Genomic DNA, 71,565 nt, shown 5'->3' with positions numbered 1-71,565 from the left:
TTTTTTTTTCTTTCAAAAACAGAACTTGAACCAAATGTACCTCTAGGTTAAAGGTCTGATTTTTCTGGAATGGGGCAGTCTGGGTTCAAAGCTGTCTGCAGGTTGTTCAGCAACCCCAGCTTTGTGAGTTGTCATCCCTGCTGGGGTGGGTTTTGGTGATGCAGCTATCTTTGAGTCATCTCTGTTCCTGTAAGTAACCCCTCATCCATATGCTTTTAAGTACCATCAAACAACAACAACAACAACAACAACAAAAAACCAAAACAAAACAAACAAAACAAAAACAAAAAAACAAAAAAACAAAAAACAAAAAAACCTCATGGCTTACCAAGTTGGATTTTGATGGTCTCCACCATTTGGTCTGTTATGAGCTTCCTATTCTGGGATATTGTGTCTTCCCAAAAAAGTCTTGTCAAACAACAGATACAAACTATAAGTGTTGGCCATGTCCAGATGGTGTTAATTCTGCAGAATCTCACAGAATGCAAGATCTGTGAGATCATGGTAACCGTCACCTTAACTTCAAAGGATGTACTGAATGGCCTGGGAATCCAGACAGAAAATTGTAGAAGGCATAGTGCCACTACAAAGAGCCAATGCCCAGTGGAACTATCGAGTCAGGGCTAGAGCTCACTGGTTACAACTTCTCCACAAGAGAGCTGTCAGTGTAATCGTCTAGTCTGTGAAAGCATTAGCTGGGCCGCAGTGCACAGTTTTATACCAAGACCTTGGAAGCTCAAATCCTACCTTAGATGTAATGTTGTGGGGCTAGAGAGATGGCTTGTCAATTAGAAACACTTGCTGTTCTTGCAGAGGACCCAGAAACTTCATCCCCAGTTTGACAGAATTGGGAGATAAAGCCCAGTGAAAGGCTTAGGTCATGAGGGCTCCATACTCAAGACCCAATCAAGGCCAGCTACGGAAGAGTGTGAGGCCACAAGTTCATCTTTTGCTCTTATCCTAACTACCACCTTTCAGGTTCTGCACACAGCAGACTTTTGGACGATTGGCAGCCATGCCAACCATCCCACCTTGTCATGTAATGTCACAACTTCAAAGTACTCTTGTCTGAAGCCCCCATTTGCCTTATATAAATTAGCCACCCAGAATTCAGATCACTGCCTAGGACAGACAGGAACTCAGTGAATATCCTTACATGAACAAATTGGGTCCGAGTCTACTCAGAAAACAACTAGAGTTTTCAATCTGTTCTGCCCGTGTCCCACAGCTCATTAAGCAGGCACTTAGCATAGTAGTTTAACTGTCTATCTCTGCCTTCCCAGTAACTTTTAAAATGCATATAGTAAGAAAGTATTCCCTTCTCCACTCTCCAGTGCCTGTCAACACAATTCCAAGGCTAGCAAAGCCTCAAGTCCTAGGAGCTTAAAGAACACTGTACCACTGTATTCTTCTGACATGTATTGACACAAAAAGGTAGCAATTAGAACCAACAGTTATGGAGCATTTATCATGGTCTCAGTAATACACTCTGTAAGTGCTTCAGATCATTTATTTCCTCAAATCTGCAATATAACTGTGTTGGGTAGGTGTTGTTCTTGTTTACAAGAACCCAGGAATCAGAGAGATGGCATAACTCGCCCCGAAGGTTTACAGCAGAGCAAGGCTCATCTCAAAAGCCAGGCAGCAGGCTGGAGCCCTGAAGTCCATGCATGGTACAGTCAGGATGGCTGGAGGAAACCAGTGTGCTGCTAACTATTCTTTCCATTCTTCCTCTGCCAAATTGATCTGTCTATCATCACATGGACACTTGCACATGTGGGCCAGCTGTTCAAGCACTATACCGTGAAGGACATTGATGAAAGAGATCACTCAACAAAATGGCATCCGACCACCCATTATAGTGACCAAAGTCCTCTACTCCGTATGCTCTGCAAAATCCCTCCTCAAAACCCAGGTATTACCAAAAGGTCTAACTGCTTACAACTAGCAAGTCAAAAACATTTAGCAGTAAATTATTCAGGTTATCCAACAGGGCCCCAGGAAATAAGTCCACCAAGTTAAGACTAGGTTGTCAGGGGGGAAAAAAGAGATGACAAGAAGCATTTAGTGGGTACCCTCCTTCCAAGACTTTGCCGAAATCAGGCATAAGGCACCCATAGTGGGGGGGGGGTGTCAAAGACAAGACTGATCTCTGATGGAAAAAAATTGCAGATGCTAGACAATTTCCATTGTCTATCAAACACTGCTTCAGCACCAGCCTAGAGTAAAGCAAAAACCACAGCACGGAAAGAACAGTAGTGGGCCTCATCAAGTCACTGCCAGCAGAGAGCTAGACAAGAGCCAACAATCAGCCACTGTCTGTCATTACAGCATCGGGGAGGATTTCTAGGCACTTTTTATCCTGGAAAGCATTGTCCCCTTCCCCGACTCCCCATCCCTGCTGCCTAGTTTAACATCTCTGTGCTGCAGACTCCTCCTCCAGGGGCCCTTCAGCCCTGGGTCACTTCAAGTGGAGCAATGTATGAAATCCATGAGGGCAGAAAAAAAAGGCAGGGTAGTCAGGGTGGGGGTGGAGGTGGGGTGGGTGCTCCTAGCACAGGAACCAGTGTAAGAACTTGTTGGAACTATCAGTTAGAAGGTAGGGCAACTAAGATCTGAGAGCTGAACACCACCTAGTGCAGAGTGGCCCATTAGGGACAAGGACAAGTTGCCTGGTTTACCATTAAGGTACCAAGACAAGGAAGAAAGAGTATTTCACACTGGAACCTCTCAAGTGTTTCTACTCCTTTGCTTGTAATGGGAGTTTAACAAATGCTTCTTTGTTGACTGGATTTTTGTGTTTAAAACACATGATTTGGGCTTCTTGTGGTTGGGAGCAGACAGAACCTACAGCCCTATAAAGTGCTCTACCACAAAACTACATCCCCAGTCTAATAAACGCATTTTAGAAGAAAACATTGCGAAATCGCTCATTTAATGGAAGTTTTTCCTCTCTTACTAACGTAAACACATAACTGTGTCACCCACGTGCCACTGAATCTCGTTGCTATGCTTTGTGGCGCCACCCTGAGTGGAAAGCCATCCCTGAGAAGGCAAGGGTCTGACCCAGATGTGACCCGAGCTGGCCTCCTGGACAGTCAAGTCCAACGGAAGTCCCAGGAGTCCCGCCCGCTCGCCCACGTTCTCTGCTCGCCCCTCCCTCTAGCAGCACCACGTTTCCTGTCAAAACAAACGTTTGGGGGAGGGGACTGCCGGGACAGAACCCAGCTCTCGAGAAACCCGGCAACAAGACCCAAACACAGGCCACGGCCCGGTCAGGCCCCACCGGGGCTCAGTCCCACTCCTCCAGGGCCGAGGAATCGGGGACCCGGCGGCGCGGGGAGCCCAGAGCGTCTCACGCCCGAGAGCACAGTCGCTGGCACGCACCCAAAGGGATGTCATCACGGCCAAGCGGCCCCTGGCAGAGCCCGGGCCACCACCGCCACCGTGCCCCACTTCAGGCCTTGACTCGGAGGTCAAATGTCCCGACCTCGAAGGGCACAAGGAGCCCTCCCACTACCCTGAGGAGACTTGGTCCCCTCAGATCCCACGGCCCCTCTCCTGGGATGGGTACGCACCCCCGGATCCCGCGAAGAGGCTCGAGAAAGGCTTGGTGGCCGGGGTGGCAGGGCTGTGTATCCCCCCTCACCCAGTCTCACAGACACAGGGATACTCAACAGTCTGTCAACTCTGGAGCCCTCTGGCAGCCCCACGCTGTATTTAAAGGGACCAGAGGTACTCCTTGGGAGATACCATCTGGGAAGGAACTGGACGAGGACTATGGAGCCACGGCGTCAGAATCCAGGGCAGGGTTCTGGCAGAGATCCCTAAACTCTTGTGCAGTCTGTGTACAGAAACCATAGCTTTCCTCAGGCTTCTACCTAGAAGGCTGAAGAAGGCTCGAACTGAAAGCCATTTAGACACGAGAAGATGGGTTCCCCCATGCTCAGCGGTGGTACGGTCCAGCCTGCCAGGGGCGGGGAGTGGAGTGAACACTTAATTGGGGCAGCCTACGGTCCGGAGCACTTGGACTGCAGTAGGGCCTAAAGCTTTCGGGGGCGGGGCCTAAGTACAACGGGTGACGCCCCAAATCCTGTTTCTTTCAGTTTACCAGATGTGACCATAGGGACGAGCTCCAACCTAGCAGACAAACTTCTGGTGTCCGCTCGCGGCAATAATACAAAAACACTAGATGCCCACCTTCACTGGTCACACACATGGGGCCAAGCGAGCCAACAACATTCCAAGCCGGCTGGCCCACGCACATCAGCGGCCAACCGCGTCATCCACACGTGTCAACATTTTCTTGTAAACACAGTCCTGATTTGCCCCTTGAATTGGGTGATTGGTTTCTGGGAGCCACACCTACCCAAGCTCTCTGAAGGCTTCGCCTGTGCGCAAAGATAACGCATTTTACTTCTAAAGGTTCTTTGGCAGTGCTTATCTTGGGGGAGAAGTTCCAACCAGGGTTAATGTAAATAAGTGCTGGGAGGGGCTCTTGTATGATCAGGCTTACTAAGCATAAGTTCTTTTGAGCTTGCTTCTGGACATAAAGAAACAGTCTGGGCATAAAGAAACAGAACCACTATTTTGCCAGGTGGAAATTGGTATTACTTGTGGGTAGCTTCATACAAAAAAAAAGTAAATGAATTTCATATAAGCTGAAATATTTCTGTTTAGGACTAAAATCATATCGGAGTGTGGAGGCAAATTGTCCACCATCATTCTAGAAAGAGGAAAACCGAAAGCAGACAATAGTTTAAAGCAAGATAGACATACAATTGTACATCGTGGGCTAGCCTGAGGTTATAATCCGGTCCCTAGCATTTGCCTACCCAGGAGATCTTGTTCAGTGGGATAGGAATGGAAAAAGCAGTCTTAGATGCTCAGTGTTAGCTACTGAAACTAGTTGGCAAGTTATTCTGAACAAACCTACCTAGCGATTTGTATCCATTTGTATCTGTCACTCGAGAAATTACATAACCTAAAGATGGAGCCATGGCTGCTAAAAGTCCTTGCTGCTCTATCATGAGGACCACAGGTAATTTGGATCTCAGCATCCACACTGTGTGGCTTACGAACACTTGTAACTCTAGCTCTAAAGGATGTAATGCTGTCTTCTGGACTCCTACACACACACACACACACACACACACACACACACACACACACACACAACTCTCCCACAAAGAGGGACACATCAATGGTAAAATAATTCTTAAAAAAAAAAAAAAGGTAAGATATACAACCTGATACAGATGAAGAGATTTAAAAAGAAGGTGCTTCTGTCACACAGGCTCTTTCCCATAAACCCACCATTATTTATATCACTCGTTGGGATAAGCAGGTGTCAGAAGCCTCCAGTCTCAAAGCTTGCCAAATCACCACCACCACCCAACTGCCCTACAAACTCTCCACAGCAACAAGATTAACCAAAAATATTTCTACATTCCTGGTAGCCATGTAACAATGACACATGAAAACAATGTGTGCTTTGCAAAGCTTCCAATTAACCTGCTAAGTGTTGTGCTGTGTCATTAGGAGCAGGTGTGCATGCATCAGCACGGTTGTCCAGTCACCCTGCATGACTAACTCATTTTGACCCTTCTTTCAGATGTTTGGCAAATATCTGAAAAGGAAACCACTTTAATCAGATTAAAATTTTATTTGAAGAAATCTTATTATTGCATCTAATTTAGAGGTTGTATTTGAGACAGGGCCTCACTGTGTATCCTGGGCTGGCCACAAGCTTCTGATCTTTCTTCCTCAGGCCTCTGAAGTGCTGTGTTTACAAGCAGATGGCACCATACCCAGCTTTGCACCTAATATTTTAAGTTACCTGCTTTGAACCATTGGGAAGATTTGTGGTAATAGCTTTGTTTCCCCTCAAAGTACACTTGTTTTAGAAGTTACACATTTTATCTGATATTATTGGCAAAACAAACAAAGCACCAACTAAGACAAGGTCAAAATTTTTGCATGAATTCACATGCTTCCCTTTTTATACCTCTGAAAAGTTTTAGTTCCCACACCCTATTTGGTGGTGTGGGTCCATTTTTGTGAGTTTGGTTTTTTGTTTGTTTGTTTTTAATGCTGCTAGGAGCTGGAAGCCAGGAACAAACACTAAGTCCAGAACCTCTGAAATCTCAGTTCTAACTTGTCATATGAATTCTTGGAGGAAAAAAAAAATCAGAAAATCCAAACACCAGCATTGTAATAGATAGACCTACAACTCTCTCAACCAATTTGCTGATGGAGTTGCATCTTGGGTTAATTAAAAGGAACCCCAATACAGCTGTATCACACTCACAACTTGTGGAGGTGGGACTTGGGGAATCGGAAGAAGCCCCAAAGAATGAGGAAACACTGTCAGTGAGTCAGCCCTCTCTCTGTCTCTGCTGGGGATGGGAAGCTCCTCTTCCTGGGTTGATCTGACTTCAAAGCGCCTCAATTTTCTCAGTTCCTTGAGACTGCTACCTATGAATTTGCAAAAGGCTCTATTCTTTTTTTCATTTTTATTAGATATTTTATTTACACTTCAGATGCCATCCCCTTTCCCCATTCCCCCCCTTTTTCCTTTTTTTCATTTTTTATTAGATATTTTATTTACACTTCATAAAAAGGCTCTATTCTTGAAGACTAAATACCACAATCACCACCACTACCACCACTGGCAGCGGCGGTGGAAGCAGCAGTGGCCCTACTTGGTTTAATGCCCCATTACTATTGTCTTGACATTTCTTAATACTTTCTGAACAAGGGGTTCCTGTGTTTTCATTTTGTGCTGAACCCCACAAATTATGTAACTGGCCTGAGTCTCGCCACAAAGGATCTGAGTCTAGGTTTTGTTTTGCTTTCCAGTGCCATGGATTGAACTTAGGGTGTTGCATGCATGCTAGGCACGTGCTCTGCCACTCATCTGTATTCCCAGACCTTTATTTATTATTTACTTATTTTGTTTTTAATACAGGGCCTTGCTAGGGTTTCCAGGCTGTTCTTGAATTTGCTCTGTGGTCCAGGAAGACTTTGAACCTACTCACTTATACAAGTCTTACTCTTTCACCCAGTGGTCAGTTGAAAAAAAAAATCTGTATTCATTTCAATACTGGAGGGAAAATAAAATAAACAAAACCCAACAAGTACATGCATCTCAGGTTTTACAATAGCCCATTTAAGCAATTTCTAAGAAAAATTTTGACTACACAAAATATATAGCATCTTGGCCTTATGCCCTCCCTTTTATAGACTTATATAAGATGTGATTTCATTGAAAGATGACCCTGACAAATACTAAAAACACCAACAACTTCAGAGCCTTCTTCATCTCCTCCACCATCTTTCTCTTACCTGGACAATGCTGCTCTCCTACGGGACTCAAAAGAATGAGAAGCATAAGCCAAGAGAGAGCCTTGGCTTTCTAGCAGCTTTGGAAGTGGGCGGGGCCGACGAAAACCAATGGGAGGGGCGAGAGATGCATGGCTCTGTTTCCTCACCAGGATATTCCTCTCCTGCCTGCCGCTGGCCCACCTGAGAAGTTGTTTTCTACATGCTTTTGTGAGTCAACATGTAGGCCCTCACTTTTAAAATCAAATATCCAACAGCGCCCAAGAGCTTCAAAAATAAGATGTAAAACTTGGAAGACGAAGGGAAACATGGAGAAATGAGACTCTCAAGTTAGCATTCAACTGCCAAACATAAGTTACAGAGCGGCAATTGCAAGGTGTTGCCATTTATGCCAGAGAGGCTTTCCTCCTGGGTACTTTTGAAACACGGCCAAAAGGACTGGAAGAAACCTACCTGATCCCTGACCGATGAGGAGGTGTCTTGGTCAAGGCAGTCGCAGAGAGCTCCAGATTGATCTGCTGCACATCTAGATAGTTCATGTTGTTTTCAGTGGGCATATGTTCGTTCGCAGAACCGTACAACAATACCAGTCTTATCATTCCAAGTTCCCAAACTGCCTGACTAGAGACATACGGTACAAAAGACGGCTTTCCCGTCTCTGGAAGACATGATAGCAAATGGAGCTTTCTGTATAAAGGAAGGGATTTGCCAAAGGTCCCTCTGTATGGCATGTTAAAAGTTCTTTATGCGTGGTGTGTGTGGGGTGGGGAAGGTCATTGATCCTTTGTCTTTTAGGATGCTGACTTGAAGGGCTATCTTACTACATGGTGTTTTCTTTCATTTCAAGAAGGCTTTGCCCTCACGTCTTTGATGATAAACTTGATAAGAACCCTTTCCCATAGAAGGGTGTAAAGCCTCTGAATCTCTGGTTGTTCAGAAGAGGCTCAATAATTACACTACTTCAGTAATTCCACCAGTTTTGAAGATCCCTGACCCTTCAGACCCCTTTCACAGTGGTTCTTCCCAGAGCTCCTGACCCCCTAGAGGAGCCATTACACTAGGACAGTGAGGGCTTATGACTGAACAAAAACACCCCGGTGGTGACTCACCCAAACTGGCATGTCAAAAATAGAAACCAGAAGAACTCATTGAATGGCTCCTCCACAGAGGCGCACACATGTGTGCAGTGTCACATGCAGAGAGCTTTACCTCTTGACCATCACGTTTCCATAGTAACATGAAAACAGCACACAGCCTCCATGCCAACTAAGTGCCTGAAATATTTATGGCCACATTCCATGACTTGGTAGAGGTAGAGTACCTGGCCCGGGTACCTGGGTGGCGGTGCCTTCCAAGAAAGCAAGGAGAATGGAATGCTTTTATCCATCCTACAATAGGAGACTGTCTAGGCTCTCTCAAGTGTACACATATACACATAATGTACCCACATACATATGTATGTACATATTATTTGCGTATATGTACATATGAAGTAGAGAAAGAAAGAGCTAAATTTTGCTTTGAGAAAGTTGAGGTGAAAAAACCATACAAGGCATTTCTGAATGGTTCATGGAGGAAGATTTTATGCCTTAACATGATTCGTACAACAGGCTAAAATGAAATTGTACAAATGATTTTTCTTTGTCTTTACTTTTCTGTCTTTCTCTTCCTTCCTCCCTCCCCTCCCCCTTCCTCCCTCCCCTCCCCCTTCCTCCCTCCCCTCCCCCTTCCTCCCTCCCCTCCCCCTTCCTTCTTTCCTTTCTCTCTTTCCTTTCTTTCTTTCTTTCTTTCTTTCTTTCTTTCTTTCTTTCTTTCTTTCTTTCTTTTTCTGTAGTAGGGATTGGAATCAAGACCTCACATCTGCTAGGCTTGTGTTGCACATCTGATCTGTAAATACTTGACTCTCTTTTTTCATCTTTTAGTTTGAGACAAGGTGTCACCAAGTTGTCTGTGCTGCCTTTGGACTCATTCTGGAGCCCAGGCTAGACTTGAACTTTTTTTTTTTTTTTTTTTTTTTTTTTTTTTTTTTGCCTACTGGTCACAACTAGATAGAGTTATCTTAAAAGAGGGCATGTCAAATGAGAAAACGCTGGATGCATTTTCTTGATTGATGGTTGGTGTGGGCGGGCCCAGCCCGTGTGGATCAGGGCTGTCCCTGAGTAGGTGTCCTGTGAGGCAAAAGGAAGGAAACTGACAGAGATCTGGAAAACAAGCCAGTAAACACCGTCGTTCAGTGCGTCCGTCCGCTTTAGTTCCTGCCTCCAGGTTTCTGCCTTGAGTTCCTGCCCTCACCTCCGTCAGTGGCGGACTCACATCCAAGTATGTAAGCTAAATAAACCCTTGTCTTCCCAAGTTGATTTTGGTTAGTGTTTTCACAGTGAACTCGGACAGGTGCCCGCAGCCTTAGCTTCCCCGAGAAGATGGGGTTATTAACCTGTGTGCTGGGGCGCAGTTACAAGCAAATTTTAGACTTCAAGCCCAATTCTTTATTAGAAGAAAGGATGCATGTAAAATTTATGAACGACTTTTTAAAAATGTATAAGCATAGACAATCAGGTTTTTTTTTTTTTTTTCTCAATGAACAAACCATTTAGAAGGAAGTGCTGTATGGAGGGATATCGTGAGGTTTTGCATTTGGAGTTCGTAGCCAGGTTTTGCCACTGTATCTTATCTTCACAGGTATCAGGTGGCTTTAGGGATGGACTCAGGGCACAATTTGCTACTTTAGTCTGTTTTCTGTTTCCAGTAACATCACACCACAGACTGGATGGGTTACAAAGGAGGCTTATTTTAGTTTACGTTTCTTCAAGGGCAAGGTCAAACACAAAATGTTCCCAACTGATCTCTTTCTGACATCCGAATTCACTCACAAAGGCTTCACCCTAATGGCATTACTCTTAATTAGCAGCCAAGGCCCCTCAGCCCCTCAGCACCTGGTCTGATTGTTTCTGTGATCTTAAGCACCACAGTTGGGATTATATCCCAAAATGTTGTGGCAGGAATCTTTCTGAAACAATCATTCCAACATCAAAGAGAATGGACAGAAGCCGGGACAGCTCCTGAAAAGTGTTGGTCCCAGGTCCAGTTTGCATTCTCAATTTATACTCTGAAAGTACAAGGTAGAGTGAACAAGCAAGCAAAATTTTTACAGAAGCAAAAATGATGGTCAGCCTTCTTTTTAAAAAGGAATAGGTTAGAGCTGACAGTTGTAAGTGTTTGTGGTCAGATTGTTAAGGGCAATGACCCATTGTTTCAGGTATTTCTCTAGATCATTCTGTTCCAGGTAGCAGGTGAAGTCATGCTTGGAAATGAGCAGTAAAACACTGTTTTAAGTAAACCATCAGATACATTAATAAATCAGTATCTAATAGTTCGTCTTTTCTATGCTATTCTACTTCACTTGCAGGGATATGCTGATGTCCTATCCAAGTCAGAGAAACAATCCAGCTTCCCAAAGTATATAGTTATTTCACACAGTGCTATGACAAAATATCTGACGAGAGTAATTTGAGGAAGGAATTATTCTGGCACACAGTTTTAGGGGATACAGTCTACCATGGCAGGGGAACTATGTTGCCAGGAGCATGGTGGTCTCCTTGTCATTCAGTCCAGGTCACACAATGGTACTACTTACGTTAAGGGCGGGTCTTCCTCACACATTTGCCTAGGGATTTGTTTTTATGATGATTCTAAACCTCATGAAGCTGACAACATTAACACCACACAAAGGTATTTGCATTATTCATTTATTATAAGAACCAAAATGTGTATGACATGACGAGCCCACTAATATTTTACTGTTGAAGATGGGAATATTACTTTTTCACAGACTGACCACTGCTACATGGGCACAAAGTCTTAAGCAGGTGCCATTAGTTGTAGCCCAGCACAGGCAGGCAGGGGTGAGTCTCACAGAGTCTGCAAAGGACGAGAGCCCAAATGATGGTCCTAACCATAGCATCCATAGCAATCTCAGATGCTTGGCTTCCTCTAGCCCTTCCTCCAGCCCCAAAGATGTTATGTTCACACAGCTACGTCCATGAGCTACTTAGACTGTGATTTTGATTCTGTTAGCTACAAAGATCCTTCCTGCCTACAAGAATAGACATCCAAAAATGGCATTAAAAACTTTGGCTAGAAAAATACCCCCGCATTTTGTCAGAGAATTAAAAGAGATGGGCGCATGTAAGACGTTGATCAGAGTCCTAGGTACACTGGAGAGATCAAGAAACAAAGGCAGATGCTGTGTATGCAGCACACAGCACACACGCCCTGTGCTGCTAGAATTGCATGGAAGCTACTCAGGCTGTGAGTTCCTTGGGTTTGAGAACTAATTAATTCATCTTTATGGCCATGGAGATGAATGCTTTGATGGTTCAATTCTCACTTAAGGTTGCTTAACTCTAGGCTGATGGATTTGAAGAGCTTCTTCTCCTTTAGCAGGAGGGGCAGTGCCAAAATGTAGCTTCTCCTCAGTGTTCATGACTCCAGGTGTTGTCTAAGAATTCCCATGACTCCCCTCCATAGCTGCCTCTTCCTTGAAGACTGCCTGGTACTTGAGTACACAGGTCTGCCAGGAAAAGCTGCTCTCATGCTTGCTCTGTTGAAGGGGAAAGCTAGAGGTGAGGGTTCTCCTGCACCACAGCCAGTATGCACATACCCTTGCCTTCCTTCAGATGTCCTTTCCGCCTTCTTGCAATAGGGGCTTGTAGTGGTTTGAATATGCTTGGTCCAGGGCACTATTAGGAGGTGTGGTCTTGTTGGAGTAGGTATGGCTTTGTTGGAGGAAGTGTGTCACTGTGGTGGTGGTGGGGGGGACGGAGGGCTTTGAGACCATCCTCCTAACTGCCTGGAAGACAGTCTTTTCCTGGTTGCCTTTAGATCAAGAGGTAGAGCTCTCAGCTCCTCCAGCACCATGTCTGCCTGGATGCTGCCATGCTTCCCACCCTGATGATAATGGACTGAACCTCTGAAGCTGTAAGCCAGCCCCAATTAAGTGTTGTCCTTTATAAGAGTGGCCTTGGTCATGGTGTCTCTTCACAGCAATGAAAATCCTAAGTAAGACAGGGTTTTTTCCAGTTGTGTAGTACAGCCTAGTAAGCAGGGTTGGCTGGTGTTTGCCTCAAACCTGTTATCAGACAACCTGTATTCACGTTTAAATGAATCCTTTACACAGTGTCTGCGACGCAGTAGATGCAGCTTTCGTATCTGAAAGTCTGGCATTGAAAATATTCAAAAGAAAAAAAATGTCTGTGCCTAACACATGCAGTTTTTTTTTTCTTTTCATTTCATTCTCTAAAGAATGCTATATGAAAGGCTGGAGATGGCACAGCAGGAAAAGGGCTTGCTGTAAAAGCAGGGGTCCTGGACTTGGATTCCCAACACCATGCACAAGCCAAGCACAGTGGCGATTCTCTCTCTAAACAAATAAAATGTGGATAGTGTCTGAGGAAGACAACCAGCGTGTCAACTTTTGACTCTTACATACCTACATTTACCTGCCTACATGTGTGCACAAGCACCCATCCATATGACTCCGTACGGGGCGGTGGCCCACAGTTTAAGAAGCTGTGCTCTAGAGGGGACTTTTAAAACAGGAAAGGATTATGTGGGTGTGTGCAAATTATATGTTATGATTTTATAGTGTGTGATTGACCACAAGAAATTAAAGGGAAACTTACAAATACTGGTTGAGAGTGCAGGGAGCCAATAGGCAGGGAGGGAGATGAACTGAAACCAGGTTTCTTTTCTTCTCTGTCTTTCTGCTTTGTCTTAAAATAGAAAATGCACACAGTAACCAGTATATGAGCCACGAAGATGGAGAGGGAGATTCATTCCTTTATGTCTTTTTTAATGGCAGAGGAATTGCTCAACTGTTTTTAAAGATTCAAGGCTACCTAGAAGCTTAGAACCAACGTTTATGAGGAAACTAGAACTTACGGAACTCTTACAGAGCCAGGCTAAGCTGCAACACGTGCCAGATAAACCAAAATAAATGAAGGATTCATTACAAATCCCCAGTACCTAGTAAAGCCCAGGGTTTGATGAAGCCGTGGTTCAAATGACTATAATTCTCTGTAGAGACACATAGCAGTCTAAACATTTCCTTTAGGAGGCGGTATGCAGGTTTAGGAGCGAGAGAAGCGAGTGTAGTAGAGTAGAAAAGGAGAGAATCCGTTCCCACGAACCAGGACTGGCCCTGCAGCTTTACTGCCTGGCATCGGATTCAGGTGAGCTGCTTAATCTTTCAAAGCGTCAGTTAGTCTATCTAGAAAATTGGATGGCAGATGCTTAATTGGAAGTTAAATCGTGTGTGCGTGCGTGCGTGCGTGTGTGTGTGTGTGGGGGGGGTATACATAGGAATATGTGTCGTCAGATGCACTACCTTTTTTCTCTTGACACAGCCCCACAGTGAGTGACTTATGAACTGCTGGATTCTGGCCAGAGGAATGGGAAGGAGGTGGCAGATGCTTGGGATCAATGGGACATGGTGGAGGGCATAAAGGGTGCTCCGTGAGAACTAGTAAGTGAGCCTGCTGTTGCCTCCTCACCTGCTCCCGAGTCTGAGCCATCGGTTTTGCCCCTTCTCATCCACTGCCCCCAAGGGGGACTCAGGGCAGGACAGAGGACTCAGGCAACACCGCGTGTTTCCTGCTTCCAAGTGATTGGAGGAATGAAGTCTAGAGGGAGACTTCAGGATGGGAGGGAGGGGGAGGAGAGAGGCGGGGGAGAAAGAGAGAGAGAGAGAGAGAGCTGCTCCCTGCTCTCCCATCATCACTGCAGTTCCATTATTTCTTCCTGCTGTATTCCAGAAACCTGGCTCACCCTCTCACCAGCAGAGTGGGCCCAGCACCTGGGCTGGTGGCAGGGATTCGGGGTGAGCTGGCTTTGAGGGCGGGGCATGAGCATAGGAGAGCTGGCGCCACCAAGCCGCCATGGGGAAGAGGGAAATGCTCTTCCCATCCTTTGCCATTCCTTTGGCCTTCCCCAGCTGGCCTTCTTCTGCCTTTTGGGAAGCACTCCTAGAAGCCAGGCGTGTACTCTCTCTGTGGTCTGCTGTGCAGGATGAGACATTGGACTTAAATTGCTTGAGGAATGAAGATTTGTTGGAATGGGGATGACAGATGAGGAAGGATGGGAATCAATATCTAAGAACCGGCTGCTGTGTTTGTGTGCTTCCTGCCTAGCACCGTGGTTGTCTCACACAGACAGCGGCGTTATGTAATGGAACTTTCTCTGATGGTGGAGATGGTCCACAATCTGTGCTTCCAATAGACTCAACACCCACATATGCCAGTTGATACTAGCAATGTGGCCAAGTGAAACTAAAGAACACAGCATTCGATTTCATTTCACTTTAATTAAATACTTGAATTTAAGTAGCCAGGGTTAACACGGAAAGAGCCGATTTCATTAGAGTATGGTTTTAAATGCTTGAGCCCATAGGGACTGTGGAAGAAGTATATTTAGGCAAATTTGAGAACTATAAGGAAGCTCCTGGAAGACATCCCTGTTGTTAAATGCAGAGCTGAATCTCAAGTCCTGTACTGTTTGGAGACTGACCTCGCCATCGAACACACCCCATGGAATGCTTCTGCCAATCATAACCTCTCAGGTTTTCTTGACTCATCTGGCCATTCCTCAGCCCTTGCAACTTCTTCCCCGTCGCCTAAGTTTAGAAGACAGCCCTGTAGAGGTTTTTTTTTTTTCTAAAGGTATTATGTGTTCCTATTCTAGTCCTTTCTCGTGAATCCTCTCAGTCTGTGATGTGTGCGTCTCCAAATTTAATCCCTTTTCCCTGTGAGTGGGAGAGGAGCCAAGAATCAGGAAACTGAATTTTGATCACTTTGTGTAAGAGTCTCTCCACACAGTCTGATTTACGAGGTTGGGAACAGTTGTTACCTGCTCTCTTGGGGGTAGCAGATATAATAGATACCTTTTCTGGGTTGTTTGCACATCTGGATACATCCCTGTCTCCCAGGGGCCCTTGTCCAATAGGAACTGCATGTATTCATTCTTTACATGGCTGTCTATTTGGTATAATATTTGAGTTTTCATCCATATTCTGTAAGTGGATTAATGAATGAAGTGGCTTGAAACTGTCTTGAGAAATAAATTTTTTTTTAGAAGAGAAGGAATTGGAACATTCTCCGTAAGGCAGCTTGCTTAGGTTCAGAGGAAGAAATAGCATGCATACCTAGGGGGAGAAAGCTAGACTTAAAATTTTTGATGGCAGCCACAAGACGCAGTGCAGGCATTGGAAGACACCCAGAGACCTGCCTGCACCGTGCCACATGGTGTAGGCAGGGAACACTCGGGAGCCTGCCAGTCTCGTAGCCTGCCCACAGCAGAGCCGCTACAATGTGTAAGTATGTGGTGGACGGATGGGAGAGAGGCTGAGCAGCTTGAGCATTGTGAGGAAAAGTGGAACTGGAGATGTGAGTGTGTGAGGAACAGCCTGACGTGAGTAGCCAGCCCTGCCACCTGAGGCCACGGTGAAGTCCAAGCCGTGCTGCCGCTGAGGACCATGTCTAGGTCTGTATCAATATCCATAGCTCATATTACCAATAAAGATGTCCCTGGTCTGGGTGGCCCCCTGGGACCATGTAGATATCTGATGGCTATGCAGAGCTGGTGCTAGCCCTGCCCCTCACTGGCTATGGCATTCTGGAGAGTTGGCACCACCTCTTGCCTGATATGAAGTGACATGGGCAAGAGGGAAACGCCCTTGCCACCTGAGGCAGTCAAGAGAGCTGACCCTAAGGTCGTGAGATCAGGGGAGCTGGCCTATCACTAGCTACAGCATTTGAGAGAGCAGGTCCTGCACCTTGCCTGGGCAAAACATTAGAGCTGGCCCTGATATCACAGGCATGCGTGAGCCAGCCCTAAGGGTGTGACAGCAGGAGAGCTGGCCAGCCCCTTGCGGGTTGTAGCACCCATGAGAGCAGACCCAGCACCTCCACTGGGTCGCACAGCAGACCCATAGCTTCAGGATAGCTGACCACATGTGGATTCCCAGTGCGGGCATCCTGAGAAAGAAAGCCAGGTAGTGGTATTACCACCACTCTCATCTGGCTTCCACATTTGTACAGTTATTTCCAACATATTTTGTAATTAGAGCCTCTCATTAGGGTCCATATCCACAAGATGAATGCCTCTCTAACTTGGGTGGGAAGAACGTTGAAGAACGGGCAGACCTCTACTAAAGCTATTGTAAACCCCCACCATATTTACTGCTATACTTTAAGGCTCCCTAAGCTGTGGCTTTACTATGATGTACACACGTGCAGGTGCCGGCCCCCAGATCTCTGCTCATCCTTTAAGGTTCAGTCCAGACAACCACCTGTACCATAACCTTCTGGAGACCCACATTTAGAAGTAACTCTGCTCTTCTCTGTACTCCCCGTGGACCTCTGCCTTCAATTTTCCTGCTCTGAATATGTGTTTATCAAAATCTCAGATGTGAAAGTGGCCTTGTGTTGTTTAGTAATTCCTTTGTGAGTTCGTTTGCTTCTGTTCGTGACTATTCATTCCTCATTCCTCCTGTAGAGTTGGACCATCTAGAAGGCAAAAACCAAATCTGACCTCTGACCTCTGACCTCTGACCTCTGAACCTTCTCCATCCTATCTTCTATCTTTACTAATTCCATCACTGCTCACTTCAGTTAAGTGAACAAGGTTGCCTTTCCCAATACACACACACATACAGACACACACACACATACAACCATGCAGTACACACACACACCCATGCAGTTTGCTGTCTTGTTGCTTCTTTAATTAATCAGCTAACATTTGATGTGATGTAGGTGGAGACACTCTTGAGATGTAATTCCCAAGTTCTGAAAGACCGTGAGATGTTCTTGAGCCCTCATGTATCATAGGTCAGAATCCCAGTAGTCACCATTGCTATTGTTATTGTTACAGGTCTGTGTCAACGATCAGTATTGGTTGCCTTTTACATCAATGGGATAAAATACTTGACTAAAGCAACACAAGAAAAGAAGGGCTTACTTCTTTCTGTTCCTGGTTTTGAAGGGATATGGTTCATTTTGGAGGGGAATTTGTAAAGCAGGGACATGAGCATCGGGAGGGTTCAGAAGTAGAGAGAGATGAACTCTGATGTTTATTCAGTCCAGGGTCCCAGCCTGTGTGGTGGTGCTGCCCACACTGGGGTGGCTAACCTTTACCTATAACTTTCTAAAAACACCCTCACAGGCGTATCAGAATCATCTTCTATAGCATTCTAAATCCAGGTAAGCTGATGTTTGAGATTAACCAATTCCAGCCACAGTTTAGATGTTAGATGTTCCCCAAGGTCTGTGTGTTGATGATGCTGTCCTTAGCACAGGGCTGTTGGGAGGAGGTGAACTTTTTAGGAGATGGAACTTTTAAGGAGATGGAGGTCCTTAGGACACCGTGAGATATCCTCAAAGAAGATTCTAGATCTTAGACCAGTGATTCTCAACTTTGCTAATATTTAATATTTCAACCCTTTAATACAGTTCCTCACATTGTGGTGAGCCCCGCTGACCATAACATTATTTTTATTGCTACTTTATAACTGTATTTTGCTACTGTTATGAATCTTAGTGTAAATATCTGATAAACAGAATATCTGATATTCGACCTCTGCAAAAAAGGTCACTTGACACCCTCAAAGGGGTTGTGACCCACAGGCTGAGAACCTAGACCATTTTCTCTCTTAAAAAAAGATTTCTTCCTTTGTGTGTGTGTGTGTGTGTGTGTGTGTGTGTGCCACATGCATTCAGATACTCAAGGAGGTCAGAAGAGTATGTAGGCTATATTGGACCTAGAGCTACAGATGGTTGTGAGCTGCCTGGTGTGGGTGCTAGGAGTTGAACCCAGGTCTGCAAGAGCAGCAGGCATCTTTAATTGCTGAACCAACTCTCCACCCCACCCCATCCTCTTTGCTTTCTTCGCTCATGACATAAACAATTCGATTTGCCATAAGCTCCCATTGTAGCATCCTGCCTCACCAGAGGCCTCAGGCAGGGTCCTGTAAGCCATGCATGAATCAAAATAAACCTTTTAGGAATTAATTGTCTCTGGTATTTCATTGTGTTATGAGAGGATGGCTAACATACCTTCTGACTAGCCAGAGGTTCTGTTATTCTTGTTGTTGTTGAATAAAGACTGATGTTCTTTGTCTACATATATCTGTGAAGAAAGAGTTAGGGTTATAGTCTCTTACTTCAGCCAGCCTTTCTAGGCCCACCCTTCCCTGCTATAAGCTTCTGCTTTCTAGGACACATCAAACATCTGATCCTAGTCAATATCAGTGCTTTAGTGACAACAAAGGGCAGTTTGGGCTAGCAGAGAGCTCAGTGGGTGTCTTAGATAGGGTTTCATTGCTGTGAAGAGACACCATAACCAAGGCAACTCTTATCAAAGAAAACATTTAATTGGGGCTGGCTTACAGTTTCAGAGGCCATTATCACAATAGCAGGAAGCATGGCCCGGGCAGACATGATGCTGGAGGAGGAGCTGAGAGCTCTACAGCTCCATTGGAAGGCAGCCAGGAGGAGACTGGATTCCCAAACTGGCCAGAACTTGAGCATATGAGACCTCAAAGCCCACCCCCACCGTGACACACTTCCTCCAACAAGGTCACACTTCCTAATAGTGCCACTCCCTATGGGCCAAAGATTCAAACACATGAGTCTATGAGGCCCAAACCTATTCAAACCACCACAGTGGGTTAAAAGCACCTGCCACACAAGCATTATACTCTGAGTCTGATGCTTAGAGACACATGAAAAGCTGGATGTGGTGGCTCACCTCTGTAACCCCAGCATTTCTATGCTGACATATGAAGCAGGGATCACTCAGATGGACCAGCTAGCCTGGGATGTGTTGTGCAGCAGAAACAAGAGAGACTGTGCTTTAATAAGATGGGGGACAAGAACCTAATCTCAAAGCTTGTCCTCTGACTTTGGTGTGCATAGCATATGCACACACACACACACATCACTCACACACACACCACATGCACACACACATATCACACATGCACATGTACTTGCACACACACACACACATGAGCATACATGCACATAAATAATAATAATAATAATAATAATAATAATAATAATAATAATAATACAAGGATACAACTGAGAGTGAGTTGGAAAGAAACAGAATGAAGAAAGGGATATGGGAAAGAAGAGGCTGGAGCCAACCAGGGACCAGATCATACACTGGGATAGTGGAGGGAGGTAAAGGACTTACCTACGTGTTTGAGGATTGGCTCACGATGGATGAAGGAGGAGTCAATAAGGAAGGCTGTCGCAGGAATCTAGGCTGTGGGGGATGGGGACTGTGTGGCTGCCAGTGCTGTTGACCCTGTCCCTCAGGACAGAACGTGGCTGTGAATATCAACTGCATGTTGCCCCCTTTATCCTGCCCTGGTTTACTCTCAGATGCAACTTTCTGCCTCCAATGCTCGATGCTGAAAAGGTTGGACAGAACTGAATGGTACAGGAGGAAGAATGCAGGGTCATCAAAGGCCACCAGGAAAACCTCTGGAGGGAACCAGAGACTCTGGCATCCTTGGAACTACCACTCGTTGCCAGGGCAACAGGTGTACCAGGGAATGAAGGAAGGAGTGCCAAGATGGCTGCCTTAGTGCAGTCAGGTGCTTTGGGCTCAAGAGACAGACATCCAACACATGCTTACACAGCAAAGAGCAGGAGGTCCCTTGGCCTTCTGCTTGCTCACACAGTGTAACTGAATAGCTTTGTAGAAGAGCTCTCTGACCTATTCAGCTCCTCAGCAGGCACTTGCTAACAGCATAAATATCTTCCTTTCCAAATGAGGCCATCTGTAAAGTCTCTCAGCCCCACAAGTAAGAAGCACGGAGTGTCTCTGTTTGCTAGACAGTTGCCTTCACAATGGAGCATGGCTGTGAACTGCAATCCAAGTCTTACCATCCTTCGGTCCCCCGTTGTTTAGTGATGAACATCGGGTTCATACATTCCAATGATCCCTAGGCTTAACCGGTGTGTCTGCTGGGAATTGGACTGTGTGTTCCCACTCACTAGCTTCAGCTTCTGGACTCTTGGTCAAGAGCAGTCCTCACTGGCATCTGTTTCACATCTGGGAAAAGAGGAGGCATGTGGCTACCTTCCCTTGGGATAATGGATGCTTCTTGTGCAGTGCATCCTCATGTCCACTCATCAGCTCTTGCTTTCTAGTCTTCTGGGCACGGTGGAAGATGTCAGGGAAGAAATAATGACCAGAAGACAGCAGTGCTGTCTAGTTTAGTGAGGAGGGTCACTGGGTGTCAGCTGCTTTTCCTGTTGCTGTGATTTAAAAAAAAAATCAGATAAAACTAGATAAAATTAAACATGCAGTGCTACCCAATCTTCTCTCCACTTTATACAATCCATGATCCCAGCTAGGAAATGGGCCTGCCCACAACAAAGATGAATCTTCCAACTTCAGTGAACATAGTCCAGGCAATCCTCCATAGGCACATTCACCTTTTAGATGATTTCAGATCCTGTGACACTGATCCTGACATGAACCTTCACAGTGAAGGGGCCAGTTCAGCAACAGAGACAAAGATATGGTGATATCTTCAAATGTCGTGTGAGAAATTCCATGTATATCCCAAGACTGTTGGGAAAGGGTCAACTCCATGTGACACACACACTGCACACACTGCACACAATGCACACACACACACACACACACACACACACACGTCTTCAGAGAGGACAAGAAAGATAGGGTTGCATATGCTTAGTAGGATACAGTTCATTGGCAATCACGAGCCAGGAGTGGGCAGACACCCGGTATAAGGATAGGGCCATTTAGATTGACTGTTAGGAAGTTAACAAGATGAGCCTGGAAAGCTTATCTTGTGTTTGATAAGAGGCCCACTTTTGTCTTGGGTGATGAGTTTTCATCACGAGAGTGAGATTTGTTGATAGCTCTGGCAGGCCAGGAACTGGGTAGACTTGGAAAACGCTACCCAAGGCAGTACCTAGTGGTGACCACCAGGTGGAACAAGTGTGCCAAAGCAGCTTGGTTGTTGGAGGCTTGTAGACCCAGCAAGGATGGGGAAAGTCCAGCCAGCCACCATTTTCACCAGCCTGAAGCTCTACAGACAGCTATTCAAAGCTCTGGAAGAAATGGATGGTTTTTAAAATTCTATAACACAAGGCTGGAATGTGTAGGTGGTAGAGCAGTCAGTGACATGCGAACTGCATAAAAACAAAGACCTAAGTTCCCCTTTCCAGGATCCATGTTAAAAACAAACAAACAAACAAAAAACGGGCACAGAGGCAGGTGCCCATAACCTCTGCATTGTTGGAAAACGGGGACAGAGACATGAGGATTATTGAAGATCATGGGCCAGGCAGACTAGCTGAATGAACTAGTTCCAGGTTCAGTGAGAGACCGTGTGGTGGTGGTTTGACTAAGAAATGTTTATCATAGGCTCATGTATTTGAACACTGGCTTGGTGATGCTGTTTAGGTAGTGCAGCCTTTCTGAAGGAAGTACATTGCTGTGGTGGGCTTTGAGATGTCATAGCATCACCCAGCTCTTTGTCTCTGCTTCGTGCTTGTCGTTGAACTTGTGAGCGCTCAGCTTTCTGCTTCTGCCGTCATGTTGCTGCTTGCAGCCATGGCGGATTCTTATCCCGTGGGAATCGTTAAGTCAAAACAAACTCTTTCTCTAAGTCCCTTTTGGGCACGGTATTTTATTACAACAGCTGAAAAGTAACCAATACCTTCTGTCACAACAAATGAAGGTATTGAGTAATGGAGACAAATACCGGATGTCAACCATGGGCCTCCTCTACACGTGCATGCATGTGGGTGCACACGTGCACGTGTGCACACACACACACACACACACACACACACACCTTTATACCACAGGCTGGAAAAGGCCATCAAAACACCATAAACAGAGGACTAGTTCAACAATCAGAAAGCATCCATGCGGCTATCATCTTCGCAGCCATCTTGAGGCATATACCCTGACAAGAGACTTGTTTTCAACAGTCCACAACAGCTGAGCACACTCTGATAAACATCTTGTTTTTCCCACATATCTTGTTTTGCTGTTTAGTGCCCCCAGCTGCGAGGCGCACATGGTATCCACGCCCGCAAGGCGTGCGCTATCCACGCCATACACGCTTGTAAGGCGCACGTGATATCCACACTTGCAAGGCACGTGGTATCCATGCCTACAAGGCACATGGCAAATGCGTATAAATATCCCGGATTTCCCTTCAATAAAAAAGACTTGTCAGTACCTCTGTCTTGTCTCCATTCTTCGTGTCTCTTCCCCTTCATCCCCACTCTCTCTCTTGCTAGACCCTGACCCACAGACCAGAGCAGCAGCTTGGGCTGGGACATTTTGGCCCCCAAGCGTGAGGCAGAGTTATCTGGGACACTACACAATGAAGCACTGGTGTAGATCTGTATTAGTACACGGGAAAAAAAAAACGTACAAGTTGAAAAAGCAAGTTGTAGAGTAGTCTGTATGATGTGACTCCTATTGTGTAACTAACCAGAAAGGTGAATACATTATATTTTGATGGGAGCTGTAAGGGAGGACTTAGGGACTGTTGATCGTGTTATGTGCATTTCTGAGATGCTGTAACAAACTACCACAGACTAGGTGGCTTATAAACAACAGAAGTTCACTTCTCATAGTTCTTGAGTCTGAGAAATCCAAAATTAAGCTGCCTGCAGATTTTGTGCCCAGTGAGGGTTGTTTCCTGGTTTGTACTAATGTCTTTTGCTTGTGTATTTTCTTAGTGTTATGTAGTTTCTTAGAGTTATGGTCTATTTCTGAGCCTCTATAATAAGACCGTCCTGTTTGCTCCTCATTGCTGTCACAGATACTGAGGTAGTCCACTATACAGAGAGAATTTGGGCTGCTGCAGAGACGGTTGGTGGTTAAGAGCACATTTTGTTCTTCCAAAGGTCCCAAGTCTGGTGCCAGCAGCCACACGGGCGCTTGCATTTTCATTCTGTAGTAGCTGAGGACGGCACCTTTGCTGGTGTGCCATGGGTCAAGATTTGGAAATGACCCTATGCAAAATGTCTGTGGGTGTGAGCTCTTAGCATTCAGATTTCCCCTTACACTGCCACCAAATTTTAAAACACTGCAATGAAAATACCTTGTTATAATAATTGTGGATTTAAAATATCTCGACTTAATAATAACTACATTTAAAGGAAAGATGAGGGAGGAGGAAGCCGCCACGAGGAGAGAGGAACCATGAGTACATGGCCAGGAGAAACAGCAAGTATCTGGGGTACAGTGCTGGGATGCAGCCAGGCCTACAGTTAGAAGAGTAGATTGGCTGTGACCCCTAGTAATTGTCAAAGCCAAATAAAATAACCATAGTCTGAGTCTCATTAAAAAAAAAAAAAACAAACTTCGTTTTAAACTTTAAATTTAAAGTATATTACACTAAGGTAAAAGCAGACTCCTAGAATGTCCTAAAAAAATAAAATAAAAAGAAGTATTTGATTTCTTATACTCAACCTCCAAAGACTAGAAATCACCTTTAAAAGACAATGATATTTCATCTCATTAAATCAGACTAGATCTATTTAGCCGGTCCTATAATAACTAGCAGGTACCACTTGCTCCACAGACATTAGAACTGCCATGATAAAGCAGTTTGTCTTGCCAGACAATGGTTTCATGATCAAGATTCAAGCTCAAGTCAAGCCAAGAACAGCTACAAGTTTCTTCTGTTAAAAAAAAAAAAATGTTGAAAGCCAGGTGGTGGTGGTGCATGACGCCTTTAATCCCAGCACTTGGGAGGCAGAGGCAGGCGGATTTCTGAGTTCGAGGCTAGCCTGGTCTACGGAGTGAGTTCCAGGACAGCCAGAGCTACACAGAGAAACCCTGTCTCGAAAAACCAAAAAAAAAAAAAAGATGTTGAAACGGATATCAAAACATTCTTTATGATAATCGAGGCCGGCAGCCCCACCTCAGATTCTTCTTTTAAAAGAATCTGAAAGGACTTTGCTTCACATTTTATGTTGAAAGGAGGAAAAATGGGAACAGGAAACGTGAGTTGAAAATGGACTTTCCTGAGCGTCTCGGCACAAACTCAGTTTCTCTGCAGAGCCCTCAGTGTCCTCTGTTGCTCAACCCACTGAAGCTTGCAGATGCAAGGTCCCCTGAAGGTTGGTACAGAGTTAGTGTAGACCTGATGCCTTATACCTTTCAAATTGGGGCAACTGCCAAGTTAGGGATATGAGGTTGGTGTCAGTCAACACATACTGTATATCATACAAAGCAATAAGAAGAATCTTGGCAGCTGCCTCCAAAGAGAAGCCTTAGAAGGAAGATATGAGAAATGTCAGATAAGCATATAGCTTTAATAATTCTAATGTCTACATGACAAGTCTTTGAATTTCTAAGGGACATCTGGTGTCAACTTGAAAAAACCTAGAGTCACCTTGGGAAGGATTTCTATGAGGGATGATCTACAATGGTTTGGCTGGTGGGCATGTCTGTGGGGTATTGTCTTTGTTAAGCCAATAAATGTGATAAGATCCTGACCACTGTGGGCAACATCATTCCCTAGGCAGAGCCTAAACTGTAAGAGTGGAGAAATGGAACTGAACACAAGCAAGCAAGCAGGCAGGCAGGCAGGCAGGCAGGCAGACAGGCAAGCAGGCAAGCAAGCATGCATGTGTGTACATCTGCACTGATCTGTCCCCGATCTTGACTATGGATGTGGTGTAACAAGCTGTTTGAAGTTCCTACCACCTTGACTTCTCAACTGTGATGGATTGCGAACTAGAATTTGCGTTTCTCCCCTAACTTGCATTTTAGCCAGAGTATTTTTATGATAACTGCTAGAAAAGGCCCAAATCTCTAGGTTGTTCCCTTCCCTTAAATCCCAGTGTCCTCTGTCTCTATCTTTGGGTTATTTCTTCTACATACTATGAGTTTTTAAGGGACTTAAAAATTAAGGTATCCAAGTTTTTTGGTTGTTTTTGCCCCTAGGTTCCTATTTGTCATCATAGAAAATTCTCAGTTAAATGTTATATTTAAGTGTAACAGAAAAACAGATACTGCAGTTTGGATGTCAAATAATTACTGATGGCTCATGTATAAAGGCTTTGTCCCCAGGATGGCGCTATCAGGAGGTGGTGCGAAATAGCGAAAGTTAGTGGCAGGTCTTTAGGTCACTGGGACAAGCAGTTAAAAGGGAAGGTGAGGGGTCACCCCGTTCTTTCTCACTCTCTACTTCCTGGTTTGGGGTGTAGCTACTTACTGAGGACCCTCACAGAGGCACAGGCCAATGGTTTTAGAATTAAATTTCCAAAATCATGAACTAAACAAACAACTCCTCTTTATTAAACTGGTTGTTGTAGGTATTTCATTACAGTAACACAAAGTTAATGAATAAAAACAGGTAAAAAGTTTGCTCTCAATAAACACAAGGACCTCTTAAGAGGAGAAGGTTCTGCTGCAGTGAATGACCCTTTTGTCCAGCTGGGCACCAGCTAAATCTGGAGACTGGGACCAGTGTGAGCTGAAGAATTCCAGAGTAGAGAGGATGCAGGCTTCAGTCATGTTCTTGCGCAAACGCATGGTGATAACGTGTAAAACAGCGGGTGGGAGGGAATGAGATGGCCACGGGAGGCATCCCACCAAGCAGAGCAGCCAATGAGAACACACTTCCTAGCATCTGTGCCCAGGTTTGTTTTCTTTTGGTTTTCGCAAGGATATCTATGTTCACTCTGAGGCTGTCTGAGTTTCTCTTCAGTTCCCCAATGTCTCTGACCATATGTACATACTCAGACTGCCTTCTAAGTGAGCATGGGAAATGTTTCCATAGAGACTGAAGAAAGACTGTTCTATCTACTACAATAGTCTTAGCTTCTCCCCCAGGACCTATTAACCTCCCTGGGCTGCCGGCTTTTGACCTTGTTTACAGTAGCAGACATGAATTTCCTCCTGCGGTGCAGGCCTCAAGTCCAATCAGAGAAGTTTTTAACCTCCATAGCAATCATGCCATGATTCCCCACATAGGCACACTGAACCAGAGATGGGAAGGTAGACCATAGCAGTGGAGAGGTCCATGGAGCCTGATGTGGCCGGGGGATAGTAAACTTCAGAAAAAATGTTTCCAAGCAATGTGTGGAGATCTTGGGTAAGGCCTTAAGTTTCCTCAGGACACTGTCTTTGAAATTTTAGTGTTTTATCTCATGATGTGGAGAGACTGCAGCTGATGTCTAGGTTGCAGCTGGAAGGAAAGGAAGAGGGAAAGGAGGGAGGAGAGAAGGGAGAAGGTGGCCTTCCCTCCCTCAGGCTGCAGAGAGGGACTGGTACAATTAGTTTATTACACTTCACTTTACTGAACTCATAAGATAATCTCATTTCCAGAATTGTTTTGTTTTTATTAACATGTATTAATTACACACATTAATGGCATTCGTGTGACAATTCCACACATACATGCAGTGTGCACTAATGAAACCTAATCTCTATTCACATCCCCCTCAACTTCTTTCTGTCCTGTCATGTGTGTGTGTGGTATCTGTGTGTAGGTATTTGCATGTGTGTGGACACACATGTGTGGATACATGCACATGTGTATGCATGCATGTGAAGGTTTAAGGTTGATGTCTAGAATCATTGTTAACCATTCTTTCATTGTATTCATTGAGGCAAGGCTCTTAATCAAACCCAGAGCCGACTGGTGGTTAACCTTGCTAGCTAGCTTGCTCTGGGGCTCCCTAGTTCACTTAGGAACAACAGTAGTAGCTTCTTCTCTAGGGCTTATCGACGTTGTTTACAGTAACAGACATGAATCTCCTCCTGTGGTGCAGGCCTCAAGTCCAATCAGAGAGCAGTTGCTAACCTCCATAGCAACCATGCCACGATTCCCCGCATAGGCACGTCTTGCCTAGTAGATCAATAGTGTAGCATATGTGTACGTGGGTATGTAACACGGTTGGTGGGCTTTATCCTTACCAGCCACCTGCATACCATGTTCCAGCTACCGAGTCAGGAGAAACATTCCAGCTCAGTTCCAGCTTGACTTCTTCATGCCTACAACTACCAGGTATGGTATTTTCAGCAGTAGAATCTTACTGTCTTGTTATGGACACTCTTCTTTATGGCTGAATAATATTTCGTTGTGAACATAGATCACATTTTCTTTACTAATTGACCTATTGAAGGGCCCTTAGGGTCACCTTGTGTCCCAGCTATTATGAATACTGTCACGATAAACATGGGTATGTAGGCATCTTGTTGATACCCTGTTTTAATTGTCTTTGGACATATAATCATGTTGAGAACCACACTCTGCCTGGCTTGGTCTGGTGTTGCAGACCGTTCTGCCTCATGCTTTGGGGCTAAAATGTCCCGGACTGCTCTGCTGCTCTGGTCAGGGTTTAGCAAGAGAGAGAGTGGGGGGAAGAAGGGGACAAGAGACTCAAAGAATAGAGACAAGCCAGAGGATCTGTAGTCAAGTCTCCTTTACTGTCTCCCACAGACTATATTCACACCTCCTACTGACCACCACCCTTACACTCTCATATAGACCTCTATTACAAGGAAATCCTGGGTATTTATAAGCACAAGCAGGAGAACACAGGTGAAGACACTTTACCATGTGCACCATGCAGCTGGGGTCACTAAACAGCAAAACAAGCTATGTGGGATAAACAAGATATTTATCAGAGTGTGCTTCAGCTGTTGTAGGCTATTGAAAAATAAGTCTCTATCAGGGTATATGGTTCCAGATGGCTGCAAAGATGACCTAGCCGCTTTCTGCTAAAAGTCAGCTCCCAACATAATCAGAAGTGGGAAGGCTAGGTCATATAAAGATCAAGTGGTGGGATTTTATGAAATCACATGGTGGACTGGAGAGATGGCTCAGTGGTTAAGAGCTCTGACTGCTCTTCCAGAGGTCCTGAGTTCAGTTCCCAGCAACCACACGGTGGCTCACAACCATCTGTAATGGGATCCAATGCCCTCTTCTGCTGTGTCTGAAGAAAGCTACAGCACACTTATATACATTGAATAAATAATAATTTTTAAAAATCTTTTTTAAAAAGAAATGAGCACAATGGACATTCAGTCTAGTTTGTTTCTCTTCCTTCTTTCTTTGCATACTTACCACCTTTTTGGTTTTTGTTTTTGCCAGTCATTCTGAGACAAGATAGAATCTCATTGTGGCTTGTATTTGCATTTCCCTGATGGCTAAATATGACAAGTTTTTTTTAAAAAACATATTCATCCCCAATTTGTATTTCTCCTTTTGTGAAGTATCTGTTCAGATTATTTGCACAGTTAGAAACAGTGTTACCTGGAATTTGTTGTCAGGTCAAAAATTGTGATTTTTTTTTTTAAGTGAAAGGTTTGGGTACCATGCATCTTTCAAGGCAGATCTACCAGTATCATTTCCCATAAGGCAGTTTACCAGTAACATTTCCATCAGCATGTGCTCACTTCATTTTGTGTTACGATTTGGTTATTTCCATAATACTTCAAACTTTTCCCATCAACATTAGCATGTTATGGCGCTCTGTGATCAGAGTCTTTGAAGTTACTATCGTGAATGGCAAAATACCAACACTGACAGGAGCTCAGAAGATGTACAGTCAGTATCAAAGGATGTAGAATGTCATATAAACTTAGTTGCTAAAACAGAGTCTGAGAGAACTAATTTTGAAAGCAGTTTCAGCATGGGTAACACTCAATGAGACAGCCAACCCTAACCCTGTGGTGATTTGAATAGGTTTGGCCCCCATAGACTCATGTCTTTGAATGCTTGGCCCACAGGGAGTGGCCTTGTTGGAGGAAGTTCGTCACTGTGAGGGGATGGGCTTTAAGGTTGGCTATGCTCAAGCTCCACCCAGTGTGGAAATCAGAACCTCCTCCTGGCTGCCTGTGGAAGAGTCTCCTGTTGCAGCCTGAGATCAAGATGTAGAACTCTTGGCTCCTCCAGCACCATGTCTGCCTGGACCCTGCTGTGCTTCATGCAGCAGGGATGATAATGGACTGAACTTCTGAAACTGTAAGCCAGCCCTAAGTAAATATTTGCCTTTTTAAGAGTTGTCTTGCCGGGTGGTGGTGGCCCACGCCTTTAATCCCAGCACTTGGGAGGCAGAGGCAGGTGGATGGATTTCTGAGTTCGAGGCCAGCCTGGTCTACAGAGTGAGTTCCAGGACAGCCAAAGCTATACAGAGAAACCCTGTCTCAAAAAAACAAAACAACCCCCCCCCCAAAAAAAAAAGAGTTGTCTTGGTCACAGTGTCTCTTCACAGCCTGAAACCCTAACTAGGACAGCACCATTGTCTACTGCAGAAGTGTCTGTTCTGAAAAGGAAGAGTCGTCATGACATCCTACAGTGCTGACTGTAAACTCTGGGTCCAAATGAACCCTTTCTTCATGACACTGCTGTTGTCAGATATTCTATCACAGCATCAGAATCCCATTGACAAGTTATTTGAAGAGATTACCACAGCCACCTCAACCTTCACCAACCACCACCCTGATAAAACAGTAGCCATCCACACTAAGTCAAGATTCCCACCAACAAAGAATTAGCACATGTCAAGGCTCTGGTGATTCGTGGTGATTATCTTATTTGCTTAAAACGTAAGGCACCGTATGATTACACACATAACTTGTGTGGACACTGAAGACCCAGTAATTCTTTATTAGTTTATTTATTTTTATTTTATATGAATTTTTGCCCACATGTATAACATAAACAAGGTACATACCTGGTGTACAAAGAAGTCAGAAGAGGGTGTTGGAATCCTGAAACTGTAGTTACGGATGGTTGTGAACCCCAATATGGGTGCTGGGAATTTAACCCAAGTCCTCAGCAAGAACAACAACTGCTCTAAACCACTTGTACCAGACCCTCAAACCAAGTAACTCTTGATTTAGTGTGATAGGCTCTTTATTGCTTTTGTCTGTAACCTCTGAGGTATGCCCGTGTGATCCCTGCATGTGAGAGGAAGGGCAGAACAGTATAGAAGTCCACAAATGGAGCAGATATGGCACAAGGGTTCAGAGACAAATGAAGTTCCCCCAAATGGGCTAAGCCTTGAGCTGGCCTTGAAAGTGTGTCTACTACTCAAACATTTATTTTTTTTCAATATGTAATTTTTTTGAAGATTTACTTATTTATTTTATGTATATGAGTACAGAGTAGCTGTCTTCAGACACACAAGAAGAGGGCATCAGATCCTATTACAGGTGGTTGTGAGCCACCATGTGGTTGTTGGGAATTGAATTCAGGACCTCTGGCAGAGCAGTCAGTGCTCTAACCTCTGAGCCATCTCTCCAACCCTCTATTAATATGTAATTCTTTATATGTACAATTTTACATAAATTTTTTATCTAATTTTTTTTTATTGAGAAAATAAAGATGAAAGGGGACTTTGGCTCTAAAATCAGAAAGATGAGGGTCCCGATCTTGACTCCTCTCTATGTATCAACTGTGTGACTTTGGGCAGGTGACTTAAGCTCTCTGAGTATCAATGTCATAGGGGTAAATCAGAGATAATGGAAGTATGCTTCTTAAAGGGTTCCAGGAATTTCAACTAAAATGATTTGTGAAAGTGTCTACCACAAGCCTGGTATAGAGAAATGCTTAATAAATCATATCTGTTTTTATTTAAGTTTATTGACTGCAACTTGGAAAATACAGAGAAAAGCAGAAGTTAAAACCCATAACAGCTTTAAAACCACACAGAGCAAACCTCTGTGGGCATTTGGCTCCTTTCCAGTTCCTGGACAAGGTGTGGCTTAGTTTGCTTTGGCCTTTTTGTACTGTCCAACATTTTAAATATAAAATTAAAATCTAATGCTTCATTTCATTTTATTCACTTAGCGATTCACTGGGGGGAGGGGCAGGAGCACATGTGCTAGGGTGTACGCGTGGCAGCTGGGGGACAGCTGTCAGGAGTTGTCAGTTCTCTTTCTCCTGCCTTGTCAGTCCTGGGATAGAATTGAGATTATCAGGCTCGGTGGTGAGCGCCTTTATCTGCTGAGCCATCTTGCAGGCCCCTAAGTCTAAGTTTCTGGTTGGGGTAACGTAGGCGGGTTTCCTCTTATGACCACTGCAGTGTATTAAATCCACTTGCTGACTTAAATTAAATCCACTCTTTCCCGTCATCCGTCATCCCTTCTTGTTAGACTCTTGTAGGAGTTCTAGTTGTTTGTTGCTATTCTGAACAGCTCAGCAGTAAACAGGTCTGTTCCCAAACCTTTTAGTTTTTATTTTTCTTTAGAAATGAAAGCATGGATGTTGTCAGTATGAATAGTCCTCGTGCTCCTGATTGGTCCTAAAAATAATTTCCAAGACAGCTGAAGAGACCTCCTCCCCCAAAGAGAAGGAAGAAAAGAGAAGGGATCGAGCAGAGGTCTGGGCACGCATGGGTCCGGAGTCACAGGGCAGGAAGCAAGTTGGCGATGTTGTCTTTCTTCCTGCCCAGCTTCAGATGCAGCCCAAGAGAGGAGCTAGCCGGGAACACGAACATCTGCAAAAAAACCTGGGCACTTCTTTTTCTCTTTCTTCTCCCACGTTCAGGCTTCCTCTTTGCCTCTGCCTGAACTTCTGGATGGGGTCAGAGGCAAGTGCGCCTTCTGCTGAGCTCTGTCTCATACAGTGTAGACAGACAGACAGACAGACAGACAGACAGACACACACACACACACACACACACACACACACACACACACACACGACTGCCTTTCCCTGCTGAAAGGCCCCCAGACAGAGCTATGCGGGGGAGGCTGCCCCACAGTGTCTAGTTCCAAATAGGCCGCAGAATTTTGTTAGGAAAGTGGGGCTGAAACCCTTTAATCTCAAAGTTCCCTCAAGGAGGCTCTCTTCGTTTATAAACTGGTGCAGTGTGAAAGTCACCATGAGATTCGGGTGGGCTGAGCACTGATGGCGGCCAGATGCTCAGTTCTCGGGATTGTCACGGACAAAAACCCAGGCCAGGATTCCTTCAGCAAAGTTGGGGGATGTTTAACAACTGCTTTATGTCATACCAACTGACTATTCAGAAAGAAAGGAAGAAAGGAAGAAAGGAAGAAAAGAAAGACAGAGAGAGAGAGGAAGAAGGAAAGAAGGAAGGAAGGAAGAGAGAGAGAGAGAGAGGAAAGCAAACATCTGATTTACAGTATTTTCAGATTCCTATTTTAGGTTTCAACAGGGCTGATTTCAGAGGCAGCAGAGTGTTTACACAGTTCCTGACCAAAGGTTAGTCACGGGCCCTTGTAAAGCAGAGAAGGCCCACCCTAGCCAAGTGAAGGCAGCAAACCAAAGGCTGACTCTTTCACTTTGTCATGGTGTGGGGAGGAGGATGCAGAAACGACCACACTGAGGTTGAAAACCCAGGAAAGCAGAGCCTGTAGACTTCTCTCTGCAAACCAACCAACCCCTCGTTGCCATGGATCCACTTTCTACAAGTCCAGACATGGCAGCTTTTGGAGTTGCCGCCACACTGAGTCATAGCTAGAGACAAAGAAGCCACAGCCCTGGCTTGACACATCCCTGGAAAGGTTAACTAGTCCTCCTTTTGTCACAGGCTGAGGACTAAAGGCTGCCCTGTGGTGGTAACAAAGTCAGCACTTCCCTTTGTTAGCCTTTGGACACTATGACAAAGCACGGGAGACCTGATTTGGAGGAGCAAAGTCAAGGTCGGCTAGTCCCATTGCTTTTAGGTGTGGGATGATGCTACACATCGTGCCGCCTGGACCACAAGGCAGAGGATGCTGCTGCAACTGTGGTAGCTAGGAAACAGTAAGATAGAGGGAAGACAGGAGGAAAGGATGTTCTTCAAGAGCATGCTCTCTGCGACCTCCTTCTCCAAGTAGTCTACACCTCCCAGCTTCTAACGCCTCCCACTAGTGCTGGTAAATGACGAGTGTATCCTTGCTACCCACTGAGTAGTTCAGAGCCCTCATGGCTGGCTCACCTCTCAACAGTGTCACAAGCTAAGGTCTGCTCCTTCAATACTGGAACCTTTCAGAGAGCACACGTAGTGACCATCTTAACATCACCAAAACTTCGCTCTCATTTCTTCTTGTCTCCAGAGTGCTTGAACCAAAGACGGCATGGAGGTGTTTTGCAGGGTTGTAGCTCTTGAGTGGGTGTGGGTCCTGTTGGGCTGAGTTGTGGATCCTGTGAATCTGCTGCCCCAAGCAGTTGGAACCGTAGCTCCAGGGAGCAGAAGCGCTGGAATTTGACTGAGTTCACTCCACGCAGTGCCAGGCTGGTCTGAGAAGCTGCGGGGCTCGGCTCAGGCATGGAGAGGTCTCAACCTGAAGTCCTGTGGGGGCAGAGCTCCTGAGTGGGGGGTCTCTGGGCCAAAGCGGCTAGATGGGGAGACTGGTGGTCTCAGCCCTTGGGCAACCAGACGCCGCTGGGAGCCCCGAAGAACTGAGATGGAGTGGTCATACGACCGGCCCTCAGGCAAGAGGGAGAGAAGCTCTGGCAGAGCCCCAAGGATAGGAGACTCTTGGTTATGGCACTCGCTTGGCTGGGTCGGCTAGCTTGCTTGAGTTGGCAGCCTCCATGGTGGGAAAGGCCTTCTCTACAGTTCCCCATGGTGGGGGCCCCAAAGACACTAGGAAGTTAAATAGGAAGGGAGGAGGGTCTGGGGAGGAATGCTTAATTGGCTATGCCCTCTGGCCTTTAGGTATCTCATTAATATGGATATCTCTTGAGGCTCTGTGGCCTGTAGTCATGCCCTCTACCTGTGGTAGGTGGCACAAACTTCTCTTTGGAAGGGGCTGTAGGGGCATTGCCCTACATGACTGAAAGGTGCAGATCAATGGAGGTCTTTGGCTTCGTGTCAGAAGCCTGGAGTCCGGGAGCAAGGCTGAACACCTACCGTCCCATTAAGGTCTGGAGTTCGAGGCCTGTGCTCGACCAGGAACCAAGCTATCCTTTCATAGTCCCACAGCGTTTCCTGTTACAAAGATAGGCATTGTATTTTCTTAGGATTTTTCTTTACCCTCAGCTAGTTCTGTAGGCAAAAATAATAAGTGTTTCATTGAGTGCTTCCATTTTTATATCATAAGTAGGTTGCTGATACTCTATGTGTTGAATAATCATATCTTTTCTTTTGTGAATTATGTTCATGACTTTAGCTCACTCTGGAATTTTAAGTTAGACTTTAATTTCTTCAATAAAAATATACTCATCTGCATTATTTAGGTCAAGCATCTGTAGACAAAAAAATTAAGAGAGCAAACAAACTAGGGCGGCTTCTACCTTCAGAACTCCCTTTTATTAAAGAAAGATTTATTTAGTTTCAATTGTGTCTATGCATGGTTGTTCATCTGTGTGTGGGTGTGTGCATGTGAGTGTAAGTACCCAAGGAGACCAGAAGAGGGCATCAGATCTCCTTAAGCTAGAGTTGCAGGCTTTTGTGAGCCACCCAGTGTGGGTGCTGGAAACCAAACTCCAGTCCTTGGCAAGAACAGGAAGTACTCGTAGCCACTGAGCCATCTCCATAACCACCAGAAAACCTTTTACCGGAACAGATTAGCGGCATGTCATGCTAACAAATATTTTCCGTCTGTGCTATCATATTTAAAAATTTCCAAGATGCTTTTCACCATTTATTAAAAACTGTAACCTTACATTTTACATAGCTGAATCTGCGCTGCTTTGCCGTTTTGACAAGGTAATTTCATTAATGCTTACATATTTCAGTTTCACACAAAATTTTAGAAGATGACTCATTTTATTTATTTCTGGTTTTCCTAGGTATAAAACTTTTATACACTTTACTATCCAATTCATTTTTATTTAGTATGTGTGGGGTAAGCCAAGGATTGTAGCTGGCAATTTTATCAAGCATTCAATACCACCTAAAGTCTTTCCTCCTCCCCTACTCCATAGACATGCCAATAGGCACAATTTTGGTCTGTAGGCTAGTGAGGTAGAGCTTGTCTGGGCACTGTGTATCTTAGGAAATTTGGTGTAGGAAACGGTGTGGATTGGTTTTCATCTGGAACAAAGGGAAGGTTAAATTTTTTTTTGTCAGTGGGTGGTAGTGGTGCATACCATTGATCCCAGCACTCAGGAGGCAGAGGCAGGTGGATCTCTGAGTTCAAGACCACCCAGGTCTACAGAGTGAGTTCCAGGATAGCCAGGGCTACACAGGGAAACCCTGGCTTGGAAAAAAAAAGTTAAAAAAAAACCAATAAAAACAAAACAAAACAAAAAATATCATCTTGGTTTATGTGTATAGGCATTTTGACTGTGTGTGTCTGTGCTCCATATGTGTGTACTGCATCTTCAGAGGCAGGAGAGCTCATCACACTCCCTGGAACTGGAGTTGCAGACAGTTCTGAGCTGCCATGTGGGTATGGAGAATCAAACCCAGCATCCCTGGGAGAGCTGTCAGTGCTTTTTAAACATCTCTCTAGTTCCAACATTAGTTTGTTTGTTTGTCTGTTTTTTACTTTGTAGTACCAGAGATTGAATTCAGGGCCTTCTGTTTGCTAGTTAAAATTCTCTATCTATTGTTGTGCTATGTCCTTAACTATTTTAAATTTTGAGACAGGGTCTTCCTGTTGCAAGGCTAACTTTGGACTGGCTCTGTAACCTATGTGGACCTCGAACTTGCAATCCTGTTTCAACTTTTCAAGGAACTGATATTTTGGTAATTCTTAACCAAGGATTGACATTTAAGAGACACTTAATACCCGGGGACCTACCATTCACAGGTCTGGCATTGTGGTTGTCAGACCACAATAGGGCATGTACTACTTTGTTCTTGTTTACTGATACAGAGAATTATGGGAGAAAAAGCTGGATAAACCTGTAGGCAGAGGGTTGCAAGAGGGGTTGGGTTTATTGCTGAACTTAGGGACAGACTTAGGAGGCACACAGCCTGCCCTCCATGGGAGGGAAGGGACACTTAGGACCATTAGAGAGAGCATGAGGATTGCAGGCAAAGAGCCCTCCAGCTTGGCACAAAGTTCACACCTCAAAGTCCCATTGTTAGCTGCTGCTGGGCTGGTCCTCTCTGAGTCTTTCTGTCAATCTCCTTGTTACCACTAACATTTTATTTCCCTAGCAGGCGTGTGATGAGTCAGAGGGAACTGCAAAGATGAAACACCTGGCTAAGCTCTTGACAGCTGTATGCATTCTGTCCTCTTCCTCTCTGCTAAACCTTTGACCCTTGCTAGACTGGCCTGGCTACTAACTTCCGGATGAAGAGATGTGAGGTATTTCCAGAGAAGACATTATGTTAACACATATTCAGATGAGCAAGAGAAGGTGTGTTTTAGGAGACCTGTAGTTCTAGAGGCTTCAGATACCTTTGGAGAGGCTCTTTCTTTTTAGAAGATACACTTCTGCCTCAGAGAAACAGAGAAGTCAGAGCTCCACACAGGCCTCAGCTTCACAGCTGCAGAGCATCCTAACCCTTTGACTTCAGAGCTCCACGGATTCATACTTGGCTGAAGCTGAACCTGGCTCTGTGACAGGGCACCTTAGTTCAGTCACAAACATAATCTCAGCCCCGGGCAGCTTGGCCTGTGAACCAAGGTCAGCTGTTATGAAAGCAACACAGCTCAAGTCATCCTGACAGAGGAGAGTTCCTCACTTAAGACTGCAGAATCAAGACTCTCATTTCTGAAGGATGGAGAAAACACCTTCTCCCGGGATCCACCAGCCTTCACTTTATGGCATTGATATTCATTCTGTACTTTGACAAATATTTATTGACATCTCTTCTGTTTGGTAAGTACTTGAGAACTCATCTCTTCAATAAATCATTATTTAAAAATGGCTTTCCTGCTACCTAATATTCTAAGTTAACACCAAATACTGATGCTGAGATTAATAGCAGACCAGAGTTCCTCGGAGATCATCCCTCCAAAAGGCAGTGTGGCTGACAGAGAGGGATAGGGACCCGGAAATCACACACATGTGGTCCTTGACTCCTGATTGGATCCAGCTGTGGATCCCAACCTGCTTTTCCTCTAATCTTTCTGTTGGGTAGAGACAGATGCTGGTGAGGTGCCAGAAATGAGGGAGAGGAAAGAGGGAGGGGGGAGAGGAAGGCAGAGAGGAGGGAAGACAGGAAGGGGAGGTCTTTTAGGAAAGTAGGAGGACAGCATTGGGACAGTAGGAGAAGCATCCTCCTCCTGCCTGTCACTCCGGTCACACTTTAAAGCCTAGGCTTTAGATGAGGACTAAGATATCCCTGGATGCTTGTGGGTGGGCGTGAGCTACAGGGGATGTCTGAGAACCCCTGTCAATGGAGTTCCTGTCCAATACTCCTTCCCTGGGCATCAAAGAAATAGGTCAAAAGATGAAGGATATTTTATGCTCTTGAAGCAAGCATAAGGGGATCTAGCTGGGCTTGTTGAAGAGGCTTAAGTTAAATAGTCACACGGACTCCTCACTGTGAGGAAAGAGCAAGGTTTATCCCAAGTCACCAAGTCCTCAAGAGACTTGAAGATGGCATTAAGTGACTCTCCATCTCTTCTATGGGGACAGGTCCCCAAGTTACTATAATGCACATTAAAGTTGAGAGTTTTGGGGAGTCCATTTCCTTGCCTTGTCAATCACTTTCTGTGCAGGAACCTTCTGGAAGGCAGATCCAAGTTTCAGACAGCAGACTTCTCTTCCTGCTGCCAGCCCATCAGAGCCGACATGGAAGCCAGACCCAAGGCTCAGACGGCTGCTAGCCTCGGGCCTGTAAAGGGATTAGAAGCCTCAATCCTACAGTCCCTCTACTTGTCTGAGAGAATAGAAACTCAGCGAAGGAGTCCTCACCCCACATACATACAGTTCTGGCATTAAGACCTAAGGATCTTTAGAACAAAAGACCCAGGTAGGGACACAGAAGTCTTCGGGGCAGCAGAACTTCAAGACAACAGGCATGGGTGGTTAGGGATGGTGGCCTCAGCCAGTGAGATCCAGTTCCCCAGGTTTCTGAGCAATCCTTAATACCAAGTACTAATGTGGGAACTGTGCTGTGTTGCTGGTAGAGAGACGGTGGCCATAATTCATAAAGACAATGTTGATGACGTGCTGAGTAGCTGTGTGCCAGGCCTGGCTCCCTTCTAGTTGATAAACAGTAAATATTTATGAAATGAATTGCTCACACAGACTGGCTAGACTGGTCTCTTTTTGGTTTCCTGGATACACCACATGATCTCTGCATTTGTTCCTATCTACCCAGAAGCCCCTGTTCCCTGATAAGTTTTTTGACTGAGCCTCATACTTCTTCCTTTTGTTTTCTTTTTCTTAGACATCACCTTCTCCATGTGCTCTCTCTGACACAGAGAGACCACATACCCGTACCCATCAGTCTGCCCTTTTCACTGTTCATGTCCCAACTAGCACTTGGTGCTGCCTGGGACCCCTTATTCGATGGCTGTTCTATTGCCTAGGCTCAGTTGCTAGCCCAAGAACACCAGAAGCCAGGGACTTCGGACTGTTTTGTTTACTCCTGTAATCCCCTCTCCTGGGTCAGACAATCAGATGTGCTCAGTCTCTATAGGAATTGAATGGAAGAAATGCTTCCTCAGTATGTGAGATATGTACCCAGTGATAAGCAGCAAGATAGTTCAGCAAACGTGGAGCCCCAGAGGGCTGAGCTGGGGGGGAGAGATAAGATAACAGAGTAACTCACTGTAAGACACATTATCCTGAAACAAAGTATGCTGGCCACTTCACAAATACTTCACTAAGACTCCACGCCCCAGGGACTGTGAATCCCAGTGTAGGGAGGCTCCATCACAACACACACACACACACACACACACACACACACACACACACAAATATATTTAGGTAGTTTCTGAATTCTAGAGGCCTGGACTTACTTGATTGGCACTATATAACATAACTGTGTGTGTGTGTGTGTGTGTGTGTGTGTGTGTGTGTGTGTGTGTGTAAACATTACAATGGGCTTTTTTGTTGGTTTTTGTTTTTGAGATGGGGTTTGTCTGTGTAGCCTTGGCTGTTCTGGAACTTTTTGTAGACCAGGCTAGCCCCAAACTCACAGAGATAATGTGTGTGTCCCTACTGCCCAGCCACAATGGGTCTTTTAATATTTATGATGTTTCACAGGTCCTGGGAGATAGTCATGCAACTTTACAAATGAAGAAAACTGAGGCTTAGAGAAGTTTGACAACTAACCAGAACCACACACACACACACACACACACACACACACACACACAGTGTCCTCCAGACAGGATCAGACAGACCCAGACACACTTACCACTTTTGCTCAGGCCCACGTGGTCGGGGGACCCACCTGGGGAAAGAGAAGGGCATTCTGGGACCACATTTTCCCAGAGAAGGAAACAGTGGGACTTCCAGGCTGGTGGACTGGGAAGAAGGATCTGAACAAAGGAAGAGCTTGCAGGTAGCAGGAGTCCGAGAGCTGGCAAACTCCTTAGAACCTCAGATGGCCATGGAGGCAGGATCCCCACACCCTAACCCATCCCTCTTCTATTGTGGGCTGATTACAGTGGGTACTTGAGTAAGGCAGGGCAGGATAAAAATCCTGTGTGGGGAGGATTTATAGTTAATTCTCTGCCTTAACTTCTTAGGAATCCATCCTGTCTGCTTACCTCTTCTATTCAGTTTTTGTTAAATTAAAAATACACATTTACAATGTGTTGTTTGAACCTCCTATAAATCATTGCATTTACATATAATACTCACTTCCACTAGACTTTCAAAGTCCTGACCTTCTCTTCATTTAAAGGGTGAATACCTGGCAGTGGAGGGTGTTGAAAACCATGTTAGTATTCTAGATCATCTACTGTTATATCAATCTGTCCATCAGTTGTGGGCTGAGTTATCTTCTTACATTCACACACCGAAGCCCTCTGGTATCTCCAGTACCTAAGCACCGACTGTACAAAGAGTGTTCACCATGTGTCTGCATTGGAGACTATATTTAAAGGGCTGTTTAAATGAAAATGGGGTTGTTAGAATACATCATGATTTAACCTGATTAGTGTCCTTACCAAAAGAAGAGAGAGGGACCCAAGAGACACATGTGCACAAAGCAAAGATCAGAAGAGGACACGGCAACCATCCACCAGCCAAGAAAGGGGGTCTCAGAAGAAAGCAAATCTTCTGGTGCCTTCATTTTTTATTTCTAGCCTCCAGAACCAGGAGAAAATAAATATTCATCATTCAAGACACTCTGTGATGTGTGGTTTATAGAACCTTGGGCAAACTTATATGCCACTCATCTACCCATCTATCCTTCTATCCACCCACTTATCCACCCTCTACCCACCTATTCATTCACTTACCCACCCACCCATCCATCCATCCACCCACCCATCCATCCATTTATCCATCCATCCATTCACCCACCATCCATATACCCATCTACCCATTCACCCATTCACTCATTCACCCATCCATCTATCTACCCACCTATCCATCCATACATACATACATCCATTCATCCCTCTATCTATCCTATGTTGAATGTCTCATATTCAGATGAGCCACTGTGCTAGATAGTTTTGTGTCAAGTTGACACAAGCTAAAGTCATCTGAGAGGAGGGAATTAATAAAGTATTTTATTAATTAATAAATAATAATAATTTATTTATTAATAAAGTATTAATAAATTAATAATTAATAAAGTATTTCCAAAAGACTAGGCTATAAGCAAGTTTGTAGGTCATTTTCTTAGTGATCGATGAGGAAGGGTCCAACCCATTGTGGGCAGGCTGCGTTCTATAAGAAGGCAAGCTGAGCATGCCATAGGAAAGCAGGCCAGTAAGCAGTACTCCTATATGGTCTCTGCATCAGCTCCTGCCTCCAGGTTCCTGCCCTGTTTGGGTTCCTGTCCTGACTTCTTTTGGTGATGAACAGCAAAATGGAAGTGTAAGCTAATAAATCCTTTGTTCTCCAACTTGCTTTTTGGTCTTGGTGTTTTGTCGCAGCAATAGAAGCCCCACATAAGACAGCTACTTTGCTCTGGAGATGAAAGAAGGAAGAGGCCACAGGCTCGTTCTGGAGTGGCTAGCAGTGAGTAAACAGGAATGACTGACAGGCCATGATGAGTGTGTGCGAGGGCCTACCTGGGAGCTGGAGCTGTGTGGTTCAAGGGACACTTTAATCGGGTTGGGAGTGGAGGCAAAAAAAACAACCAGCTGAATCCTGGAGAGAATGGCAAATCAGGGCAACTTTGGGGAAACAGGGTTGGCTCTACAAAGGGTAGGAAGGGGGCTAAAGGAAGATGTATGCCTCTGCCTTAGGTTTATTGGAGCTCAAGAACACTCTTACCTGTCATTGACTAACCAGCCATCATTGGCACACTCTTTCCCAATTAGACCAAAACCACATTCAGACCAAAGGACTTGTGAGCATGCACTCAATGCAATTCTTTGTAGCGATGAATAACTGCCACGATGAACAGCTGGGCTTGCTGAGAGCGATCCTGTGTGAAGGCAACCTACCTATTTGAGACACAAGGTTCAAAAGTTAACAGCAACATGATTATCCAAGCCATGTAGGAAATAAGTTGAAAGTGGAAATGTTCCATTATCTAATCCAACTGCTGGTTGACAGGGATCAGACACAAGGTCTAGCCACCAGGTATATAGTGAGTGGCTTTAAGTATTCATGGAGGCTACATGTCAGGTTAAATCAGTTGGTTTGGGATAGATGGGTGGGATAATCCATAATCCGTTCTAGGTCACAGGTCACGGCCGATGTCTCAAGGCAAGCCCAGGGGCAGTTCTGCTTCTGTGTTCTGTGCAGCTAAGGTAGATAACTCCACCTAGATCCTATCACTTGGTCTGTTGTAGTAAGCAAGGTCTCTCAGGCTTGCTCAAGGCTGGGGGAAGGGCACAGCATGGGCTAGTCACTACAACTTCCTTTCAGCCCTGTTGTGTCAGCCCTCGGCTTCTCACTGTCACAGCCATGGTGGTTAGCATGAGCAGCAGCATCTGTCCACTCCCATCAGCACCAGGGTTACCCATCCCACTCCCATCAGCACCAGGGTTACCCATCCCACTCCCATCAGCACCACAGTCACCCATCCCTCTCCCATCAGCACCAGGGTCACCCATCTCTCTCCCATCAGCACCAGGGTCACCTGCCCCACTGCCATCAGCACTCTGGCTAGTTTCCCCATCATCACATGGAAGGTCTGGGAGGTTACCCTTGCTGGCTTCCTTACCCCCTTCCCCCATTATTCCCTGTAGTTATCTATGAAAGCAAAGACCCTAGATAGATGGATTTGCATGGTGTCATATATTATCAAAGGGAAGACCCTAGATGGACTTTGCTTGTTTATTGGTTTTGAAAGCTTATTCTTTACTGGCAGTATATATAAATATGGTTGATTACTTTTAAAGATTTATTTTAAAATTTAGATTTTTTTTTCTATATATGAGTGTTTTGTATGTATGTATGTATGTGTATATGTTTGTGTATACATATATGTATGTCATATGTATGCATGTATGTATGTATGCCTGGTGCCTGAAGAGATCAGATCCCATGGTGTTACAGCTGGTTGAAAGCTGCATGTGGGGGCCAAACCTGGGTCCTCTGAAAGAGCATGCTCCTCACCACTGAGCCATATTCCAGTCCCTTAAAAGTTTTTAAAAATCATTTTAAATTTTATGTATCTCTGCGAAGGTGTCTGGACATGATTGCAGGTGCTCCCTGGGGTTAGAGGCAGTTGAATCTCCTTGGAGCTGGCGTTACAAAGTTATGAGTCACCCAACATGGGTGCCTGGAACTGAGCTCAGACCCTCTGCAAGAGCCATCTCTGCAGTCCCCAGGTTTGTATATATTGATCTTGTACCTCATGCATTCAGTTATTTAGCCCAGTGTGTCCCAGGGGAATCCCTTCGTATTAACTCGGTTTGTTGTCGTTGTTGTTACAGAGGTCAGATATCTGACGGGAAGGGTTCATTCTGGTGGATAGTTTAAGAAGTCATGATGGAACTGTGCCACATAGTATCCACAATCAGGAAGCAGAGAGACATGAATCTTGGTATTCATTGAGCTTTCTTCTTCATAAAAACATATTTATTTATTCTTTGATTATTTAATAAAAAGTGTTTTGATTTTATGCCCTCCAGCTCCCCGTAGATTCTCTCATTGAAATTTCATGTCCTTTTAAGAAACCCACTGAGTCGAATAAATGTTGCCCATATGTACATGGGTGTGGGGCCATCCCGACCCTGGGAAACATCCCCAACCAGCTACCAACTGCCAATAGTTCCTTATTAAGTGGCTTAGAAAGCACCTCCCCATCTATGCCCGTATTTGGGCTAGCTTGATCTTGTGCAGGTAACCATAGCTGCTATGAGTTCATGAGTGCAGAGGCATGTCCTATAAATAACATTTTTACCGCACACTCCCCATTCATTGGCTCTTACAGAGAGGGATTTTAGTAGTGTGATAATCATGTTATTGAGCACCTACTATATGCCAGGCATCGTTCTAGGCACTGGGGATAGACAAATGAGTGAAGCAACATTTTTACTCATGGAGCTCAGAGCTTAAATTTGTGAGAAGAAACAGATAAGAAAAAGATGCGAGAGAGAGAGACAGAGACAGACAGACAGACACACACACACACACACACACAGAGAGAGAGAGAGAGAGAGAGAGAGAGAGAGAGAGAGAGAGAAAGAGGAGTTCATACAGAACAAACAGACCTTTAAAATAAAACAGTCTGGGCTGGAGAGATAGCTCAGAGGCTAAGAGCACTGTCTAGTCTTCCAGAGGACCTGAGTTCAATTCCTGGCACCCACATGGCAGTTTACAACTGTCTGTAATTCCAGTTTCAGAGGATCTGACACCCTCACATAGACATGCAGGCAAAACACCAACACACATGAAAATAAATGTTAAAAAAAAAAAAAAATCAAAGAAGACAATCAAGGAGATAATGTTAACTAGGCAACAAGAAGGGAACCGGGAAACAAAAAGTCTCTAGGTGGTAAGATACCTGGCATTCTGAGGATGCAGAGGCCAGTGTGGCTACATGAAGTCCTAGGAGGGGCTGGGACAGAAGTGTGACACAATGTGACTTGCACTTTAATGGAGATATGCTGACTTTCATCCTGAACAGACAATAGGACATCACATCCTTAAACAGAAAGGCCAGGTTGGGAGTTACTTCAGTTACCTAGGTGCAGCAGCTTTGACCACATTGGCAGAATAGCTCTGGGGAAGGGTGAAGTGCTGGGTACCATGTGAAGGAAACACCACAAAGGCTTGCTAATACATTGCATGGGAAGATGAGTGGGCCCAGGTCTCCGAAGGAGAATCATGATTCTGTAAAGCACTGGGGACCTGTGGCTTCGCTTCTGGGGACCATATCTCAGAACAGAGAGGAAGCAACTGACATTCCTGGGGGCTCTTTCCTCAGGCATCCTGGCTGCAATGTGGGAAACCAAAAAGACTACCGGCTTTTAGAACACAAGCTTATAATTTAGTCCATGCAGCATGAGTGTGTCTGGAGGCATCCTGGAAGAGCTGCATGTCTGGGAGAGATGTGTCTGGCTCCTCATCCATACTACACACTTTAGGGTGAAAAGAAGGAAGAAGGGATGGAGGGAACATCCCTGGGATGTGTGCTGTGTCCATACAGAAAGTCAGCCGGATGGAAATCTCTAGAAATCCCCATTTCTACAAGGTTTACTTCCATGATGGCTCCGGGCAGGTCCCTTCCTCCTATGGGTGTAACCAAACAGCTTACTTCAGAGAACACTGACTGCCTTTTAAAGTTAAACACATCATAGCCTGTGGTCTGGGAGCCACATATGGTGTGAGGAGCTCCCAGAAACGACGATGAAAGACAATCCTTGAAATCTGGACATAGGAGCTCTGTGAAGCTCTGTGGAGGTCTGCGTGTCCCCGGTGGCTCTGCAAATGGCATTAGCTACCCTTTCTTCTCAGAGCCTTGCTATGAAACCAGTGTCACATGGTATCTCTCCTGCAGTCTCCACAGTGTGGTGAACCAATTCTCATCATCTCAGTTGATAGATGAAGTCACTGAAATTCAGGGACATCATGTTCTACAGACGGTTCTAGAACTGAATGTGACCCCAAGACAGTTTATCCAAGAGTCTTGACCACTATATTATCTCCACTGGTTTTTCCCCATCTCTCTCTCTCTCTCTCTCTCTCTCTCTCTCTCTCTCTCTCTCTCTCTCTCTCTCTCTGTGTGTGTGTGTGTGTGTGTGTATGTTGTATGTACTTTCATGTTAAGCACAGAGAAGATTTCAGGTATTCTGCCTATTCTGCCTTACTGCTCTCCACCTGATCTCCTGAACAGGCGGCCACCAAGCCCCAGCAATCATCTCTGTTCTTTACCACCTTCCCCGCCCGCCCCCGCCCGGGCCTGCACTGGGGTTTCACTCTCCTGCAGCCATGCCTTCCCTCTTATGCTGGTCCTGGGAACTTGAACTTAAGTCTTCATGCTTGTGAAACAAATGCTCTTATCCATCAACTCATCTTCCTAGTCCTGGAATGGCCTTTAACATGGGTTCTGGGGACCAAATGCAGGTCCGTGTGCTTGTAAGGTAAGCATGTTATCAACTGAGCCGTTGCTCTAACCTGTCACCCACTGTTCTCCCAGTGTACCACAGGAGACAACCAGAGAAGCCTCCCATTCCCATCTCAGCCTCCACATGTAACTCCTTAAAAAAAAAAAAAATCTAAACATCACTGATGACTTTCACTAACAAATAAATGACAGTTTTCTCTAAGAACAGATTAATATCATAATAAAAAGCTTTAGAAATGTGCTTTACAGAGAAGGTGGCCCTGAAATCCGGGGGGGGGGGGGGGTGTTAAGTCCACTCCTCAAGGTCACAGAATTTGGTGGCAAAGCCATGGCTCAAAGATCAGACAGCCTGCCTGCAAGCTAGAGCTTGACTGGATTCCAGCACCCTGCCTGTCTCCTTACACAGATGACAGAGGAGAAGGTCTCCATTCACACACCAGTAATCTTAATCACACCTTGAACTGAGATGGTTTTTAAGCAAGGTAGTCCTGGACATCTTAGGACAATCATCTCCTGTCTCTCTGTCCTTCAAGCAGAGGAATCCTGTGTTTCATTGAACTAAGCAGGTTTCTGCTATAGCTCCTGCAATTCAGCCCACGGAGGGGCGTTCTCTACTGTCTAGAGTAGATGATTTCACTAGAGAACACTGGCCCAAATTTAATTTTCTCTATGTTTTCCCCAGGATAGCAGTGACTCTCCTGCTTGCTTTGTGACCTTCTTTTGTGGCCTTTTGCAATCAGCAACCATTCTTCCAAGCTCAGCTCCATATACAGCACACACCCTTCCAGTCAAGACAGGTGTCCTGGGCTTACCAGACTTCCTGCTCTCCCACTATGCAAATCCGTTCTCCAAATGATACTCATTGTCTACCCTGTGTACAGCTCAAGGTTTGCTTTTCCAAGTTTGCTTTACATTTATCGTCTCGGTTCTTAGGTGTTGGCCTTTTAAACATTAAAACGTGCACGCACGTACACACACACACACACACACACACACACACACACACACACACACACCCGGCCCTGTAAAGCAGATTCTGTGATCACGGGCACGTATGTGTCCATTCAGATTTTAAAGGTGAGCTACGAAAAAAAAATGAGAAGCAACGAGGTTGTCCTTAAGGAAGGTGCCTCTAGCAGTGGACAGACATCTCTCTGGCACACAGTGGGCTGTCAGCAAAGTTTTGCCCTTGTAAAGTTGCACGTAGAGTGTCTCCTTGCAAATACTTATCTCAAGAGGGGTATCAGGCATGTGACAGCCACAGTATGGAAGTGGTGGTATTTGAACATGGGAAAGACTTCAGTTTTGTTTCTATTTTTTTTTTCCCCTTCTAAGAAGATTGGAAGGAAGTTACAGACAGAAGAAATAGTGTCCCTACTTCTGCCAGGCACACACTAGGACTGCAGGAGCCAGGTGCAGGGGAAAAGGCCCAGATCGCTACTACCAATGAATCTGAGCTGATAGTAGGTCCTAATTTCCCTCCCAGTCCTAAGTGAAGACCCACCGCTGGCTTCAGAAGCATCAGCAGAAGGTTCAAAACACGGCTGTGTGTGACCTTGAGGCATTCTGCTGGGGCCGAGGCTCAGCCTGTGTTTCCTATTAAACGGGCAAATATAACCCCAACCTTTCAAGGCTTTTTTTGCGAGGGTTTCAGAGCCCATACAAACTGATAAGCACAGAGCCTGGCATTGTTATATCTTTTTTCACAAACGTGGAAGTGACAACCTCGACATGTGTCCCTCTAAGTGTGGGGGTGCTGGTGACTTCCCTACACTCAACCCAGAGCCTGCCAGGAACTGGAGCTGTGGAGAGACTTTATGATAGATACCCCCAAAGGAAAGAGAACCGAGGGGGTTGGGAGTGTTGCATACAGCCTACTGGCTAGGCAAAGAGGGCAGTAACTCAGTTCCCTAGGACAAGTCTTAGCTCATACCCAAAGTGCTTGGGTGCAGAGTCCTTCGAGCCTAAAAATCCTCGGGAAGAGACAAGGCCTGGCCCGGCTGCAGGGCGGCCTTAGAGGAGGGGTGTTCCCGGGAAAGCAGTGGGCAAGGAGGGCGTTCAGTCCGGGTCCTGTCCCCACCTTCCAGAGCCGAGCTTTCCGCGCCCCCTTGTGCTCCCCCTCCGCCCAGGTGGGGATCGCGCTCAGCACAGTGCTCAAGGGCACCCCCATCCCGCTGACTCCCCTCGAAGGTAGCTCGGGCCCTGGGAGGCTCGGCCATCCCAGCAGCCGCGCCCAGCCTCGCCCCGCCGGGCCCCGCCCGCCCTCCGCGGGGTCGCGGCGAAGGGAGGAGGGGCGGCGGCCGGCTTGCGTGGCAGGCGCTCGGGCTGGGCTCGGCCTCCCTTCCCGGGAGGCGGGGTCGGCGCCGCGGCGGCGGCGGCGGAGCCAGGCCCCCTCCTCCTTCCGCGGCCGGCCTCCTTTTTCGTCGCCCCACGTTCTCGGCCGCTCCGACGCCGCCGAGCCCGCGTGCCGCCCGCGCAGTCCCCGTGGGAGCCGGAGCCAGCGTCCCGGGCCGCGCGCCCCGTTCGCCCATCCCGCCGCGCAGCCGCCATGCCCTCGGCCAAACAAAGGGGCTCCAAGGGCGGCCACGGCGCCGCGAGCCCCTCGGACAAGGGCGCCCACCCGTCGGGCGGCGCGGATGACGTGGCGAAGAAGCCGCCGCAGCCGCAGCCGCCCGCGCCGCACCCGCCGCAGCACCCGCAGAACCAGGCGCACCGGGGCGGCCACCGCGGCAGGTCCTCCGCCACCGCCGCCGCGTCCTCCGCGTCCTGCTCGCGCAGGCTTGGCCGGCTGCTCAACTTTCTCTTCTACCTCTCCCTGGTGGCGGCGGCCGCCTTCTCGGGCTGGTATGTCCATCACGTCCTGGAGGAGGTCCAGCAGGTCCGGCGTGGCCACCAGGACTTCTCCCGTCAGAGGGACGAGCTGGGCCAGGGCTTGCAGGGCGTCGAGCAGAAGGTGGGTACTCTAGCTTTGGCGGGGTCGGAACTCCACTCCTGCCCTCCTTGAAGGGCCCTGGTCCTTTCCTGCCCAGGCCCTTGTGGCAAGAGCTGGGACCCCAGCTCCCTAGTCGCCAGGGCGGTCCCAGACCCACTTTGTTAATGGTCTCGGAGAAGGATGGAGCAGACTCTCAGGATGGCCAGACCATTGGGGAAGGATGGGCCAAGGGCCTGTCACAGGACATTAGCGGTGACCTGTAAGGAAGCCGGCAGGCTCTACGTAGTCCATTCTTTTTGTATTAGGAACCGCTGAGTGGGCAGAGTTGCCCCAAAAGGAGGCTGGAAGGGAAATCAGCGCATCCCTGGAAGCCTCTGGTCAAGACTTCACCTTGGCTGTGCCAGTTAGGAGTCATCTGAGCCAGTTTTTAATAGACCCAGAGCTTTGGGGGGAAGGAAAAGCTAGTGAGCTTAGTCATTTGCTAAGTTCAGATGAAATGGTGTCTATCTTTAGGTCCCTTGTCCTTAACTGGACCAACGAGCCCATGTGGGCCTTTGAAGTAGTCTGCTCCAGCTTTAGGGGAAACACAAGGCCAAAGGTATTAGGTCACATGTACGTGGTGTGAAGACAGTGTATTTTATTTTCTAACCCGAAGAGTTAACTAGAAGGAGGAAAAGAGGGCTGACGGATTTGATTCCATTTTCCAGACCAGAATATTGAGGTTTAGAGACACAAAGTGAGTTGACACAGATCGCAGCTGGCTTGAGTTGCAGATTGTATAAGAAAGTCTGGGCCATTCATGATGACGGAACGCAGCTCTCAAGGCAAACGGCTCAGTTTCCACCCTTCCATCCGAAATGTCGCCCCCTTACCTCCCGTGCCTTCTCCATCATCCACCCACATCCTTGCTCAATGAAACTCAGTTGCTGGACGGAAACAAAAAATCCCGCCACTTCTGAGACCGGAACCACGGCCTCCTTTTCCCAGCATGCCACTTGCCCTGCCAAGTCTCTACTTTTTGTTGAGTGTGCAGCACTAGGAATTTCCTCTCAAGGCTGGGAGAGCAACTGAAGTGAGTCAGCCTGTGAAGTGGTGTAGGCCAAGGGAGGTGACTTATCTGGGAGAATTAAGTAGGCGATTCTGCTCTGCCTGCTGAATGTCAGACCATCCTGAGAGCATAGACACCCTGCCGGAGGCTAATCTCCAGCCCGGTTCCTCTTTTCCAGCCACTCACATGCTAATCAGTCATAATATTTATTGAAGTCTAATAGTTGTATGGCTGTGTGTGGGCCCTGTGGAGACTATGGAGGAGAAAAAGGCACAAGTCAAGCTTGTGAAGCACCCTAAGTAGGTATCAGGGGTGGGTAACTTAGGCACACTTTGGGAAGAAAGGGCTTGTGCAATTTCCCAGGGCTAGCTAGCCTTTAGAACTATCAGGAGAAGGAATGTCCCCATACAGGCAAGGGGACAATCTCGAACATGCCTGAAGGACAGAAGGTACCCAGCCTTCCAGTGACAGAATGACATGCAGGAACTACAGGGGAAGTTGGAATCTGAGGCCCAAAGTGGATGGATCCAGGTTGAAGAGCTTGGGTGTTATTTCCTATGTTGCCTTTCGGTCTCTCTCTTGGTTTTACCCATCCCTGACACAGCTGCATGCAAATCACTTTCCTCTTTGAGCCTGTTTCTCATTCTCCAGGCTAGAGGAAGGTACCGTCAAGATGAGTAAGAATTGGGGTTGAGGGCATTGGGGGTAGACGGGGATAGCCCAGTCGGTAAAGTACTTCCTATGACAACATTAGAACACGAGTTCAAATTTCTCAAGCTTGTGTAAAAGCTGGGCCTGGTAGTCCGCACTTGAAACCCCAGTGTTGGGGAGGCACAGACAGGAGCTATCTCTGGAGTTTGCTAGTCAGCTGGTCTAGCCAAATTGGCATGCTCCAGCTCCAGTAAGAGACCTTGTGTCAAACAAACAAGCGTGGAGAGCAGTCAGTGTCTGGCTTTCGAGAGTATGTGTGTGACAGCCATTGACTGTCAGCCATTAGTAGGAGCATCGGCCTGTCCACTGTTACCCCAGCAAGGCTCCAGGAAGGCAGAGACGGAGTTGCAGCCATTACTCCATCGCTGGCGTTCACGTACCACACAGCAGACATCCCCCACATACCAGAAGGACAGACATCCATCCAGTGCATATTCGTTGTCATGAGCTCTTTGTACATGAAGATGGACAACCTCCGCTGCCCTCAGAAGGGGAGACTCTGGGTTCCTTTGGGGTTGGTGATAGTTTCTGATCTGATTTACTCCCTAGCCATTTGTAAAGAGCCTGCCTGGGACTAAACAGGAGCCTGGCCTGGCCAGGCGTTATCAGCACTGCTCTGAATTCCTTCATTCTTCAGTCCATTGAGAAAACGCTGGCAGTAGCCTGCCGTGTCGCAGGTGCTGGGCTCACCCTCATGCTTCTATTTTAAGTGCTGTTCTTAGAACAGGAAGGCATTGTGATTTACTAACCCAGTTTTAGAGGTCGCCTCTCCCTAGTGCCCTCTCAGCGGATTCTTTTATGGCTTAGGTTGTATTTGGCTGGGGAGGGAAATTGTCTACTTTCGGGAGGCCTTGAGAACCCCATTCTAATCTAACCTGGGACTTGGGAAGTGAATATGATTTTAAGTTCCCAGAGCATTTGGTGGTCGTGCGCTGCAGTCAGGGTATCCTGTCTGCATCCCCGCTCTCAGTTTCTCCTTTGGCATTGAGTGGAAGATGCTGCTAAGAATCCCGGTCCTCTGAGGACCTTAGGACGAGGCTCAGTGCTGATGAAGGCGGTAGCTGCTGTGTGCTGAGTGGCCATTGAGAGTTAGGCACAGTTAAGCACTATATTTGTTTAGACTCATTCAGTTCTCACGGTGATGGTGACTATCAGTGAGTCAGGCACTATTTTTGTCACACCTTGTAGCTGAGGAAACCAAGACACAGACAGTATGTAACTCGTCCTGGACCAAACAGCAGTGGAGCATTGAGCTAAGATTTGACTACCAAGTCTGGCATCAGAGCCTTGTTGTTTAATCTGTTGTTTTCTTGGTTTGTTTGTTTGTTTGTTTTCTTGAAGATAGTCTTCTGTGTTGCCCAGGCTAGCCTCAGACTCACTGTGTAGCCTCAAATGACCTTGAACTTCTGATCTTTCTACTTCTCCCTCCTGAGTGCTGAGGTTACAGGAATATGCCACCAGCCCCGATTTATTAAGTGCTTAGGGCTCGAACCTGGGATCTTGTGAATGCCAGGCAAGAAGCCTATTTCATACTCTTGTTCTGTTTTTAAATGGAGAGCCCCCCCCCAAAGATTTATTTTTATTTTACGTATTTGGGTGTTGTGCCTGCATGTATGTATTATACATACTTGGTACCTGAGGAAGCCAAAGGAGGACCGCAGACCCTAAGGAACGGCGTCACAGACCTTGTGAACAGCCATGTGATTCCTGGGACTTCTGGAAGAGCAGTCATCTCTCTTAACCACCTCAGCATCTCTCCACCCCCTGAAAACTCTTAAACTTAGTTTAATCTAGAATGGCTGTCTTCCTCCCTTTTTGAAATATGTTTAATTGTTGACTGTTAATGACATCATTTATCCCACAGAGCGCTCCACACTGGCTTTAGCTGGTAATAACCTCATGGTGTCATAGCGGGTCTCTCTTACATATTCCAGAATTAGGTAGTTGAAGCTAGGGACTTACAGGATGAAGGCTACACTGCTGGGATTCCTACACTTTTTTTTCTTAATTTTGTTGTTGTTATTATTATTATTTGGTCATCAGATGTTACAGGTGTCATATCCAGACAAGGCCTAGGTTCCTGATCAACAGGGCCTCTGGGTCAGTGTGTCAGCCCAGCTCGATGGAGCTGCTGTGCTGAGCCTCTTTAAGAGTGGCGTTTATGCCGAATGAATGGGTAGCAGCAAAGAAAGTCACAGTGTGTTCTCAAAGGCCATAGTGTCCCAAGAAGTCACCTGGCCCACTGCTGGAGGACACTGAAGTCCAGGAGGGACAGTGGCTTGCAGAGACCACACACCTGGAAGTGACAGATACAGACCTCCACTTGCTTCCTGAGCTTTGTGCGCAGTGTCTCCATGTGTCTCAGGCTCTTCCCTAAGGAAGTTTGTGATGCTCGGCTGCAAGCACTAGAAAGCCAGACCAAAATAGCAGAGGGAGGGAGGGAGGGAGGGAGGGAGGGAGGGAGGGAGGGAGGGAGGGAGGGACTCTGATTGGCCCAACAGTTCAAGAGTAGACTCCCTCAGATGCAGCTGTATTCAAGGATTGCGTTTCATCTTCAGAATGTGATCTTGCCTGTCTCAGCTCTGTCTCCCTGTGTGCTGTCTTGGTTGATGAATGAGTGTTGGTCATATGCTGGTCTGAGCAGCTCCAGGTCTCCTTCACCCTGTAGTCAGCAATCTCAGTGGGAAAAGGTGTTGGCCACCCCGCCAGCCTGCCTGGCACTTGTCCATTCATGGCTCGTGGCTTTGGCTGAGAGATGAGGGTCAACAAATGCAGACGGACCATGCTGACTAGCTGGGTGTGGGCAATGAGCTGACTCTGGAGTACCTGGAGGGGCCCTGCAGTTGGTGGTCGCAAGCACCACATGACTACCTTTGGAAGGAGAGTGCTGATCTGAAGGGTCCTGGGACAGACAATGCAGAAAGTAGCATAAACAAACACAGCTGTTTGTTCTCAGTGGCTAACATCTGGATTTTGGCCGTAGGTACAATCTCTGCAAGCCACATTTGGGACCTTCGAGTCCATCCTGAGAAGCTCCCAGCATAAACAGGATCTCACAGAGAAAGCCGTGAAGGAAGGGGAGAGTGAGATCACCCGCATCAGCGAAGTTCTACAGAAGTTGCAGAATGAGATTCTCAAAGATCTGTCGGACGGGATCCATGTGGTGAAGGATGCCCGAGAGCGGGACTTCACGTCTCTGGAGAACACGGTGGAGGAGCGCCTGACAGAGCTCACTAAGTCCATCAATGACAACATCGCCATCTTCACTGACGTTCAGAAGAGGAGCCAGAAGGAGATCAACGAGGTCAAGATGAAGGTCGCCTCCTTGGAAGACTCTAAGGGGGATCGCAGTCAGGACATGAAAGTTCTGAAGGAAGCCGTGAAGGAGGTCCAGGCCTCCATGAAGTCTAAGGAGAAGGACATTGAGGCCCTGAAGAGCTCCCTTCAGACCATGGAGTCCGATGTCTACACAGAGGTCCGGGAGCTGGTGAGCCTCAAGCAGGAGCAACAGGCATTTAAGCAGGCGGCCGACTCAGAGCGCCTGGCTCTGCAGGCCCTCACAGAGAAGCTTCTGCAGTCCGAGGAGTCCTCCTCTCGCCTTCCAGAGGACATCCGCAGACTGGAGGAAGAGCTGCAGCAGCTGAAGGCGGGGGCCCCTGGGTCAGAAGAGGCCGTCGTCTTCAAAGACTCTCAAGCCTTAGATGAGCTGCAGCAGCAGGTGGAGGGCCTAGGGGCCAGGCTCCAGTATGTAGAAGACGGAGTCTACTCTATGCAGGTGGCTTCTGCACGACACACTGAGAGCCTAGAGTCGCTCCTGTCCAAGAGCCAGGAGTATGAGCAACGCCTGGCTATGCTACAGGAGCACGTGGAAAGCCGGGCCTCCTCATCTGACCTGGCCAGCACAGTCAGGAGCCTGGGGGAGACCCAGCTGACGATGTCCAGCGACTTGAAGGAGCTGAGGCAAAGCCTGGGTGAGCTACCCGGTACCGTGGAGTCATTGCAGGAACAAGTGCACTCACTACTCAGCTCGGACCAAGCCCAGGCCACGGGCTTGCCTCCTCAGGACTTCCTGGACAGACTCTCCTCTCTAGACAACCTGAAATCCTCAGTGAGCCAAGTGGAGTCAGACTTGAAGATGCTCAGGACTGCCGTGGACAGTCTGGTTGCCTACTCCGTCAAAATCGAAACAAACGAGAATAACTTAGAGTCAGCCAAGGGCCTGCTGGACGACCTGCGGAGTGATCTGGATAGGTTGTTTGTCAAAGTGGAGAAGATCCATGAAAAGATCTAAATGAACTGTGCGTGTGGGCACAGTTTCTTATGACCAAAACCCAACAAAACAAAACAAAACAAAAAAACCCCATGTTTTCTCCCAGGTGCCCTACCACCACCTTCTGGCCCCTCCCCCACTCCAGGGAAAGCAGCAGACACCGCTGAACACCACCCTGGTGTTCCGTGCCCAGTTAATTTATTTGCAGTTATTACCACACACCTTTGGTTTCATAAGTCCTGTTTCTGCTTTTGATTTGGCTTCCTGAAGGCCCAGCCAGCCCTGTGCAGAAGAGGATGTATCTCCTGTTAGAAGGATGCCAGTGGCTTTTAACTGGGGATTATCAGGAAGCAGATTAACCTAAAAAAAATATATATATATATATATATATCCTGTCAGGCTGACAGATTTATAGTAAAATAGGAAAACAACAAAAGACAGGTGGGGGGGCACTTTTTTTTTCTTAATTGTCTTTAAGGAAAATTAATTTTATTGTATTTTTTTATACTCCTGGCCAGGGTTTTTATGAGCTGTCTCTTACCTGTCTTCCATTTAGAACTGATAAAAACTCCTAGAAGTCAGCTCTGAATGGGCGAAAGAGGACCCTCCCCCAACCTGCCTGAGGGTCACTTTCAGAGGCGTGGTCTCTCTCTTTATTCCCTAATCTAGTCAAAAGCTAACTATGCAAATTCAGTAGGCCCCAAAGGTGAAAACATGCACCTTGAGGCCCATTGCCCTTCTGTTCCTGGGGACCCACCTGCGTCACCAGACTAGGAGGGGATCACCAAGTCAGTTTGGAATCCTATAGGGGGTGTTCTTTGGGTTCTGATGTGAGAGCTGTATTTTCCACAAAGGATTCGGGCATCTCCCTGGGAGATGTAGACCAGGTCTTTTTGTTTTGTCACAGTATCACTGGCGAGGTCTCCTGTCACCTGGCCTGGTCCCTCAGTGAGGATCACGTGTTTCTGTAATTGTTCTCCACATACCCTTGCCCTTTGAGATGTATTGTCTTTAATGGCTGCCTTGCCCTTCCTACCTCCCCTCCTCCTACCCCCAAACAGAAAAAAAAAAAAAAAAAAAACAGAAAAGGTTGAAAAGAAAAACAATGTTTGCTAGTTTACTGTGAAATGAACTGTATGGCTTATTTACAGTATTTTTAATTCTTAATAAACACTTGAGCTTTGGTATGACCTTCAGTCAGTGGATTCTGAGAACTTAGTGATGATGGGTTCTATCAGCATAAAGTGTTCGGGATTAGAAAATTGGTAACTTTTCCATTTCACGACTTTTTTTTACAAGGCACAATTTTTTTAAAATTATTTTCTTCTCTGGGGCGAGGGGTAGTATGTGTGACGGCTGCTGAGCAGAGAGATCTAACTCAGGTTTTCAGGCTCCACTCCTGCAGGCAGGTGCTTGTGTTGGTTTATGACTGGATCTGTTATTCCTAGTAGATGCTTAAGATCTCAGCCTGACTGCCCAGCAGGATCTTCCTCAGGGATTTGGGGGAGGATCTAAGAGACTGGCAGCAGCCTTTGAAAGAGTCCCTGCCAGGTTCTAGCTTGTGGTGAGGGTGCACTACTGTCTCGAGAACTTCCTACCTGGGCATTTCCTGTGCATCCCTGGGTTCCCATCCACCACCCAGTGAAACAAAAACTGCTTATTTTGTACCTGTATGCTGGCCTGGACGGAGCACTGTGCAAGCGCCATTGCCCGTTCCAGATGGGCAGCGGGCTGAGAAGGATGGATCAGGAATCATGATATGAGACTTGAACTCACTTGTAGAAATTTTTAATCCCGACCCGGGGTTTCCACCCCACCTTTGACCATTTAGTTCCCAGATAAAACACACACACAACCTTTATATTACAATAAGCCTTAAACAGCACAAGAGCTGGGCAGATGTCTGTCTTCCTCACTACTGATATCCACTTTCCTCTTACTACTTACTGTGTTTTATCTGGATGCTCTTAACTCCAATTGCCCAGCCCTCAGGGCCATGTTTCCATGACTCACCTACCCATGGTGGCTTCTTTTTCTTCACCTCCTTCTTTCTCTCGCCCCCAACCCAAAAAACCTAAGCCCCACCCATGTCTCTTCTGCCTAGCTATTGGCTATTAACATCTTTATTTACCAATCAAAAATAACTTAGGGGTAAGGTCACTTGAGTCTACGTGCAGACTCCAAGTCTTGGGGACCCACACTTAACATTACAATAGACAATAAGTTCAAACATCAACACCCACTCGACTGTGTCCTTCTCTGCCATCTGGGCAGTGCAGGTCTCCACTGGCCTGCTTCAGAACCTTCAGAAGCAGGGAAGTGGCCTTCAACTCATGGAATAGAGGGAGCCAGAATACTGGTGTCTGTGTCATTTATACCTGCGTTCTAGCTGGCTGGTCATTCATTCATTCAACACTTATTGGTCCCACCATCAGACATTGTTCTAAACATCAGTGAAGTAAAGCCTGGGATAGGATTGTGATCCTAGGTCCTACTGCCCAGCTGAGGTAATTACCTAAACTGGTTTCACGAGGAACTGCAGTTGCTACACCTAGAAAAGACAGTGTTGGTGGAGGTGTAGTGGCCAGTTCTGCTGGGATTGTAGTAGAGACAGTTGGGAGAGGTTTACAAAGCCCAGTGAGGAGTGGTGGGAATCTTCAGACATGTCAAGTTAGTTCATCCTTTGAATAAGTGTAGCAGTGGGATGCTGAAGTTACAGATTAAGCTGCAGATCCAGCAATGGAATAGATTAGAAGAATGGACTAGACTAGACTAGACTAGACTGGACTGGAATAGATAAGAGACCACAGTGAAATGAAGGCAGGACTCTGAGCCCGCAGGTGAGGATGCTGTCCACATGCTGGTGTCAATGGAGAGCTGATGGTGGTATGGTCTTCCTCTCACATGACAGTTGTGAGAGTTGAGTGGTATTATAGGCAGACAGGGTCAGCTTAGTAAGACATCTGGCACATACTCCAGAGTCTATACATGCACAACCCAACCAGAAATAACAAGGTTGAAATAAGACGATCATAATGGCATGTGACTGTAAATCCCAACACTTTGAAGACACAGAGGGGACAGCCACCAGTTTCAAGCCAGTCTGGCTACAGAGTCAGATTCTGGTGGTGGAGAATGGGGAAAATAATATTTAAACATGTCTAGACCTGTGTGTGTGTGCCATTTAAGCAGGTAACTATATAAGGAGGTGACATCGACAGGGGTGCATGTCTACAGTCAGCAGGTGACAGATCCTGGGTTTCAGAGTCACCAAGACAGTGGAGAAGTTGAGCGCAATCCTCATGCAGGAACAGAGGAGGACCACTTACCCTCGTCTTGCTTTTCTCCTATCTTGCCTTTAGGAGGTGCTGTGGAGTGGGGCCGAAGCTGGAGGATTTTGTCTGTGACCAAGCCCTGGAGGCTTCTGTGAATCTAAATCTTACTTTCTATGGGAACCAAAGGATTTTAGGCAGGATAAGGAGTTAGAACACTGAATTGTAAGCCACACCTTCCTCCCCTCCTTCCCCCCCTCCCGGATTGGACAAGAGCAAGGCAAGCAGGAAGCCTTGGAAAAGGATCCAGCAAACTCCACGTGGTTTTCTGAAGGTTCAGACAAGGAGCCCGAAGGAGAGTTGCTCTGGAGAGGTTCCAGAGCCAAGTCACAGTGCATGCTAAATGCATAGGTTAGGGTGGGGGTGAAGAGAGGCAGGACTAAGAAAATGGCCATCCCTGACAACCGGAGAGGATTGTCAGCTGACATTCATGTTGCGCCCACAGGGACACCCAGTCTGGAGCCCAGTCAAGCAGCCTGTTTTCTGAGTGACTCACCCATATTTACTATTGAATTAAGGAAACAAATTGTCAGAGAGATGTGAAGGAAAGGCGTGTGCAAAGGGGTATCAGAGATGGAAGAGCACCGTAACACGGGGGATGTTAATGGTAAGGATACCTGGAAAAAAACCACTTAGGGGTCGCAAGCAGTGGTTTAGTCATCAAACATCTTTTTAGGGAACAATTTGTATTTCAATTTCCCTCATCAAATTGCTAATTTAATCTCTTTTCTCATCGGGCTTTAACTCACATAGGAGTACTGCAGTGGGTAAAAGCCCCTTGAGACATAGAAAATGGGCTGTCCCAGTGACTTCCTGTGAGGTCTATGCCATTCTGGAGTGGCAACCCAGGAGACTGATGTCTTGGGGGAACTTGGCAGATTTCCTCTCTGTGGTACACTTGTTAAAGCTTCCTCTGCTGCAGAAGCACCAGCCCCCGGTGGGGTCTCAGTTTGGTCCCAGCTGTCTAGCATCTTCTTCAGATGTCTGGATCTGGTCCTGCTGCCACGACACCGGGACAGTGACTCCTGCCAAGTCCATCTTTTATTTTCTCTGGATCTCATTTTCTTCATCTGCAAAAGATAACACAGCTCAGACCAGTGGCTCTCCCACTATAAACATGAATTAGTGTCACCAGGAAACCATGTTAACACAGATGACAGAGCCGGAGAGGTGGCTCAGTCAGTAAACAGCTTGCTGACCATGCGTGAGCATCTGGATCCCCCAGCACCCGCATAAAACAAAACAAAACAAACAAAACAAAAACTGGGCGTGGCAGCATGCCTGTCTCTGAAGCTCACTAGCCAATCAGACTACTAACTGAATTGTTGAGCTCCAGGTTTATGTGAGACCCTGTCTCAAAAAATAAGGTGAGAGGAATTGAGGATGCTGGGCATCAACTTCTAGCCTCTCGCACATGCACACATGTACCTGCTTATACGTGTAAACACACGCACATGCCCTCACACACATTTTGGTTGCTAGACTCTTCTTTTGGAGATTCTGGTCTTGTAGGGTCTGTATGTGATAGGGGTGAGTTTTTTTTTTAATTGGTTATTATATTTATTTACATTTCAAATGTTATCTTCTTTCCCAGTTTACCCTCCTCAACCCCCCTACTCCCTCCCCCTCCCCCTGCTTCTATGAGGGATCCACCCACCCACTACTGCCTCATCACCCTAGCATTCCCCTAGTCGGGCATCTCCACAGGACCTAGGGCCTCCCCTCCTATTGATGCCAGATAAGGCCATCCTCTGTTACATAAACAGCTGGAGCCATGGTTCCCTCCATGGGTATTGTTCTGTTGGTGGTTTAGTCCCTGGGAGCTCCTGGGGGGCACAGATCTGGTTGGTTGATATTGTTGTTCTTCCCATGGGGTTGCAGTCCTCTTCAGCTCCTTAAGTCTTTCCCCTAATACCCGAGGACTTAGCTATACCACTCCTGGGCATATACCCAAAAGATGCTCCAACATATAACAAGGACACATGCTCCACTATGTTCATAGCAGCCTTATTTATAATAGCCAGAAGCTAGAAAGAACCCAGATGCCCTTCAACAGAGGAAAGGATACAGAAAATATGGCACATTTACACAATGGAGTACTACTCAGCTATTAAAAACAATGACTTCATGAAATTCCCAGGCAAATGGATGGGACTAGAAAATATCCTGAGTGAGGTAACCCAATCACAAAAGAACACACATAGTATGTACTCACTGATAAGTGGATATTAGCCCCAAAGCATGGAATACTCACAATACAACTCACAGACCATATGAAGCTCAAGAAGGAAGACCAAAGTGTGGGTGCTTCAATCCTACTTAGAAGGGGGAACAAAATAATCATGGGAGGTAGAGAGACGGAGGTTCCTGGGAGAAAGAGGGAGGGGGATGGGAAAAGGGGGACAGGATCAGGTGTGGGAGGAGATGCTGGTCCGAAAGCCTCTTCCCCACCCCACCCCGCGTGTTACAATGGCTTGTGTGGCCGCTTTCTTGCTGAATGGCACCCTCCATCTCTCTGTATCTGCAGAGGAGTCTCAATGCTTGGTTCAGGAGGAGTACCAAGTAACTAACACTCCCTGAGTACTGACTATGCACAGTCATTCTTCTAAAGGTTTTACAAGAGCCACAGAGGGAGGTGCTATGTTTAGCAACCCCCATTTTTGATAGATGACGGCTCCAAAGAGGTTAAGTAAACACCTCCTGGTCATAGTAAGTGGCAAACCAAGATCCCCCCTTAATGTTGTATTTTAAAAATGGAAGATTGAAAACAAAGTGTTACTCACATACTGTTCAGTTAGCACATACATCAATGTCTAACTATGCCATGCTGAACAAAGAACACTTATATTTACTTAGATCTCTGTGTGTGTATGTGTGTCTGTGTGCCCATGACACATGTCCAGGTGCCTTCAGAGGTCAGAATAAGGTGTCAGAGTCCCTGGAGTTGGAGTTATGGCTGGTTGTGACCTGTCCACCATGGGTGCTGGCAGTGGAACCCGGGTCCTCTGCAAGAGCAGCAGTGATCTAACATCTGAGCTGTCTCTCCAGCCTGTAATTACCTCCATGATCCTTTTTGTATGTAAGGAAAATTTCCCAGTTAAAGGGTGTGTGTGTGTGTGTGTGTGTGTGTGTGTGTGTGTTTTGCAGGATCTTAATATGAAGCCTCAGCCTGGTCTTGAACTAACAATAGTCTCCTGCCTCAGACTGATACTAGGATTACAGCAGTTACAGCTGCTTGTCAAGAAAACTGGCTCTATAGTCGCCTTTTTAAAGGACAAGAAACACAGAGAGAAAACACACATGTAATATGTACAGTAGTGTAGGTCAGAGCCCATGATAACCTACTTACACCAGGCTAACCCTGAGGGGCTGTAATCATGATAAATCAATTTGAATAATTCTGATATGGATAGACCATGCACAGGCCTCTTACATTTAAGATTAAAAGGGCTCAAATTTAAATCCCCCATGTTTTTCTAGATGGGGAGACAGCCTCAGAGAGAGGAAGTTGTTCACCCAAATTGCCTGAACTAACTGGTTCAGGAGATTGGGTCTTGTTCCTCCTCCCTGGTTATTTGTTTTGGCCTAGTGCCAAACTAAGTAAAGATTGAAAATGCCTGGTAGCAAGCGAAGGATCAGAGCAGATGCAAAGGGTGTGGTGCTTCCTCTGGGCTGTGCAAGGCGAGCATGTTGGTTCCTGACACCCTGAGCAAGACCCATTGGGCAATGAGCCTGTGGTGAAGGCAGAGCCACCTGTGCTGGGGTTCTTGGTCATGTTCTGTGGAAATTGATGGTTGCACACCGGGTGCAGCTTCCCCTGTCTTAGGACGTGTGCTCTCATGGAGTCAGTCTTAGAAACACTGATATTTAGAGCTTTCCAACCTCTCATTTTCTTGGTTGGCTCTCATGGGGAGGGGAGTTCCAAGGTAGAATTATAAGGCCAGGATGGAGGACACTGGATGGGGGTGCTGGTCTGCCAGGCCGTGCGGCTCTGGATAACTTGAATCCTTTCTGGACTTCCATCAGAGAGAGAGAGAGAGAGAGAGAGAGAGAGAGAGAGAGAGAGAGAGAGAGAGAGAGAGAGAGAGAGAGAGAGAGAGAGAGAGAGAGGACATCCACTGTTTTTCCCAGCCCCAACTCTTCTTGACTTTGTAGCCTGCCCTGATTCTTGGGGAGCTTCCTGAGGGTATCAGGGGGATTGAGGAAGAGGGCTGGAGGGCTGGAGAGGAGAGGTTGAAGGTTTGGGGAGGATAGAGGAGGGCTGGGGAGGAGAGAAGAAGGGGGAGAGATTGGCCATATCCCTAGGGGGCTGAGTGCCTTTTGTCTGAACGAAGGCTGTTCTCACCAGAGACTGACACACAGTACCCTGTTACTTAATGTGCTGAAGTGGGTGAAGTCTCTTTACCTTGGAGTGGTACAGGCTACTCCAGGAAACAAAATCTAAGGCTGCTCAAGCTATTGAATTTTTTCTGTTAGGAAGTACGTGCTTCAGCATCAGAGGAGAATGTAGCGCCATCTAGTGTCTGATTCTGGGATCACAGGAATGGTATGATTTAAACTCTGGCGTCAGCTCAGGCCACATTACATACAGCCCGGAGGCTACTATTTGAAGAGATCTACAAGTGCATTTTCTGTGACATAAACACCTTTACAGCACATATACACCCCCCTAATTAGTTCCCTTTGGGAACCTAATGATAAAGGGGTTTGTCCACATGAATCTTTGGAACACTGGCTCTAAGAAGCTTTTTTCTCCGCATATCCACCTAGTCCGGAAGATCAGGCAAAGAGACTTTTAGATCAGGCAAGCCAAATTGGGATATTAGTCTTCAATGATAACCTCTCAAATTGTGAATGTGTTAAATGTCACACCCTGGGTGGGACACTTGTATTACCTTGCACAGGTCAGGGGATGGGCTAGGGGAATGGGTTATATCTGATAAAAATCTGCTTCTAAATGCACCCAGGATCCAGCCTGCAAGTTTACCCTGTGTACCCCATATTGGAAGTTAAGAAACTGGGTTCTGAGTTCAAACTCCAGCCATAACCCTAGCAATCTGTCTGCCAGTAGGAACACTTCTTGTATTCTGTGCCTGGGTCTCCCCACTTACAAATGGATGTGAAGCCTGCAGCACCTACTTACCTCATGGCATTGGAGTAAGATTTGAAGTACTTTCTAAATCTCTTTGCTTGGGACATAACAAAGGACCCAGTAAATAGTGCTTAACAATTGGCCACGGTGTAAGGAGCTGGAAACACAAAGCTTGTAAAAACAACCCGCAAGCCACAGGTCAGCAAGATGTGTGTTTAGAGTTTTAAAACTGCCCACTTGAGGCCTCTAGAGTCCCGTAGCTCCCACCCACTCACTCTCACCGACCTCTTAACCCATTTAGGTCTCTGGCTCCTGAAGGCACTTGGAGGTTTTTCTGATCCTCGCAGTTTCTGAGATGGATACATGGAAATTGTTACCCTGCGGAATGGAAGCTTTGAGCTTTGCGGGACTCTTTTAAGGCCTGTGATGCCACAGCTTTGTACAGCAAAGTGCTTTGGGTTTTCTTGTTGCGTTGTTGTTTCTCCTGCCAAGGTCGGCGCGGGGGTGGGGGTGGGGTGGGCGTCTACTAGCTAAGAGTTCAGGCAAGGGCAGGTCCTCCCTCAGCCCAACCTGGCCTTTATGGTTTTGTTTTTGTTTTTTTTTACCAGCTTCCGCATCATTTAGCTTCTCATACTTCAGAGGGAAACTGGGGCTCCAGTAATCAAGAAGGAGTACAGGAGGGAGGGAAGTCTGCAAAGAGACAGCTTGGAGACAACACTTACAGTCCCCTGCGAAGTCTTTGTTAGGCAAGACTGCCACAAATCAAATGCCTCCCAGTGGCTGTTTCCATGTGTGTCCAGCAGAGGGCAGTGTGGTGCAGAGGACAGGGTGGGGCCGGGCAGCTGGCGGGAAATGTTCGCGACCTGTTAGATACGAAGCTTGGCCCCGATTTTCCTCATGATCTCTTCTAGTGGAGGATTCTGTAATCCCCACAGGAGAGAACAAAGAGAAGTCAGTCAAGAATTCCAAGGAGATAAGAAACAAGATCGGGCGGTAGGCATGGCTGGGAAATTTATGGGGGCTCAAATTTCTTTAAGTGAGCCCAACAGAGTGGGGGACCTTGAATGGCTCCCCCAGAACCACATGTTTGAGTTAGGAGGGTTATCAAAGGTACCTCAATTGTTGAGAGTTTGGCATGAGGGTGTGACCTGGCCTTTCTTGGGGCACATGTTTAATCCCAAAGACACCATTAAAGATGCCAACACCACATACTGGTGGTTCCTCATCTCTGTAGTTTGTAATAGTAGGGGTGGTTTTCTTTGGAGATGGAAATTTCTTCCAGAAGTGGATTGATGCAGAGCCTGTGGTGGCTTTGGGGTGTCCCTTGGCAGAGATGGAAAGTGAAGTCAGCCGTTTAGGCTTAACCTAGCCGGTTTGGCTGTGCTTGTTCTTGAATAGTTTCATACATGTCTATAATCCGTTCATCAAGCTTGTTCTTGAATAGTTTCATACATGTCTATAATCCGTTCTCGTTTCTGCTGCCCTCTCCTCTCTTCTCTTCCTGTTCTCTTTCCTCCTTTCACGTCTTTTTGCTTTATTTTGTGACCTGCTGAGCTTAACCAGGTGCTCTGTGGCTATACGAAGCCCACTGTGGATACACTGAAGACAGTGACTACACGTCTTAGTTAGGGTTTCCTTTGCTGTGCAGAGACACCGTGACAACTCTTTTTATAAAGGAAAACATTTAACTTTGGGCTGGCTTACAGGTTCAGAGGTTTCGTCCATTATGGCCATGGTGGTAAAGAGAGACCTTAGTCAAGTTGCAGTAAGACTAGGTACATCTTCTCCCATGGACGCTGGAAGAGGCAGCCCAGTAGAAGGAAAGGGTCTGAAAGTCAGGCAATAGAGTTAGAGACAGCCCTTGTTTCTGCTATTAGGAGTCCCAAATGAAGACCAAGCTACAAAACTGTTACATATGTGCAGAGGGACTAGGTCAGTTCCTGGCATGCTCTCTGCTTGGCAGTTCAGTCTCTGTGAGGCCCTATGGGCCTAGGTTGGTTGATTTTGTAGGTTTTCTTGTGGTATCCTTGACCCCTCTGGCTCCTACAATTCTTCCTTCCCCTCTAAAACAGGATTCCCCAAGCTAAGCATACTGTTTGGCTGTGGGACTCTGCATCTGTTGCCATCGGCTGCTGGGTGAAGCCTCTCAGATGACAGTTACACCAGGCTCATGTCTGCAAGCATAGCAGAATATTATTAACAGTGTTGGGGTGAGCTCTCTCATGGTATGGGTCTCAAGCTGAGTCAGTCATTGACTGGCTATTCCATCAGTTTCTGCTCCATCTTGTAGGCAGAGAAATTGTCCCTTCATTGGTAGGCAACGCCTCATTCAGGATATGGCTATCCCCCATTGCTAGGGGTCTTTTCTAGTGTCACCCCCATAAGATTCCTGGGATTTTCCATTGCTCTAGGTTTCTAGCTCGTTCCAGAGATACCCCCATTCCAGTTGTCTCCCCCAGTATTCTCTCCCTCTGTCTCCCCAACCTGATTCCTCCATCCCCACCCTCCACCTGTCCAGTCTCCTTCATCCACCCACAATGTCTTTTTTTTTTTTTTTTTTTTTTTGGTTTTTGGTTTTTGGTTTTTCAAGACAGGGTTTCTCTGTGTAGTCCTGGCTGTCCCGGAACTCACTCTGTAGACCAGGCTGGCCTCGAACTCAAAAATCCACCTGCCTCTGCCTCCCAAGTGCTGTGACTAAAGGTGTGTGCCACCACTGCCCAGCCACAATGTCTATTCTATTTCCCTTTCTCAGTGGAATTCATGAGACCCTATTGAGTTCTCCTTGTTACTTAGCGTCTCCGGGTGTGTGGATTGTAGCATCCTTTACTTCATGGCTAATATCCATTTGTCAGTGAGTCCACACCATGATGTCTTTCTGGGTCTGGGTTACCTCACTCAGGATGATCTTTTCTAGTTCCATCCATTTACCTGCAAATTTCATGATGTCATTGTTTTAATAGCTGAGTAATATTCCATTGTGTAAATATACCATATTTTCCATTCTTTGGCTGAGGGACATCTGGGTGGTTTCCAGTTTCTGGCTTTTTCCAACAAAGCTGCTATGAACCATAGTTGAGCAAGTGTCCTTGTGGTATGGTAGAGTATCTTTTGGGAATTTGCCCACGAGTGGTATAGCTGGGTCTTGAGGTAGATCTATTCCCAATTTTCTGAGAAACCACCAAATTGATTTCCAAAGTAGCTGTACAAGTTTGCACCCCACCAGCAATGGAGGAGTGGTCTCCTTGCTTTACCTCCTCAGCAGCATGAGCTGTCACTTGAGGTTTTGATTTTAGCCATTCTGACAGAAACAAAGTAGAAACAGAACTTCATAGATGAGGCTTGGGGAGGCTTCTGTAACTCAGTCAGGTAGCCAGTTAGAGACAAAGATTTGGACATCTCCTTTTTTCTGTTTATATTTTGTTGTTGTTTGTTGAGACAAAATCTTGATATGTTAGACATCCACACATCCTCCTGGTACATCCTCCTACCTGTGTCCTGAGTTTGTTCATTTGTTTATTATTTATTTATTTATTATTTTGGTTTTCTGAGACAGGGTTTCTTTGTGTAGCTCTGGTTATCCTAGAACTCTGCAGACCAGGCTGGCGTCAAACTCAGAGATCTGTCCCTACCTCTGCTTCCTGAATGCTGAAATTAAAGGCATGCTCCACCACGGCCCAGCTCTCTCCTGAGTTTGGAGTACTGAGATTAAAGGCGCGTGTCACTATTCGAGGTGCTGCTCTGAGGACTCTGGGCCACTGATAAGTGACCCCATTCACTAGGGGGATGGAGACCCCTTGCTCTGTCGTCTTCCAGGCTCTGTCTAATCTACCTCACACACGTATGTCCCCCTCTCTCTCAGTGCTGAGGGAGTGAGGGCGTTGAAAATAACCTCAAAGGTGTTGCCCCTGCAGGTTTCCTCTTCACCCACCAGACCCTTCTCTTCTCAGCTCCCCTCTCTGATACCAAGATGGTTTCCCAAAGTAATCAGTATTCCCAAAGACCTGGGAGCTTCCCATCCTCTTTTTATTTTAATATTTTATTAATTCTTTTAGAATTTCCTACCATGTACTTTGATCATATTCTACTCTTTGACTCCTCCCACCCCCACCTTCCTCCCCAGCCAGCTTGTGGGTTCATTCATTCATTCATTCATTCATTTGCTTTACTTGCCTATTGCAGCCCCCTCTTCCCAGTCCTCCCTTCCCACAGCCCCTTCCCACCATCCATCCCCTTCACCCCTGAGAAGGGGAAGGTCCCCTGGGTCAAAACTTACCCTGGTGCCTCAAGTCACTGCAGGACTAGGTGCATCCTCTCCCACTGAGGCCAGTTAGGGGAACAGGATCCACAGGCAGACAACAGAGTCAGGCTAAGCAGCCATTCCAGTTGCTGGGGGACCCTCATGAAGACCAAGCTGCACATCTGCTAATCTGCTACACATGTATGGGGGGCCTTGTATGTTCTTTGGTTCGTGGTTCAGTCTCTAGGAACCCAAAAAACCATTAGGTCTTATTTCAAATGTCTGTACTCCTCAAAATTGGAAAACCTTCATCTCTCTTCTTACCCTCCTGCTCCAGGTACCTACACCTCTGTCTCACCTGTTCCTACCTGGCTTACTTCCTTGGCCACACTCCCTTGGGAGTCCTCTTCCAACAGACCTGACGGTTTGGTCCTGGATGTGCACTCTCTTTCTGGATGTTCTGTGTAGATTACCACTGAGACTGATGTATGGAGCAAGCTTATGAAATTCACAGTGCTCCATGTAAGGTCGTTACTTATTCCACCAAAGCTTTCTTACCCAGTAAACCGTCTGGGGACAGATAGCTTTCCTGTCAGCCAGCATCCTACGTCTGAGACCTTCCTCCCCATCACTGTCCACAGCCGGTGACCAAATCCTGGTGGCAACTGTTTCCTGAGGACTGCCCCTGGACCATGAGCAACTTGTCTTGCTTGGGCTCTTGCCCTCTAAACAGGGTTCTCATCTCTCTTATCCCAGCCTGAGATGCACGCAGAGCCATGGTGGGTTTTAACAAGGCAAATCTTATGCCATGCCGTTCCTTGAAACCACAGTGGATCATGGTGTTTACAGCACGGAGGAGTGAAGTGTTTGATGACAATATCATGGAAGGCTGGAAGGGGAAGGAGTCTGCGGTGGGTTCTAATGTGAAGAGCATCATATGTTTGAATGTAGCCTGTGCATTAACATCAATGATGTTTCTGAGTAGGTGGGCATGATAGCACACACCTTTACTCTCAGTACTCGGGAAGCAGAAGCAGGTGGATCTCTGTGAGTCTAAGGCTATCCTGGTCTACATAGTGAGTTCTAGCCCATCTGAGGGCTACATAGTAAAGCTCTGTCTAAAGAAAGAAGGAGAGAGAGAGAGAGAGAGAGAGAGAGAGAGAGAGAGAGAGAGTTCTTAGCAATCCTAAGTGTCTACTAAAGTCACAAAACAACAAAAAGTGATATTATAGTTAATACACTAAGAAAGAAGAGGACTCGGGGTTAGAAAGGACTCTGAGGGCTGTCGCTGTGGCTCAGCAGCAAAGTATTTTTTATACACAGTGAAACCCTAGCTTCAATCCCCATGACTGAGAACAAAAGTCTAAAGACATAAAGAGCGGTCCCGGGGATGCTGGATGTGAGCATTATGTTGTTGGGGTGCTGGCTTTTGGGGGTGTCCATGGGTTAAAACCAACTAAACCATGTGCTATGAACACAGCCCCTCTACTTCAGCCAGGCTGCTAAGCTTCTTGATGGTGGGACTCTAGGTCACTGTCATTGTGGTCATTAGCCTTCTCCATGTTGTTTTCTGGATAATAAAACCAGAGAAGGCCAGCCCTCCCTTGGTGACAAGAAGGCCAGGCCTCCCTTGGTGACATGCTCTCTGCAGCATCTAGCTGCTCTGTCAGTGACTCTTTTCCTCTCCATCTGTTTTCTGCTACCTCAATACAGCTGGGTCATTTGGGAAGAGGGCACTTGTAGGGGGAAGTGTTTCCCTAATTGGTTCTTGATTGTGTCAATAAAAAAAAGGTGGAAGCCAATTGGTGGGTGAAGAGGAAAAGGTGGGACTTCTGGTCCTAGGAAGAAAAAAAGACTAGAGGAAGGGAACTTTGACCAGGCTGTGGAGCAGATGGGAAGCTGCCAAGGACGATGAAAGGAGCTGGTTGCTAAGATTGGGGCAGGGAATTCTTCACCCAGCCACTGAGTTATCTGGCTAGTTTTAAAATAATAAAACTATCTAGTGTTTTCCATCCGCGTCGGTAAGGTGGGCAGGAGGAGAAAGTGAGCAGCTGAGGTGAAGCTGTGGGGCCGCAGGAGTGCAGGCAGCAGCTTCCAGATTCCCCAGGTTGGGGGATGGTCGTGATGGAGTTGGAGCTAGGGGAATTGGGAGAAGTCATAAGTGGGCTGCGGCACCCAGCAAGGAGATACCGTGATTTTAAAATTACACGCAATAGACTCTCAGATGAGAAAATGCCCTACCACGTTGGCCTTGATTAATAATTGATGTGGCAGGCCCTAGCCCATTGTGGGTCCATGATGTTATCCTATGTAACTGGTGTTGAGTTGTATAAGAAAGAGGCTGAGCAAGCCATGGGGAGCAAGCCAGAAAGTAGCATCCCTCCGTGACCTCTGCATCAGCTCCTGCCTCCAGGTTCTGTTCCTGTCCTGACTTCTCGATGGTGGACTACAACTGTAAGCTGAAGTAAACTCTTTCCTCACCCATTGTTGTTGTTGTCGTGCTGTTTTAAGACAGCAATAGAAGCAGAACATGGTGTCACACACCTGTTATGCAGTACTCAGGCCAGAGTCTTCAGAACAGCACCTCTAACAGTGACATGTGCCTCTAATGACAGCACTCAGGATTCTGAAGACACCCGGGCAGTGGTGGTGCACTCGTTCCCTAGTTAGAGATAAAGATCCAGACGCCTCTTTTCTTCTGTTTATATTTTGTTGTTTGTTGAGATGGAATCTTGATATGATAGACCTGGCATATCCTCTGGTCTCCTGTTTAGTTAGTGTGTGTGTTTGTGATATATATTATATATATATCACAAACACACAATATATATATGTATACATATACATATAATATACATATACATATATATACGTATATGTATACGTATATATATATTGAGAGAGGGGGATCGGGTGTTCTCTGTGTATCCCTGGCAATCCTGAAACTCACTCTAAAGACCAGGCTGGTCTTGAACTAGAGATCTTCCCGCCTCTGCCTCCCATGTGCTGTGGCCAAAGGTATGTGCCAGCACCTGTCTTTAATCCCAGCATAATCAGGAGACAGAAGCAGGCAGATCACTGTGAGTTCTAGGCCAGCCTGGTCTACAGAGTGAATTTCAGGACAGCCAGGGCAGTTATACAGAGAAATCCTGTCTCAGGGTTTTACTACATTCTGTGAAGAGACTCGATGACCAAGGCAACTCTTACAAGGACAACATTTAGTTGGGGCTGCCTTACAGGTTCAGAGGTTCAGTCCATTATCATCAAGACAGGAACATGGCAGCATGCAGGCAGGCATGGCACAGGAGGAGCTGAGAATTCTACGTCTTGTTTCAAAGGCAAACAGGAGAAGACTGGCTCCTACGTGGCTAGGAGGAGGGTCTCAAAGCCCACCCCCACTGACGAGGCCACACTGACTATAACAAGGTCACATCTCCTAATAGTGCCACTCTGTGGGCCAAGAATATTCAAACCACCACAAACCCTGTTTCAGAAAAAACAAAAACCAAAACAAGACGCAATAGAAACCTTAACTAAGATGTCTCCTTTATAGAAAACCACGGACACTGAGTTTCTCAGTACCTTCCTTTTCTCTCTTTCTTCCTCTCAACTGAGCAGCACGGGTATCGTTACTGTAACACAGCTCTTACCTGCATCTCTTCCTGGCTTCCCATCACCTGAAGTGTTACTGAGGTCTGGAATCTTTCCCTGGTTATATAACCGTGTGTACTTTCCTATATGGGGTCTGCTGAGCCTGTTCCAGGAGGTACAGTATGGTCCTTGGGTGCTTATGAACCCTCAGCTTCTACCCTTCATGTTTCTACTCCCTGCCTCCCAAGCCCTGCCTTCTGCAGGTCCTGCAGAGTGAAGCACAGACCAAGAAACTTCTCTCCACTGACTCCCATCAAACAGGGAGACTGTCTTCTTCTCTCTGATGACTCCAGGGTCTCAGGAGAGAGATGACCTTGAACTGCACTAAACACTCCTGAAATATGCCAGGACTTCATGCAAGCATGCACATGTTTGTGCATGCATGTGTACGTGTGTGTGTGTGTG

General features: G+C 46.4%; 2 protein-coding genes and 1 long non-coding RNA gene across 5 annotated transcripts in view; 2 read left to right on the top strand and 1 right to left on the bottom strand.

The window, feature by feature from the left end:
- Tcp11l2 (t-complex 11 like 2) overlaps nucleotides 1-3,717 on the bottom strand; it is a 37,383-nt gene extending 33,666 nt beyond the window's left edge. The window contains exon 1 of one of the 2 annotated variants that reach the window (XM_076919776.1): nucleotides 3,579-3,717. The gene's annotated coding sequence lies outside the window, so the exon portion shown is untranslated. The remainder of the gene's footprint in view (nucleotides 1-3,578) is intronic. The other variant, XM_076919778.1, reaches the window with a different exon arrangement.
- A 32,707-nt stretch (nucleotides 3,718-36,424) lies between these two features.
- Nucleotides 36,425-43,534, top strand: LOC143435980 (uncharacterized). 2 transcript variants are annotated; one of them, XR_013106251.1, is made up of 4 exons: nucleotides 36,425-37,102; nucleotides 41,296-41,380; nucleotides 43,001-43,146; nucleotides 43,252-43,534. It is a non-coding gene; the product is annotated as an uncharacterized LOC143435980 (long non-coding RNA). The 2 variants fall into 2 exon arrangements; XR_013106250.1 differs by having other exon boundaries at nucleotides 43,001-43,534.
- Nucleotides 43,535-48,245: 4,711 nt separating this feature from the next.
- Ckap4 (cytoskeleton associated protein 4) lies at nucleotides 48,246-56,044 on the top strand. Its single transcript, XM_076919775.1, has 2 exons — nucleotides 48,246-48,840; nucleotides 53,562-56,044. The coding sequence occupies exons 1-2, from the start codon at nucleotides 48,436-48,438 to the stop codon at nucleotides 54,867-54,869; spliced, it is 1,713 nt and encodes a 570-aa protein (XP_076775890.1). The 5' UTR covers nucleotides 48,246-48,435; the 3' UTR covers nucleotides 54,870-56,044.
- Nucleotides 56,045-71,565: the final 15,521 nt, after the last annotated feature.

Source organism: Arvicanthis niloticus, chromosome 22, assembly GCF_011762505.2.
Source record: "Arvicanthis niloticus isolate mArvNil1 chromosome 22, mArvNil1.pat.X, whole genome shotgun sequence".
Classification (NCBI taxonomy): Eukaryota; Metazoa; Chordata; class Mammalia; order Rodentia; family Muridae; genus Arvicanthis; species Arvicanthis niloticus.
This window is presented reverse-complemented; position numbering and strand designations above follow the sequence as displayed.

What these genes read in the sequence shown, in the direction of transcription:
- Ckap4 (XM_076919775.1), top strand. Translation starts at nt 48,436, where the DNA reads ATGCCCTCGGCCAAACAAAGGGGCTCCAAGGGCGGCCACGGCGCCGCG. An exon ending in TGCAGGGCGTCGAGCAGAAG is followed by an intron (nt 48,841 to 53,561) that starts GTGGGTACTCTA and finishes TTTTGGCCGTAG; the next exon opens with GTACAATCTCTGCAAGCCAC.